Raw genomic sequence first — 72,089 nt, forward strand, 5'->3', positions numbered from 1 at the left:
AAACAAACCTTAATATAACTTAGCTACTATCTTTTATTTTAAACCAGCATTGTATTATTCAGATGTGTATGTGGATATGAAGTGAATATCAGCTTAGTTCCACATAAACTGCAGCATAAAACACATTGATTACTCTTAGTATTGTTTTCCAAAATAAAAGGTGAATTCTGTATTGTTCCTTTGATTTTGTATATCCCAAAACTTCGCAAGAATTGTTCAGTATTGTAATGCATCGAATAGTTTACAAAATTGTTGGCTAAAGATCAAAGTCGGCGACGTTCAACTGTTCACAAAGTATCCAATGCAATTGAAAGCAGCACCTATCGAGATGAAATCAAGAACTGCTTCTATTGTGATTAGTATAAATCAATGTTTCGTTTGCTAAAAACGCCCTACATTTTCAAAAAAGCATGTTTTCGTTTATGTTGTATTTACAGTCAGACAATATGTACAACAATATAAAAATAATTGATCTAAATATCGCTGAGTTTTTTTCAACAAAAGCAAAGTTAAATCATCTATATATAAGCCTGCACCTAGGTTACACTGTAAATAAAGCTCAAAAGCTTAAACAAATAACGAAACCAAAATAGCTTACACCACAACCCTTTGTTGTAACCCAATAAAGAAACTGAACTATTCAGAATAAGAGGAGCATACCTTACCACAAGATTTGACTTTTGGGTACATGTCTTTAACAATTCTAAATATTTTTCTATGTAGTAATGCACCTTGTTAAACATTTTTGAACTGTTATTGATAGTTTCTATCAATAACAGTTTTTAACATTTTTAACCAAAGTGCAATTATATCATTAAAATACAAACATTTCATCTTGTTCAAGTATATGAATTAGAGCCTCATATTTTAATTGAGCAATTTATGAACAAGCTTAACTTACGTATGCCATGTGGATAATTAAGCTTATAATACTTGTTAGAAAAATCACACATATTTAAGAAAGATTAAACATCACAGCAAATTAAAAAATGAGAAAAGTCTGTTTTACATATATAAAAAATACAAAAATAATGTTTGTTGTGTATAATGAATATGAGAAATGGATCATCTAAGAAATACCATATTGATTAGTGTAATAATAATTATAATAAGCAACACATTAGCTCACTGATGATGTGAGGATAATAAACATAAAAATAAACCATAACAAAAACCAAGAATCTGCGTAAAATAACAATTCTGCTAGTCATACTTTGAACAATATATAATATGGATATTCTGATTTAAAAAGCCTTTGTCACAAAAACAGGTAACATACTGTCTTCTGGTTTTGTACATGATGTCACAATGCTTTGGAGTAAATATACTGACGGTCGCTTGAAATAATTATATTTTATATAATTTTTCAGAATATTGTTATAACAAGGGCAGATTAACAAAACATGGTATTCATCTTCAACGTCACTTGAGTAACAACAAAGAGATACAATATATTTCTACCCTATGAGTTTCATTTTGTTTGGGTTACTTATGAAAGGAAATGAGACCAGGATGATTTTGCAAGATAAACAGATCAAATATGTACACATCTGTAGAGTAAAAATATAGGAATTATTATACAAATCTTATACCTTCCTCCAGTCGTGTATTTATGTCATGTGATATGCTGCATATACAATTGATAACAATGTATATAAAACCAAATAAAGCACACAAGTGAACCAAACCATGCCTTGAAAAAATCTATTAAGAGCAGTGACGGATCTCGTGATTCCCATAATTAATTATAAAACACGCACAGGTCATTTATCGCCGTTACTTCAGATCATGAACTTATAAGAAAATAACTAAGTATGTAACATGTAGTTCTAAAAATTAAGCCACATATATTTTTAAAGTATGTGGAGTTGAAATTAGAATCAGGAGACATTATGCAGGATCGACACATATCTTTGTTAATACTTGTTATAAATCAGAACACGTATGTGTTTGTTTTTAGTGTTCCCTTTAAAAGAAAACAAAGTAAGCAGAAGCAGTATACTGAACAAGTATTAAATGTTTTTTTCTAATTTCTATGTATCTATGCTGGTTGTCGTTATTGGTCGTGTACACTTGCAATACAACATAACATTGAAAATGTGTGCATTACCATTCTTATATACGTTCCACGAAATGTATGTTCTTACGAATGTTTTTTTTTTGTAAACACTGTATGCATAGTATTGTTTTGTAGTGTTTTTTTTGCATTATTGATGAATCTTAAATTAACATATACTATTCAGTATAAAAATAGTAATGTATATACAGTCTATACTTTTAAATGAAAAGCATTGGCATGTACTTTATATAGCAAAACTCTAAGCGTAGCCTTATCCAAATGACGTACATTTACGAGTTTAACAAACATAAACATATAATGAAACACACAGTCTGATCTGTGCCCATAAGCCGCTATTAATACTAACATTAACTCATTTCAACTGACCATGTATTTTTCCACTTTTTGTAAACAAAGTTATGTTTGGTTATCAGTGTCGAAGTATCAATCCGGGACAATTTTTGTGGCATGGTATTTTAAATGAGAAACAGATATAATTTACGTTTTTATCAATTGCTGCTAAAACGCATCAGTGCGTTACATAAAACCATAAATAGCAGCTTTAAAGCATCCATTTGTTACACAATCGAATACATTTCTTTCAACAGTAGAGCGGCATCAGGTCTATCCTTTGGGTTTAGCGCCCAACAACTCTCTACAACACGTGCCAGAGCCTCCGGCATTGCGTGCTCGGCATTGCAATCAGGATGCTGTCTGCAGGTTATGGGTCGAATCTTTTTCAAATCTATAGCTGCCCGTCTAAGATAAAAGGATGAATACAAGTAAACGAATTACTTTTCAAATAAATATTTGACAAAGGTTTGCGGATCGCAAAACAACGACCTCGTTTTAAACACATACAAAATTGAATATACTTATAACCTGATGCTTTTCCTGGCTGGTATACGTTTAAATAAACATTTTCTACATTCGAAAAACTCGTAAATTAAAAGAAAAAGCGCATTTCTGTTTTAAAACACGCTCACAATAATCAAACGTTTTTTACGGATAAATAATACAGACAGGCACTAGTATGACTGCCAAGTATTAGTGCAAAGTATTAGTGATAAATATACATAAAAGTAATTGGCTTTTGTTTTGATTGGATTGCTTTGATTATAAATCATTTGCTTTAGTTCGGACCAAAACGATTTAAACATATATTATCATTTGTCGTGATGAAAAGTATTCTAAAATATTATATTGCAATAGGACTGGATTTTACTTAATTATAAATGGACATATATAGATAACATACGAGCATTTTAACATAGCTATTATATACTGATAATGCCGTGTAAAATATAAATGCCAAAGTGTTCCACTGGGATTTGATCTAGCGCCAGAACAAAGAGCGTGCATTTCAATCAGAATTTCAAAAACCACAGTACCGTTATCAACAATGTGCATGCGTATATCGGTGCTTTTTACTTATACTACCACTAGTAATATACGCTTAGCAATCGAGTAATACATACTAACTTATATCTAACGGGCCGTTTATTCGATCCTTTAACAGATTTAAAGATTGTCAATTATAATTTTATGTTAACAATCCTTTATATAAGACCGTTTTGCTACTTAAAACAGCATTGCGTTTGCTTCAATAAAGTATTACAATAAACACTTTTGACAGATAACTGTTGAGTGACTGCATTTGTCTTACCTTCCATACCAAAGTTCCCACAGCAGTATTCCCAAATCAAATATATCCGTGTGTTGACCAATGTTTCCTTGTACCACAACTTCCGGAGCCAAAATCCTAGACCCATCATTTATGTTCGTATCCGGCTTACAGGTCGGCCCACAAAGCTTCACTGTCCCGCTGTGTAACTGTGTAAACAATTATTTGTTGCATAAAAGTAGGTGGTAACTCTGTTTAAATAATAATAAACCACTTTTGTATGCGCTCACATGTTTAATTAACAACCTTCAACACCATTTCCATGTATGTATCCGTTTGACAGTATATTGCATTTGAAAGGCGATATATCTTACCAAAACGCCTCTTAGGTGCATTTTCCTATGGGCATAGCCTTTCCCATGAATGAACAACATAGCAGAGCAAACAGCCTGTCCTGTTCGGCAAAAGAACTCGGATGCTTGACCTCTGGATTTTGGTGGTTTATTTCTTAACGAAGACAAACATTTGATAATTGTTAAACGATAAAAATGATCCAACCAATATTCAAAAACTTTTAACATCACTCTTTCAATTACATGGAGATATACGAATATAACATAGCAGGGTTCAGGATCACGTGGCTTTGTGGAAACCGGTAAGTCTTGATTTTATTCAAATAACTTTTTTAAACACTGTTTCTTAAAAATTTCAACTAGTGCATAACAGACAGATTTTAATGTTGTTTATCGAAATTATAAATACATGATAATTACTTTATTTAATAAGAATGTGTTCTTTTAAATCATGTGCTTCTATGTGTACTGCATTCATTCATACGGTTATGCTTCACGCAACGTGAATATTTGTCATCTTAACGGTGTGTTTACATTCTGTCAAGCCCGTGTGTAAACCCCTGAAAACCCCACTGATTCTGCAACCTGAATAGTCACACATATTAGATTGAAAATTAAACTACATGAAACTGAAACTGATTATTTGAATAAACGCCTATATTTATGCGTGCATATTCAATGGCGTTGTTCATGTAAATATAACATAAAATTCATACGAGTTACGAGGTAAAAAGCTGACACCATATAAATATAGGCAGTAACTAAAATCTGATAAACACTTAAAAAAAACAACTAAATAAATAAAACAAAACACTACTTAAATTAAGTTAAGATAAATAAGTAGATAAATAAATAATGAATTAATGAGTGAGTGCATTGATTGTGGGGTTTAAAACACACATTAAATTAGCACATTAAAATTTTTATACAATTTAGAACAGTGTGTCAAACTTCCTAAAATAAAATGTCTTCAGCTTTCTTTTGAACAAATCCAATGTCTCTGACTGCCTGATCGCTACAAATAGTAAGCGTAAAAAATAATTCCTTTAAGAAACTAAAGCTTGATAATAATAATCTCTACGGCGGTTACTCACCGTAACTAATTTTATAAATAACGCTTGACTTTAGTTGTGTTGCATTTGTATTTGTATATGATGTATCTGTGTCCAGTCTTGTAATAAAATGTCTTGAAAAAAAACGTACCCACACTGGAGTTTGTCATTATTAAATACATAATCTTCCACGTTGGTGTCACATTGTTCGAACAGGAACATCAACCGAAAGTTGCTCAGCTTCTCCCGCTTTCCGCCTCCAACCAAAGCTGGCAACATGTCAGTGTAACATGCTCCCTTGAATTTCACAATGTGCTCGTGCTTTAACCCCCTGTCGAAGATGAACATTTATCTCAGTAATTTAACAGTTGACTTGAAGAGGTATACCCTTTTCCACAATTATTAAATTTCGTCGATACCTTTTAAATTCTATTTTCTGTACCTCTAATGTAATTAAAATCTTGATGAGTCTCATGTGTAATTACTTAATAACCTTTATAGCCTTTCAAGGTTAATCAAAATATATAGCGCTATATTCTAGAAAATTATTGGCGCTACAAAATACACATAGTTCGAAAGAAGATTGGAACGTTTTTAATGCAAAACTAAAAGAAAATACATTTAATTATTATTAGTCCACATGTTTACTAAAACACAGCATAGGCAAAATTACAGTTATAACTTGTTTATACCTGAATATTTCTAACTCGAGCAAATGTGTAAACATCGTAGCGGATGATGTTTTAATAACTTTTAGTGCTACGTCCTCCTGCAAATATTTAGCTGCATAAACGTCTGAGAAATGTCCGGTACCGATTTCTTTAACACGAGTTATGTCAACACAGTTAACTTTATCGCTGGCAAGACATTGTAGCTCGAACAATCTCAATGACGCAATATGATCTTGAACGGTGGTCTTTATATCCGTAAAATCCTCAACGATCTCGCGTGATGCACGCGTGTCCTTCAAAATGGACTCCAGATATACCATGTCTGCTTGCACTGATTTTGAAACAATACGGGCACTCATTTGATCTATTCGTTTCGTTAAGATGAAAACATAATTTTTATGCACAATTTTTTCAATTGATTTCCTTTTCAAATATTCTTTCAAAGATTCCTTTAACCACTTGTCCATAAACGGTGATCTGTCTTTCCGAAAGTCATACAAATTAACTACATCATGTATAGCTACTCCAATAACAACCGGGATGGCAATCAAGGTGGCAACTATGCCAAGTGGAATCCATATAGGTGATGTTACCGCAATTAATGCCACACCACCAGCTGGCAAAGAGTCATCGACTGGTGTTTCAATAGTCCCTATTGCAACAAAAATGGTTATCAAATAAAATTACATAAAAAAGGAAACAAGCAATACTTTAGCTCAAATCTAATTTACCGCTTCGTATAAATACATTAATGCAAAATTAAATGGGCCTTAGATAACAAGATCTGATTCAAGCATTAACATGAATACTTTTGATAATTTTTTAAAAATGGTTTTATCATGTTTTTTAAATTATATTATTATTCGCAAATTAAGGCACTTATGACAGAACAAACCTTTGAAAGCATTGTTGGGTTCGTTCTCAATATGCACAAGCCGTTCAACATCTTCAATCTCTTCTCGCAGGGACTTAAATGTGTTTTCAAATTTCTCGTTTATCATTGTTACAGTGCGTTGGTAGTGTTTAGTGTCTAGTTCCCACTTCTGTATGGCTTGTAATATCATACCTTGAATATACCTCTTCACCTCTGCTCTGATTTCGTTGATGGTATCATATGAAAGGGGCATGTTGATATTGGCATAGAATCTACTCTTGATATCGCTTTGAACAGTCGTTTGATTCAGGTGTGTTTCTAGCAGCACCACCATTTGCTTACATCGTTCATGTGCTTTCCGATTAAGGTCCGCTTTCATCTGTCAAACAAATAGAAAATCAAACGCATCAATTACAGTGTTTCTTGCAAAACTTTATAAATCTGCACTATATACAAGCATAAAGGCGTATCTTTCCGCATTAGTGGCATACACCTTCATAACTTAAAAATCATTCACTTGATGAACCAATTCGAACACTGCTCAAGTACCTTTGTTGACTCCGCTTCGAATCGCTGAAGCTTTTTAAAAGCTTGCTTCACATCTTCGTTCGACTTATTGGTATCGTTGGCAAACTGTATCCGTACTAATGCATGTTTTTGAATGTGTTGTAGCAGACTTTCCAACCATCTGAAAACCAATAAGACACGTGTAATATGAATAAGTAATTAAGATATAGATAGATATAGATTGTAACACTTTAAACTGGTTTGTCATTTAAATATTTAATACAACGAACTATAATCAAGTCATTACAACAGCTTCGGTAAACGTTTTGTTTTTATTACATGTTAAGGTTAATTAATTTAAGTAGAAAAAGTTTATGCCTTATTCAAATTTATTTTAAACATAACATGGACCCCAATTATTTATGCACACTTAAAACATAACCTGAAATGTTTCTGAAGTTTCCCTTTCTGACTTGCAAGAATAACATTCCGGAATCCTTCAAGAACTTTCTTAAAACGATCGCCCAGTATCTGTCCAGAACGCCTGCATCTGCTTGCCTAATTTCAATAAGCGAAGTGTTGATTGTTAAATAACTGTATTTTAAATTCAGAGAAGCACTAGGACATTTATAGTTTACAACAAGTACAGATATAATATTTTCCAAATGATATACAATTATTACAATCGGCATAAATATTTTGGAAATGGTGTACATACATACTCTTTTAACATTAAAAACGTATAACCATTTTTGCATAAGACGTGTAGATTACTTGCCTCAGTGGTGCCCAACTTGTAGATCTGATCATGTTCAGAAATTCCAGGGAAATATTTCTGTATCTTCGTAACAATCTCTTTCCATATTCTACTCTCTGCACCAGGATCGGAGCGTTCCTTTTCCTCAACAATATCCCAATTATTGCATACAAACATCATCATGCATTTTGGGTCAAAGCTATTTAAATTGTCCACTCGTGCGTCTGACTGTAGCTGTTTGCACATTTGCATCAACTGAAATACACGTACATGTTAATTTAATTCATTCATTATGCCCATTCGTTAATCAACCAGTGCATGTGGTTAACATATTAGAAATTTTCATATTATTATACATTTGTGAACATAACATTTATAGGTTTATATGAGAGATGTACACATATGAAGTGTGCACCCAAAGTAGTGTTAGTATTAGCAAGTATAAGTCGACTGAAAATAATATACCTTTTTTTCTTGAATACCATCTGAACATGCGCTGTTAACTACATAAATGAGAATTGAAGCATCATCAACCGACTTCATGAATTCTGTCGGCAATAGGTTATCCCCTCCAAGATGACTTACAATTTTAACGCTATCCTATAGTGTAAAGGAAGTCATTTACATTTTTTGAGTTTTTGTTCCACATGCATATTTATAAATGTATACATTTCGAATAATGTAAAATAAAAGTAAACACATAATATGTATAATAAAGTGTAAAATTACGGTGTTTCCAAACACTGGCAGATGGCAATACGTTTCAATGCGCTGTGACATTTTTCCCTTCATTTTGTCAGACAATAGACCTTGAAACGCGCCCGGCACTTTAGGATAAGAATGTCTCTCGCTCGATCCATTGGTCATTTGAATCACAAAATATCCCTCCACGTTAGAGGGTACTGTATGCACACAACATATAGTTCCTGGCGAAAGTACATGTGGATTAGGAAGTATCTCGGATCCCAGAACTGTGTTTATAACACTGTTCATATCAGAGTTTGACTCGCCTGTAAAAATGAATTAGCATTGTTACTTTGTGTTTCAGTCAATGTTTCTGTCATAAAACAGTAAAGCTGTAATTCAAATTTCAAAACGCAAAAATTTAACGTTCAAGTCAGTATTCTTTACTACCCACGTACTTGATAACGGGCAATTATTATATGATACAAAATGTAGCAAAAAAATCATTGTTATAGCAAGATGATGATGCTTGCATTTGAACTTTACTCTCTTATTAGAACGAAACAAGACGATTATTATATGCATGATCAGTAAGTTATTACATATAAAGAATATGTAAGTAAATATCGTTAAACAATGATTATTATTACCTGCAACAACGAGATTGCATTTCTCTGAAACTAATGTGACATTCATTTCCAGCTTTGATGAAACATCTCCGTATAGCCTTGACAACAAAGTTGACAATTCTTTTGGAAGTTCATCAACCATCTTTATAACTTGTCCATATATTTTCAATAAGCTATTTTTTGCTTCGTTGTCGGTAATGAAGATGTCTTTCATGTTGTTTAGAACCTAAACATTAATTGTGTATGGCATTCTTTTGTAAGCATGTTAGTTTATTTATTATTTGAAATCACAATGTTTGTATGAAGCAAACAATATTGCTTTTCGTGAAGTTTTCTATGTCCCAGCAACACGCTCATGTATACCGATCATGTTATTAACACCGTTTTGTACAATACCTTGATATCTTTGGACGAAATACACCGCTCAAATACCGATATTGGACGAGTCGATAGGCAAGACAAGTGTCAGCATTCCAGTTTACTACTGTTTTCATCATACAAATCGCTGTATTGTAGACGACGATTTTCAATCATGTTTTTATTATGGTTCACAGCTGTGTGAAAGAGGGCGAGCGCTCGCGTAATTAAGTAAGGTTGTGATACTTCCAAAGTTCCAAATATCTATCAGTTAACCCCCAGAGATCATTAAGAATTGTATGTTAAAGTATGTTTTAGCCATGGTTATAACTGTAACATATTTGACGAGTGGTTCGAATACTGAATGAATGGTATATATAGGTACATAATATACTGTACTATTATTAATAATTGTTAAAGGAGCAAATTTGATTAATCTATAATCACAAAATATACACGCTTGCGACAATCATAAACAAAAACATGAAAAAAAGATGAACTTGTGATTACCGATGCGATTATTGAATTTAAATAAATAATGAAAAATATTTAAATTTGATTTTTATTTGCCAAATCTTGTGATATCCTGTCTTTGACATTGGTAGCCGGTATCTCGTGAATAATTCTGTTTCATATGACTAAAACTGTGGAACATAATGCATCGATCTGCATGAATGATCTACTTACGTGTTCTGATAGCGGAGGTTCTTCTTTGTAATCTACAGACGTACTTCCCGATTCTAGTTCTTTGCTAATTGTGCGTTCCGCTCGCATTTTATTCCCACATACCTCACCCGACGATTTCCCGGAGGTTGCCATTATTCAATTCCAAGTGGTCCGTTCACAAAACATGTCGGTTCAACAAATCATTGATATTATGTTACATGCACATGCGAACAAATACCGCCGGCTATGCACGTCGCGTTTCTTAAGTTCCAGATTAATCGACGCCTAAACTATTTGATTAAAAACATCGTGTTTAAAACATAACGAGTCTAAGTACTCCAATCGATTACAACCTTATACAGAAGGATAGAGCATGTGGTTGTACTGTCTTATCGGTATTTATGTCAAATTTCTGGTGCAGAATGGAATCGAGGCTTAAAACCCAGATGTCCTTGACAAGTATACTCATTTAAGGCTGGAGAAACAAAAATGTACCAACTGGTTTTGAAGACAAACGCAGTTAGTACCTTCTGGTTTCTTAGGTCTTAAAATATCGATCGAAATACACAGCGAGTATTATCTCGTACTTGTTTATGAAATACTACCAATCCTTCTATCAACTTTAACTGGTACTTCTTGTGAAACATATACTTTATAAACACACATTGTCGAGCAAAATTATGCGTATTTTTTAACGCTGTACTCTGCAAATGTCCTATAATTTTTCGAACAATGCACTATAAATAAAAGGAATGCAGGAAACAATCCTATTATCACTTGAAACCGGGAACATGCGACAAATAACGAGATCTAATTTTCCTGCACAACGAGGATCATATTACTGGACTGACAAAGGTTTAGGCAAAATCCGCTTTATAGCGTTCTCAAACCTTCTGCCTGTACTCAGTGAGTGCGGTGTGGTGTATAGAATATTGTGGTTTTATTTAAAGTGTTTTGAGAAGTTTATTAGTCGCGTAGACTGTGTGAAATGATATGCTTTTTGAAACAACAAAACCAGTACAGTCAAAGCAGATAGTATACATATACTCAAAAAGTCACGTCCCTTAATGCTTAAGGTAGTGAAATCAGGATTGTATGAAATTTGCAATATTTACCAACAATGTTGTACAATAAAAAGAAAAAAAATGTAAACAAGAGGACCGTGGACACTTAGGCGCTAACCTGAGAAAGCAAGGAACTAAGTTATTGTGAGACAGTTGAGATCAAAATAATGAAAGTTCATTATCAAACATCACTATTCAATTTCTATGATCATTTTTTGTAAAACTCAGATAAGAAACCATTAGAACACAGTTTTTACGATGTAAATGAGGTTCGGACAAAACGGTTTCTTCTAGAGTTTTATCATTGACACATTGTATTAACCTGTTGACATAATTCACATGAGCAAATTTCACATACAGGTGAGAATGTATTTGGAAAAATGTTATTGACAGGTTTTATGAAGATTGGTTAATATATTTGGCAGAGATCATTAACAATTTTTCACGAAAGCCATTTAAGGAAAACTGCCTCCTGGCGGCCAGTTTTTTCAAAAAACCGAAACCAATATCGGCCGATATATCATTAGAACATTTTTTTCAAAGAACCGAAACAAATATCGGCCGATATATCATTAGAACATATTTTTAATGTGACTTCAAGAGTGTCAGGTGCTTACATTAGTAAAGGATATCGAAGGGTGCTGAAAAGTACCAGATAGATAACCGGGCCAGTCTTGTCATAGCTGCCGACATCTATGAACTTTCCTGTTTTAACATTACGATTGTAAAACATATTATATTTATCAATATTTGTTAAATTATATCAACATTTAAAATATGCTCATATTGTATTGGCTTGCCCTTGTAGACAGCATGGAAAGACTATTTCACCATGGGTACTTCCCACGCAAACATTAGCAGTTGATGGCATTATCATTTTCTGATTAGAACAGTTGGTATTAACATTTAGTTACTGGTATTACCGGTTGCTTGCAATTTTTGTTTCTGAAAATATCAGATGCTCGTATGCATGCACAAGCTGAAGATACAAGTCGCTTATATTGTGGTGACCATATCATCTATTGAAAGTTGATGACAAGATCATTTGGTGAAAATATAATTTGCTGTCAAAATTGCAAGCACACGTCTGCTTCAGGTATGTCTCTAGCAGAAGAACCATGTGCTTACATCGTGAGTAGGCTTGACGCTTTAAGTGTTCCTTAGTATGTCAGAAACAAAAACAAATTGATTGTCAAGTGATTGTCTAAAAATTACGTATTCAAATAAGTTATGTATATAACAAAATATTGGAGCGAGTCTTTCGAAATATTATGTTTGTGCAAATAGTACCCTTAAAGTTTTAAGATAATACTTTAACAGGTAATCAGTCGACATCTAACAGACTGTGAAAAAACCCTGGTGGCATAATCAAAATTGTCATGAAAAATTGTGAACAATACCTCAATTGGCATGTAAACACTGTGAACTGAACATTCGCCTATTATAAAAGAATTTGTGTTGCATATCTTTGTACAATCTCTTAACAGTATGTAAGCAATTACGAATCCATTCGTAATTAGATTTACAACATTATAAAATGCGTTGCCAATCTCATGAAATGTTTTATTATGTTGATAAGTTGTAAGTTAAGTGTATTCATATAAATTCATGATCAAGTTGAAAATAATAATTTTAATGATCAAGTTGCGTGCTACTAGTATGAATAGTGGACAGGCACAATTTTGGAAGTCGTTTTTTAAATGCACTATAAACTACAAAATTATTTGTAATTTTTGTTGAAGTTGACGCTTTTGCCAAAACATATGTTGTGCGCATAGGTGTTTTGGCATATTTGTATCTTGTTTAGATTGTAACGAGATTTATTACTTATGAACAATTTTTTTTATGATGAACATTATTTTTTGTTAACCGTGTAACCTGCATAGCTCGTTCTTCTCTTCAACACTATGATATCTTCAATAAACACACGTATGTTCAAGTAATTATTAACCATTATACTTTATATAATTGTTTTAATTTAAACATTGACTATGCTCTGTTAACTGTGAATATCCGGAGCGTTCAGATAAAAGTGTGTATAATACATAAATATGTTTTATCTGCATTATATAATTTTACTGATAATTAGTTTTGATATTTTCACGCAGATTAAGTTTAATATGAAACATATAGTAGAAGGAAGTTTTACCGATCCTGTTGCAACTCGGTCTTACCAAGTTTACATCAAAGTGTAAGTTTTGACTGTGTGCAGATAATTATACCTACACTATATTGTGTTTAAAGGGTGTTTTTTTATTTACTTTGTGAAACAGTGTTAAATATCACAGGACTTAACAGGTCATTTCTCGTGAAATAATTGCAATTTTGCATTTTTATTTATTGTGTGATTCTGTATGCCATAATGGAACAGATGTATATCGTGTTGTTTTTATAAGTCTGTCATGCATAACTGAACATATAAAGCATTAAAGTTTGCTAAGGGAATCTAGTAATGTCAACATTTTTGTTGTTTCTGCACTTGATTTTTTATACATGTAATGCTATGTACACTCAGTATTGTTTACATATTACCCGGTATGTTTTTTTATTATTTATTCATCTACTTGTGAACAATGTCTATTACTCAGCGTGAAAAGGGTAACTTTTCACGAATCAACTATTTATTTTTAATGTATTGCCTAATGTGTTGATCACAAGAGCAATGATTGGGTGATACTTCATATCAATACATAACCATTAATGGTGAGTGTTTCAACCATAAGGTCACAATAACATGTAAATATTTCCAACAATGGTGTATTTTTTAAAAAATGTTTCAAAAAGAAGTTTTAACCAATGCCATAAAATTGGTGAGTCAATTAATTTCTTTATTTTTGTGAAATCAAATAAGTGTCATGTACTCTCCTTTTCAATTAAATCACTTACCTATGTACTCATTAATTAGACTAATATGCATTCTACTGGATTAAAACATGAACAAATAAACACAATTTCATGGTTTCGATAGTAACCAATATATCTCTTTATGTACCGTGTTTTGCTGACATATATTTAAATATTGCGAAACTAATGAAAACAAATAATTAAAAGCAATGCAAACGAGATTCGATATGCAGTAATTCAAAGAACTGCATCAATATTCTGTCTAATATGCCACATGCGCAGCAAATGTTTATTACAGTTTTACCATTACATACAATTTTAGAGCCGTTATTTTATTTGTTTTGGCTCGCAGTAGAAAATAGCAAGTGCAAACAAAAAGTTCACACATTTTTTAACATTTGCTGCTTTATTTGTTATGGATTGGCCTTTAAATCATTATAAATATATGAACTATGCTTGTTTTTCTTGTCCATGACAACCATGTTTTGTTAGAAAAAATTGTCTTAATGTATCCTGTCTTAATGTGTGCTATTTACACAACTGTTTGTGATAAGCATTACAGTTCAATATGGGTGGCACCAGCAGAGATTTCTACGACCTGCCACGTAATCGTTTATAGTTCATGGACGACACATAATTACTAGCAATGTTCATTACTCTTAAATTACCGGTGTGTAGCCTTTCATTCGATATCTCGTCATGCGCGTATTGCCAAGATGACGAGATTTGCATTAACTACCATTTTCTCGTGTCACGCATGGGACAAGTCCGTCCCTCCCTATTAATGTTGGTTTCTCTGCATAATGTAGGATAAAATATTCAACAACACCATATATCAGTTTCTAGTCCAATTTAATGTCTAACATAACTAATATTTTCAGTTATACAAATACAGTCTGATAGCTACATGATCGTATCTTTCTCGATCCGTACGCCTCCAAGTCTAAACGCTAACTGACTATTTCCATCTAACATTTGCCCCGTGAAACTCAGTTATAAATCCCATTGGTCAGTGTTCTATGCGTGGTTGTTTCTGATTGGATAGATTACTTAAGATACTGAATCAATGAAGCCCTGGGAACGGGATAGACAAACCACCCAAATATTAACAAGCTTTATCCAACCTTTTGATGAGAGATTTAACTGAATAAACACTTTTACCTGACCAATACAAACATATCCGGCCTTGTGTCAACTATACTATTCTTTAATCTCTCCCTCATCGATAAGCTTATTTGAACATATGTGCACTTTGTGACTGTCATGTCTACTGGCCCTTTTGATAAAATGTTCAATATTTCTTACATGAGGTAAACCCACATATTCCACCTACAATTTCTAACCATAATGTGACAGACCTCACAAATGGACTCTCTGAAAGGACGGCATCATACGGGATGGAGGTGAGCACGGAAAAGTCGAAGAACATTGTGAACAGCTTGAACTACGCCAGGACAGTAATCACCATAAACGACGAGAAGCTGGTAAAGGTGACCAGCTTCCATTACTTGGGAGCAACATGTGTACTGTCTGTTGGCGTTAATAAATAACGACACAGACTTGTTCTAAGTACTTTAAATAAGCACCAATAAAAATAGGAACAAGTGACCGGTGTTCTGTTTCTACGGTAACTGGGAAAGTTCAAATCTACCTGAAGCATGAGAGAAGTTTAAACGTCACACCGAACTTGTGTTCAAAGGGCCTTTAAAGGACAAAAAAGAAGAAGAAAGAATCGCCTACGTTCTTCTATGGATTGGCGACAAAGGGCGAGACATATATCAAACTTGGCAGCTCTCCGACGAGGAAAACAAAAGTCTTGAGGCACACTATAAGAGATTTCACACGTACGTGCAGCCGAAACTTAACATTGTCTTCGCCAGATTTCGTTTTGACAATGAAGTCCAAGGGGCAGACTCAGTCGACAAGTTCATCACCCGACTCCGCCGCAGAGCGCAAGATTGTCGATTTAAAGACAAGGGCATCGAAGACGAGATGATCCGGGACAGACTGGTGATCGGTACCAACAACACACGAATTCGAGAAAAACTGATCAACGAGGGTGACAAACTTCAGATTGCCCAAAGTTTTGAATATTGCCAACATCAAATGACATCGATGAACATTGCTTCTAATCAAACCGGCGCAACGTCAATGACGGCAACACCAGTGGACGCCATCGCCCCCAAGCGGAAATCATGACCAAAACGACGCCAGACTCCACATAAGCAGTACCCACAACAACAACAACAGCAACACCGTGGACAGCAACCCTGTGACAACTGCGGCAATAACCATGGGCCAAACAAACAATCATGTCCTGCTTTCGGAAAGCAGTGCAGAAAGTGCCACAAACTCAACCAGTTTGCCTTTAAGTGTAGACAACAACGGAGTGCGCACAAATCAGTGCATGACATTTACAATAGTGCTGTGGAAGGTGCCTGTGGACACAGTGACAATGGATACGGCGACAATTTGGAGTACTTCGTTGACGTGGTAAATGCACATTCTTCACAATCTCCAGACCGTGCATTTGTACAAATTTTAATTGGGCCAAACATGACTCCGGTCAATTTCAAAATTGATACAGGAAGTGAGTGCAATTTAATCCTTCACGATATATTTCGCGATCTTAAGCTGAGCAGCCCATTGGAACCCCCCGACAGTAAACTCACCTCATACTCAGGTGACCTCATTAAGGTTATAGGCAAAGTACGTCTCCCTTGCTCCCACTTATCAGACAAAGTAGACGCATGATTTTATGTAGTCGCAAACAAAGCCCCTCCACTGCTTGGTCTCAAATCATCACTTGATCTAAAAATTGATCAAATTGACGTACGCAGTAGAAAAAAAGAGTAGACGCCTCTAACCAAGGGCACTATGATGTCCGAATTCAAAACGCTATTCAGCAGTGTAGGGGAAATCCCAGGTTATGCCAAATTGCATTTGAAAGAAAATGCAGTCCCCGTCGTGAACCCCCGCGCAAAGTACCAGAAGCCCTCAAATCTAGGTTTAAGGCTGAGCTTGATCAATGGTATCCGATGGAATCATCACAAAGGTCACCGAACCAACCGCATGGGTAAACAGTACAGTTCTTATAGAGAAACATAAGACAGGCCAACACAGAGTATGCATAGACCCAAAAGCTTTGAATGACGCTATATGCAGACCCCATTACCCCATGCCGACGTTAGAAGACGTTACGAATGACTTATCAGGAGCTACGCACTTTAGCATCCTCGATATCACACATGCCTATTGGAGTGTGAAACTTGACCAAGAGTCTGCCCTACTGACGTGTTTTTCGACACCGTTTGAAGGTACCGATACCTACGACTGCCTTTCGGAATTAGTTCCTCGGGTGACATTTTCATGCAGAAATGCAATTAAATTTTTGAAAAACTCGGCTTATTCGTCTGATAATAATTCCCGGTCTTTTCATTATGGAAAACGTTTTTAGAAGTTCAAGTTTTAGAGAAGTAATTCTTTCCTGATCTTGGCAGAAGTCATGTAAACTTTTTTTCCACTGTGAGATTGTTATGAACTTTTCATCATTGTCATATATAAATCATTTGTTTGCACAGTTGAACTATAATGCAGTAAAACTGGGTAATTCTGAATGTCATCGCTTTGCTTAGGAATATGAACTGAGCAATATGAGCTATTGCGGGCCCGATTGCTATCGTTTGCAAATGATGTATTCCATGTAAATTATTATACCTTTAGGCAAATGCTGAAAGTTGAATATGAATTATAAATAAGATATGTTTTATAAGTTACTGCAACATATAAAATTATCAACTTCGTCATGGGTATGGCCGATTTGTTGACAAACAAGGGTTCTCTTTAACACACGTGTGTGCTTCAGTTGCATTTACTCCAAGTGTTACCCCTTTTTCATTCACGCATATATAATTCATGTTTGCACAAATATATAGCTACATTAGTCTTGCTTTACTACCATTTATTTTCATACACAGTTGTCTGATTGTGTGGGAGAAATAAACCAATAATTATCTAGTCCGAAGAATCAATTCTCGATGTCATCTCTTTCCTTAAAGTTTACAAACTAGCCAGGAAATAGGTTTAAACAATCTTGTGATGTTTATGGAATTTAATTATAACGATGTAGACATTTAAACAACTTATAATCTAAACCGTTAGCAAGAGAGATAAATCAAACCGTATTGTTAGAAGGGAGATAAATCACAGAGTTGAATCAAACACGATGTTGTCGTCAGTTCCATTAGATTTTAGTTGTCCTATATTTTGTATACAATGTCATTTTCGCGTTCGGTTTATTCACGTCACATTGTATTGTATAATAAAGTACGAGTCAAAACTCATTACGCAGTTCTAGTCGTTGTTTTTGTCCGCACAAGCAAACCAATAATCTTCTAGTACGACCGAACAAATGAAAAAAAAAGTAAGATAAAAACAGTTCTCAATGTCTGTTCTATCCATTACAGACTAGCCAGGAAATAGCTTTAAACAAGCTTGCAATGTGTATGGAATTTACTTATAATGCTGTTGAAATTTAAACAGTAAATTGCAAACTACTTTGCAAAATACTTAGTTATACTCTAAACCGTATTGCAAGCAAGGGAGATAAATTGCAAAGTTCAATTAAAAACGCTAGTGTTGCTAGCTACCATATATTTTATTTTACAACGTCACTTTCCTTTTCGTTAATTAACGTCACATTTATTGTTAAATATTGTCTGAAGTTAAACCTCATTACGCAGTTCTAGTCGTATTTTTTTGTTAAACTATTGGGCAGTAAACTTATTAGCGACAACATAAGAAAACACTCTTCTAGCCGTGGTCTGCTACCATGTATATTTTTTGATTTACTGAAAACAAATATATTTAGGTACATATTAATTTCAGAACAAGTAATTTTTTGGTAAGGACAAGTGCAATTTGATGGCACTTGCTTGACTGGAAAAGTGAATTTAAAAGTTATATTCAAGCCATGATAAGAATGAAATTTGAAGGTATTTTTTTCAAAAGAAATGAAAAAAGACGGTGCATAATACCAATTCATTTGATGACCCTGACTATGACTCTGATCCCAGTACGGGCCTCGGGCAATACTATTCAAAGTAGTAACGGTATGACATTGATAAATCTTAGAAAATCTACGTTCCTATGTATTGCGAATGGTCGTATTTATAATTCTAGTAACTACACGTTTTTGTTCGAATAACGGTTGTAATTGATGAACGAAAGGCATTCTACACAATGATTTTACTATTAAACAATTTAATTAATGCAGTGACCACGAACCGTTGTTTGTTTATTAACTGGCCAGAAATCTGATCAGAAATATAATCTAAATTACGAAATTAGAATTAAATGTAAGTCAAACGATCAAAACACTCACAGTTCTTCCGGTCAGGCAGTATTGGTTGGTTACCGCGTTTTAACAATATTGTCCGAAATTTTGATATATTTTGTCTTGAACCTATAAAGAAAACGGTGGGCGATTTATTTATATTTAACAAAAGAAAGAAATGTATCGTCTGAAAAGATATAAAACACAAACTTCGGTAGTATTATTGTAAACGTAAACCGATTCCCGACAAAGCTGTCATTTCTTTTGATACATTTAAATTATACTTTGCCAATTTAATAAATAATTAATTCAACTGTTACAGTAAACAACATAATATTTTTGTAGACATTTTATAGTTTATCGGTGTGTAATACTTAACTAGACCAGCCGATTACCCTTACAGAATCAAAGCGATAAAGGCGCTGAAGGCCTGGGGCTAGATTTAGTGTGCTTGGGAAGAAGTATTGTCCGAATTTCTCCCTTTGTCCGAATGTATACGGATTGACCCTAGCGGTTGAGTGCGCAAGCTCAGAGACTGCAAGAAAAGACAATATTTGTGTTTATGCAACAGTGTACATATACGGTGGAGGACTACGCGATACTGGTGGTGGGAACGATAACCTTTTGTTCAACTCTACAGATCTGGTAGAGGTTCATCTACAAAGGCGGTGAAGACATACAACAAAAACAACATGGCCGCAAAAATACTGTTATTGTTGGCGTCAAATAAAGTGAAATACCATTTCCTCTTATTTGGTCTATTTCCGAGAATGACCGTGAATATTTGTTTAATATTTTCTTTTTTTCTGAAATGTCTTGTTAACGCAAAATAAATCAACAATATTTTAAAATATGTGTATAAATACCAAATATAAGTCTTCAAAAAATGTATCAGAAAAAAAATCTTCTTACTTTCTCCGTAATCACTCGTATCGTTTCGGCCAAATCCGTGAAGTGAGGAACTTATTATCGCATAAATATGTAAACAATAAAAACTATGTCGTAGCCAATGCTAAGCAATTTTGCTCCAATAATATGTTTTACCTTTTTTATGACACTGTCATGTTATATAGTGATGTTTGTATTTACAAGGCGAATTATTGAGATCTGCGAATAACTACTCTTATTGTGCACGAAATAAGTGGTAAATCGGATTTTGGGGAATTTGGTTTTGGGCAGCCAGCCAATTCGGATACTCTCAGAAATTAGTATCATTACCATGGCCTTGGAGCAACGCCCCAGGCCAAAACAGAGTGCTGTTAAATCGCTCGAGCGTAATAAAGCTTACAGGAGTATTTTATGGAGGGTTTTCGGTGTTCTTTCTAGTCATTTATGCAATATTTAAACATGACGTTCAATTCGGAGTACTACCCAGGAAGCTTTATGGAAGACTTTATACTACCATTACAAAAAAGCGACAAAAGCGACGTTTATAATTATCGTGGTATAACACTTGTTTGTCTGAGCTATTTATGACAGTCCTAAATAAACGCATTGAAAAGTTATGTACGGACAAAACAATATTTCGGGCGCGCAATTCGGATTTTGTAAAGGGCGTTCCAAATCCGAACCAAATTTTTATTTTATATTATCTTGTTCAGAAATTGCTGAATTAAAATATGAGGCTCTATTTCATACACTTGGACACGATGAAATGTTTTTATTTTAAGTATAGCATTGCACTTTCATTAAAAATGTTTAAAACTGTTATCGATAGAATTATCAATTACAGTTTTAAACATGTTTAACCAAAGTGCATTACTACATAAAAATTAATTAGAATTGTTAAAGACATGTATCCAAAAGTCAAATCGTGTGGTAAGGTATGCTCTTCTTATTTTGAGTAGTTCAGTTTTTTATTGGTTTACAATAAGGGGTTGTGGTGTAAGTTCTTTTGGTTTCATCGTCTGTTGAAGCTTTTGAGCTTTATTTACAGTGTAGCCTTGATGCATGCTTATCCATATATAATTTAACTATGCTTTTGTTGTATTCAAGGTAAAACTTCTAAAGAAACTCAATGATAATTAGATCTGTTATTTTCATATAGTTGTACATATTGTCTGACTGTAAATACAACATGAACAAAACATAGTTTTCTGAAAACGTTGGGCGTTCTTAGCAAACAAAACATTGACCTATAATAGTCAACAATAGAAGTATTTCGTGATTTCAACAATATACGTGCTGCTTTCAATTACACTGGAAACTTTATGAACAGCATTGAACGTCTCAATGAAAAGGCCTTAAAATCCTTCAATGTTCTATTTGCAAATTCGCAGTCTTTGATCTTTAGCCAAAATGTTGTCAACTATTCGATGCATTTGTAACAACAATGCTGAAAAATTCTTGCGATGTTTGGGGAGATACGAAATCAAAGGAACAAGAAAGAATTTACCTTTAATTTTGTAAAACAATACAAAGAGTAATAAATGCATTTTGTGCTGCAGTTTATGTGGCACTGGGCTGATATTCACTTCATATCAACATACACATCCGAAAAATAAAACACTGGTTGAAAATGAAAGATAGTAGTAATAGTATATTAAGGGTTGTTTATAACGATGCTCTGAAAAACAATAGTAATGGAAAAGAAATTGGTCTACAAATGTAACAAAATCGCCTACATGATTTGTGGTTGCGTACGTGTTTAAAAATTATCCTAATTTTAACAAAAACACATTACTTTTAAATACACAAAAATAGTTTGCATTAGGCAATATTTGCAATATTTGCAATATTTGCATTATTTGCAACATACAATTCAATATCCAGGTTTAGTAGTGTACAAATAATGAAATATATCGTTTGAATAGGAAAGATATAGTGATGTCTCACTTAAAACTCTCAAATATTTCTCTAAGAATGCCAAGCCTCCATTAAGAATTCAAACGAGTAGTTTCAGTGATAATCGCTTGCATAGGAAAGAAAGATATTGTAACTCTTTGTAGTAATTCACGTGACATTGCAGATGAATACCATTTTAGTTAAACAAACTGGCGGCGAAAAAAGTACTCAAGAAAAATATACTTTATAAAAATATTTAACACGAGTCGACAGGATAACATGAAGACAGTGGATAATTGTCATTCACATTTCTGAAAACCGTCAAAACAGCATCTGATTAAGTGTTATTGTATGTTTATTAAATGCCGATGCATTTTTGCATATCGATTATATATAAGAGAAACATGGGCAAAACACATTCATGTTTTATTATATTAAAGTAAATACAAATTTTGTACTATGCTTGAATATGAGAATCCATTTTGATGTAAATTATGTACGGTAACGTGACCAAGATATATTATGCAAGATGCAAAGATCAAATATGAAAACATATGTAGAGTTAAAAATATATGGATTATTGAACAAATTTTATACCTTCCTCCAGTCGGGTATTTATGTAATGTGATATGTTGCATATACAATTCATAACAATACATACAAAAAAAATTAAGCATACAAGTGAACAAGACCATTAATTGGAACAATTAATGAAAAGTATTGACAGATTAAACCGATTGAAAGGCCTGCCCGACCTCTTGTTAAGCCCATATTAATTACAAAACACACGCATGTCATTTATCGCCGTTACTTCAGAGAATGAATTTATCCTAGAACAACACGTAGTTCTAACAATTAAGCCACATATCTTGTACATATGTGGAGTAATGATACGGAATTGGAAACAGGGGGCAATGTGCCCGATTGACACATATCTTGTTCAGACTTGTTATAAACCAGTACACGTATGTATTTTTTTAAGTGTTCTCTTAAAAAGAAAACAAAGTGCACAGATTCAATGTAGCGAAAAGAGTATTACTTGTTTCTTTCTTATTTCAATGCTGGTATTTTGTCGTTATTGGTCATGTACACTTGCACAGAAACACGACATTGAAAATTCTGCATTATCATTCTTATATGTTCAACAAAATGTACGTTCATACGAATCTTTTTTGTAAACACTGCATATGTAGTATTTTTTGTAGGTCTTTTGCATTATTGATGTTATCTTAAATTAACTTATACTCTCCAGTATAAAAATATTAATGTATATACAGTCTATACTTTAAACGTGAAGCATTGTCATCAATTTCATATAGTTAAACCCCTAGTGTAGCCTTATCCAAAAGATGTACATTTACGCGTAAAACAAACATAAACACATAATAAAACACACAGTCTGATATGTGCCCATAAGCCGCTTTTAATAATAACATCAACACATTCCAACTAAAGATGTAGTTTTGGTATTTAGTGTCGAAGTATCAATCCGAGACCAGTATTGAGGTATGTTATTTCAAACGAGAAACCTAAAATATATACGTTTGTATCCGTTGTTGTTGTAACGCATCAATTCGTTACATAAAACCATCAATAACAGCTTTAAAGCATCTATTGTTACATAATCGAATACATTTCTTGCAACAGCAGACCGGCAAGAGGTCTATCCTCTGGGTTTAGCGCCCAACAGTTCTCTACAACACGTGCCAGACCCTCCGGCATTGCGTGCTTGGCATTGCAATCAGGATGCTGTCTGCAGGTTATAGATCGAATCTTTTTCAAATCTATCGCGGCCCGTCTAGGATAAAAGGACAAATACAAGTAAAAGAATGACTATTCAAATACATATTTGTTAAAGGTTTGCGGTTCGCAAAACAACGACCTCGTTTTAGGCACATAAAATATTGCATATACTTATCATCTTATATTTCCCTTGCCGGTATACATTTAAAACATTTTCTACATTCGAAAAAGTCGTTAATTAAAACACACAGCGCATTTCTGTGTTAAAACATGTTCACAGTAAGCAAACGTTTTCACGGATAAATAACATAGACAAGCACTAGTATGAGTGCCAAGTGTTAGTGCCAAGAATAAGTGGTAAACATACATAAAAATGAATTGGCTTTCCTTTTGATTGCAATGCTTTGATTATAAATAATTTGCTTCAATTCGGGGTAAAACAATTTAAACATATATTGTCATTTGTCGTGATACAAGTATTCTAAAATATTATATTGCTATAGGACTGGATTTTACTTAAATATAAATGTACATATATATATATATATATATATATATATATATATATATATATATATATATATATATATATATATATATATATATATATATATATATATATATAATATACGAGCATTTTAACATAGCAATTATAAACTGATAATGCCGTGTAAAATATCCATGTCAAAGTGTTCCACTGTGATTTGAACTAGCGCAAGAACAAATAGCGTGCATTTCAATCAGAATTTCAAAACCACAGTACCGTTATAAACAATGCGCATGTGTATATCGGTGCTTTTACTTATACTACCACTAATAATATACGCTTAGCAATGGAGTAATACATACTTACTTATATCTTACGAGCCGTTGCTTCGATCCTTTAACGGACTTAAAGCGTGTCAATTATAATTTTATGTTAACAACCCTTTATATAAGACCGTTTTGCTCCTTGAAACAGAATTGCGTTTTCTTCAATGAACACTTTTGACAGACATATAACTGTTGAGTGTCTGCATTTGTCTTACCTTCCATACCAAAGTTCCCACAGCAGTATTCCTAAATCGAATATATCCGTGTGTTTACCAATGTTTCCTTGTACCATAACTTCCGGAGCCAAAATTCTAGATCCATCATTTATGTTCGTATCCGGCTTACAAGTTGGTCCGCAAAGCTTCACTGTTCCGTTTTGTAACTGTGTAAAAAGTGATTTGTTGCATAAAGTAAGGTGGTAAACCTGTTTAAACAATAATAAACCACTTTTTAATGCGCTCACATCTTTAATAAACATCCCTCAACATGTCAATGTATGTATCCGTTTGAGAGTTTATAGCATTTAAAAGGCGATGTCTTACCAAAACGCCTCTCAGGTGCATTTTTCTATGCGCATAGCCTCTCCCATGAATGAACAACATCGCAGAGCAAACAGCCTGTCCTGTTCGGCCAAAGAACTGGGATGCTTGACCTCTGGAGTTGTGTGGTATATTTCTTAACGAAGACAAACATTTGATAATTGTTAAACGATCAAAATGATCCGACCAATATCAAAACGTTTTAACACCACTTCTGCAATAACAGGGTGATATACGAATATAAGATAGCAGGGTGCAGGATCACGTGACTTTGTGGGAACCGGTAAGTCGTGATTGGTTTTCATAACTTTCTAAAACATTGTTTCTTAAGAATTGCAACTAGTGCATAAAAGACAGATTTTAATGTTGTTTATAGAAATTATAAAAACATGATAATTACGTTATTGTATAAAATGTGTTCTTGTAAATCATTTGCTTCTATGTGTACTGCATTCATTTATACGGTTATGCTTCACTCAACCTGAAATTTTGTCACCGATTTCAGACGTATTGAAGGAATTATTCTAATACCTTAAGCAATCGGCACAAACTACAAGAAAAACTGTATTTTATGCACTAAAGATTTTTGCAAATGAATTTCAATAACTTAAGAAATTCGCATCTTAACGGTGTGTTTACATTTTGTCCAGCCCGTGTGTAAACCCCTGAAAACCCCTGAAAACCCCACTGATTCTGCACCCTGGATAGTCACACAGTTTAGATTGAAAATTAACCTACATGCAAGAAATAGAAAGCGTAAGAAATAATTCTATTAAGAAACTAAAGCTTGGTAATGATCTCTATGGCGGTTACTTACCGTGACTAATGATATAGATAGCGCATGACTGAAGTTGTGTTGCATATGTATTTGTATATGTATCTGTGTCCAGGCTTGTAATAAAAAGTATTGGAAAAAAAAAACTTAAACTAAAAAAACTTACCCACACTGGAGTTTAGGATTATTAAATACATAATCTTCCAAGTTGGTGTCACATTGTTCAAACAGGAACATCAACCGGAAGTTGCTCAGCTTCTCCTGCTTTCCGCCTCCAACCACAGCTGGCAACATGTCAGTGTAACATACTCCCTTGAATTTCACAATGTGCTCGTGATGTAACCTCCTGTAGAAGATGAATATAATTTCATAGTAATAGTAACATAGTAATTTAACGGTTGACTTGAAGAGTTATACCCTTTTGCAATATTATTGAATTTCGACGAGTCATCCATACCTTTTGTATTTATTTTCTGTATCTTTAATGTAATTGAAATCTTGATGAGTCTCATATGTATTGCATAAATTACCTTTATAGCCTTCCAAGATCAATCAATATAGATAGCGCTATATTTTAGACTGCGTTGTTTAAACCACGACCGTAATTTTGTTGTAGAATAATAAGTTAAATCAAAGGCGCCACAAAATACGTATAGTTCGGAAGAAAATTGAAACGTTTTTAATGTAAAACTAAAAGTAAATAAATTTAATTAATAGTATGACCACATTTGTTACTAAACCACAGCATAGGCAAAATTACAGTTATAATGTGTTTATACCTGAATATTTCTAACTCGAACAAATGTGTAAACATCGAAGCGGATGATGTTTTAATAACTTTTAGTGCTACGTCCTCCTGCAAATACTTAGCTGCATAAACTTCTGAGAAATGCCCGGTACCGATTTCTTTAACACGAGTTATGTCAACACAGTTAACTTTATCGCTGGCAAGACATTGTAGCTCTAACAATCTCAATGACGCAATATGATCTTGAACGGTGGTCTTTATATCCGTAAAATCCTCAACAATCTCGCGTGATTCACGCTTGTCCTTCAAAATGGACTTCAAATGCACCGTGTCTGCTTGCATTGATTTTGACACAATACGGGCACTCATTTGATCTATTCGTTTCTTTAACATGGAAACGTAATTTTCAAGCACAGTTTTGTCAATTGATTTCAATTTCAAGAATTCCTTTAAAGAATCCTTTAACCACTTGTTCATAAACGGTGATCTGTCTTTCCGAAATTGTTTCAATTTCCTTTCATCCTTTGATCCGATAACAACCGGGTTGGTTGGTGTTTCATCCGTCCCTAGAGCAATCAATGGTTTAGAAATAAAATTAAATCAAAACGGAAACAAGCAATAATGTAGCTCAAAACTAATTTACCGCTTCGTATAAATACAATTATTCCAAACTAAATGGACTAAAGGCAGCAAAATCTTATTTTAGCATTAAACATAAATAATTTTGCTGATGTTAAAAATATGGTTTATTCATGCTAGTTTTTTTTGTTTTTTTTTAAGAAGCCAATAAAGGCACTTTTGACATAACAGACCTGTGAAATCATTGTCGGGTTCGTTCTCAATATGCACAAGTCGTTCAACGTCTTCAAACTCTTCCCGCAGAGACTGAAATTTCTTTTCAAATTCCTCGTTAATCATTGTTACAGTGCGTTGGTAGTGTTTAGAGTCTTGTTCCCATTTCTGTATTTCTTCTAATATCAGCCCCTGGATATACCTCTTCACCTCGGCTCTGATTTCGTCGATGTTATCATCTGAAAGGGGCATGTCTTCATTGGCATAAAATCGACTTTTGATATCACTATGAACACTTGGTTGCTTCAGGTGTATTTCTAGCAACACCGCCATTTGCGCACAACGTGATCGTGCTCGCTGCGTAAGATCCACTTTCATCTGTAAAACATACAGAAAAACAAACGCTCCCAATACAGCATGTCTTACAAAACTATATAACTGTGCACTATGTACAATCATGAAAGCGTGTCTTTCCTGCAATAATAAAGTACACCTTAATAATTTAAACATGATGATGAACCAATTCGAAGCGAACACTGCGCAAGTACCTTTGTTGACTCCGCGTTGAATCGCTGCAGCTTTTTAAAAGCTTGCTTCACATCGTCGTTCGACTTACTGGTATCGTTGGCAAACTTTAGCCTTACTAATGCATGTTTTCGCATGTGTTGTAGCAGACTTTCCAACCAACTGAGAACCAATAAGAAACGTGTGATATGTATACGTACTTATTATATGGATGCGGTCATAAAAGCGGTTAGATTGTAACACTATTATTGAGTATTAAGTGGTTTGTAATTTAAATATTTAATTCAACGAAATATAAAAACACATCATGACAACAACTTCGGTAAACGTTTTGTTTAATTAAATGTCTAAGTAATTTAAACTAAAACACTTGTATACCTTATTTGGTGTTATTTAAATCATAACATTGACCACAATTATTAAAGCACACTTATACACATAACCTGAACTGTTTCTGAAGTTTCCCTTTCTGACTTGCAAGAATTACATTCCGGAATCCTTCATGAACTTTCTTAAAACGATCGCTCATGACATTTCCTGAACGCCTGCTTCTGCTTGCCTTATTTGCATAAATGAAAAGAGGATTGTTAAATAACTGTCTATTAAAGTTGGACCTTAGCGCTAAGCCAACAACGTTTTCAATTCATAACAAACACGTGTACAGATATAACATTACCAAATATTATACCTCACATCAATTTGTTTCTTCTTTGCGTATATAAACTACACAGGTCTGTTATTTTGAATAGTGTCCGGTAAAGATGCGCGCGCATCTAGTCAGCAGGCGCTATTCAGAATAGCGCCCGCTGACTAGATGCGCGCGAATGTAATAGTGCCCGCTAGAATGGTTATTTGTAACACTTGTGCAAGTTTTACAACGGAGAGATTTTTGCTTCATATACTTGGGCACGATTCGTTTGGCAGGTAGCAATTGTGTGTTTTTATTTTAAATTACATCTTAAAAAACATAAATTGAATGCTTTATTTATATTTATGATCAATGTTTTGAAACATGTTGTCTGTAATAAAAGCAGATATTTTTATATAAAATGTATCTCAATATGTGAAATTCTTACAATAAAAATGAATTTTGTATAAAGAAGCGAATTTTTCCGTGTCCAACATTCGCAGGGAGACAACTCGCGCACAACAATAATACCGTGCATATTATTAATAGTAACGATTCGTTTGGCAGGTCACGAGTGTTTTTTTTATTATTAATCACATCTTAAAAAAATACAAACATTATTTTGGATCAATGTTTTGCAACAAGTTTTCTGTAATATAAGCAGTTATCTGTATATAAAATGTTTCTCAATATGTGAAATGCTTTACAATAAAAATGAATTTTGTATAAAAAAGCGAATTTTCCGTATCAAACTTTCGCAGGGAGACAACTCGCACACAACAACAATACTGCACATATTTTTAAATGAAGCGCTCGATTGGTCATTGTCGGCTCGGGTAATTGAAATAAATGTTAATATAATTAATTTCCAAAACAAAAAGCCGACAACGACCGATTTAGCGTTAAATTTCCCGGGTACGTATTAGTATATTTATCGTACCCGGGGTACATGTAAGTATACTTAAGAGTACCCGGGGTACATGTAAGTAGTACCCGAGCCGACAATGACCAATCGAGCAATAGTTACTAATAAATATTTATGGAATTTATATTGCTTTTTTTTAATTTTTATTTCTATTGACATGTATCTGCCCAAAAATGTTCGGTATAATATAAGAAATAGAAAACCTCATTTAAGGCCCACTGGCAGGAAAGTGACCAACCAGGCAGCTCCAAATTGTATATGGACTATTTGGGGCTGTCTGGCTGGTCACTATTCTGCCATAGGGCCCTCGGTGAGGTTTTCTATTTCTTAAATATTATAAACTCAATATAATCGGCATACATATTTTGGAAATGGTGTACACTAAATATTTTAGCATAAATACTCTTTTATAATTTAAAACGTAGAACTATTTTTCCATAAGACATGTAGATAACTCGCCTCAGTGGTGCTCAATTTGTAAATTTGATCATGTTCAGAAATTCCTGGGAAATATTTCTGTATCTTCGTAACAATCTCTTTCCATATTCTATTCTCTGCACCCGGATCGGAGCGTTCCTTTTTCTCAACAATATCCCAATTATTGCATACAAACATAATGCATTTTGGATCAAAGCTATTTAAATTGCCTGCTCGTGCGTCTGACTGCAGATGTTTGCACATTTGCATCAACTGAAAAGCACATCAAATAATCAATTCATTTTGACCATTCGTTTATCAATCATTGCATGTGGTTAAACATTTTAGAAGTTTTCATATTAGTATACATTTGTGAACACAACATTCATAGGTTTATATGAGAGATGTACACATATGAAGTGTGCACCCAAAGTAGCGTTAGTGTAAGCAAGTATAAGTCGACCGAAAATAATATACCTTATTTTCCTGAATACCATCTGAACATGCGCTGTTTACTACATAAATGAGAATTGAAGCATCATCAACCGATTCCATGAACTCTGTCGGCAATATGTTATTTCCTCCAGGATGACTTACAATTGTAACGCTATCCTATAGTGTAAAGGAAGTCATTTATATTTTTGATTTTACGTTACACATGCATCTTTAAATTTTAAAAAGTGTAAAATAAAAGTAAACGAATAATATGTATAAAAAGTAAAATTACGGTGTTTCCAAACACTGGCAGGTGGCAATACGTTTCAATGCGCTGGGACATGGTCCCCTTCATTTTGTCAGACAATAGACCTTGAAACGCGCCCAGCACTTTAGGATAAGAATATCTCTCGCTCGATCCATTGGTCATTTGAATCACAAAATATCCCTCCACGTTAGAGGGAACTGTATGCACACAACATATAGTTCCTGGCGAAAGTACATGTGGATTAGGAAGTATCTCGGATCCCAGAACTGTGTTTATAACACTGTTCATATCAGAGTTTGACTCGCCTGTAAAAATGAATTAGCATTGTTACTTTCTGTTTCAGTTAATGTTTTTGTCATGAAACAGTATAACTGTGTAATTCAAAGTTCAAAACGCAAAAATGTAACGTTCAAGTCAGTATTTTACTACCCACGTAATTGATATCGGGCAAATGTTATATTATACAAAATGTAGCAAATAGATCATTGTTATAACAAGATGACGATATTTGCATTCGAACATTTCTCTCTTATTTGAACGAAACAAGACGGTATTTATATGCATGATCAGTAAGTTACTGCATATAAAGCATATGTATGTAAATATCGTTAAACTATATTATTATTACCTGCAACAACAAGTTTGCATTTCTCTGAAACTAATGTGGCATTCATTTTCAGCTTTGATGAAACATCTCCGTATAGCCTTGACAACAAAGTTAACAATTCTTTGGGAAGTTCATTAACCATCTGTATAACTTGTCCATATATTTTCAATAAGCTTTCTTTCGCCTCGTTGTCGGTAATGAAGATTTCTTTCATGTTTAGAACCTAAACATTAATTTTGTATGGCCTGACATAACATTCTTTTAAAAGCATGGTACTTAAATTAAAAATTGAAATCACTATGTTTGCATGAAGCAAGCAATATTGCCTTTTTGAAAGCGGGTTGTTTTTATTGCCAAAAACATTCTATCAGACGGATACAGGTTTTGCCATAAAAAAATTTCTATTCCCAAGCAACACATATACCGATAATGCTATTAACAACGTTTTGATATCTTTGGACGAAATACACGGCTCAAATAACGACTTTGGACGAGTCGATTTGCGAGACAAGTGTCAGCATTCAAGTTAACTAATGTTTTCATCATAAACATATATCGCTGTATTGTACACGACGATGTTTAATCATGTGTTTACTATAGTTTACAGCTGTGTAAAGGGCGAGCGCTCGCGTAATTAAGTAAGGTTGTGATACGTAAGTTGCAAATATATTTCAGTTAACCCCCGAGGATTATTAAGAAATTCATGTTAAAGTATGTTTTAGCTATGTGTATAAATATAACATATTTGACGGTCGAGTGGTTCGAATACTGAATGAATGGTATATATATAGGGTACATAATAAACTGTACTATCATGAATTGTTAAAGAAGAAAATTAAATTAATCTAGAATCACAAAAATGTACACGCTTTCGACAATCATAAACAAAAGCATGTGCTTTTCTTGTACAACAGATGAACTTACGATTACCGATGCGATTATTGTATTTAAATAAATAATTAAAAATACTTAAATTAAATTTGTATTTGCCAATGCTTTTGATGTCCTGTCTTTGACATTGGTAGACGCCATCTCGTGAATAATTAAGTTTCATATGACTAAAACTGTTGAACACAATGAATCGATCTGCATAAATGCTTACGTGTTCTTCTTCGTCATCTACAGACGTACTCCCCGATTCTAGTTCTTCGTCATCTACAGACGTACTCCCCGATTCTAGTTCTTTGCTGATTGTGCGTTCCGTTCGCATGGTATCCCCACGTACTTCACTCAACGATTTGCTGGAGGTTGCCATTATTCAATTCCAAGCGTTCCGTTCACAAAACATGTCTGTTCAACAAAGCGTTAAAATTATGCTACGTGCACATGTGAACTAATACCACCGGCTATGCACGTTGAGTTTCTTAAGTTATAAATAAATCGACAGCTTAACTATTTGAATCAAAAACATCGTGTTTAAAACATCGTAAGTCTAAGAACTCCAACTGATAACAACCTTCTATATGAGAATGGTGCAAGTTTAGATTGACTTATCGGTTTTTATGACAAATTTCTGGTGCAGAATGCAAACGAGGCTTAAAACCCAGATGGCCTTGGCAAGTGTACTCTTCCAAGGCAGGAGAAACAAAAATGTACCAACTGCTTTTAAAAACAAACGCAGCTAGTAACTTCTGGTTTCTTAGGTCTTGAAATATCGATCGAAATGCATAGCGAATATAATCTCGTACTTGTTTATAAAAAAAAACTACCAATTATTTTATCAAGTGAGACTGGTACTGCTTGTGAAATATTTGCACAAACCTATTATCACTTGAAACCGGGAACATGCGACAAATAACGAGATCTAATTTACCTGCACAACGAGGATCATATTACTGGACTGTCAAAAGTTTAAGCAAGATCCGCTTTATCGCGTTATCCACCCTTCTGCCTGCACTCTGTCATTTGTGCGGTGCGGTGTATAGAATATTGTGGTTTTATTTAAAGTGTTTTGAGAAGTTTATTTGTCGCGTAGACTGTGTTAAGTGATATGCTTCTTTATCCAACCCAAGGAGTTTAGTTAAAGCAGATAGTATATATATATATACTCCAAAATGCATGTCCTTTAACCCATTTATGCCTAGCGGCTAGAAAAAAGGCCTTGGCAAACAGCGTAGACCCAGATGAGACGCCGCATGATGCGGCGGCTCATCAGGGTCTGCGCTGTTTGCTTTAAGGATTTGTAAGCTGTAAGAGATTTTCTAAACATAGAAATAAATATACTAGACATCCCTAATTTCGGAAATAAATTGAGCCAATTAAGAAGGATGGGAGAGTCCACTAGGCATAAATGGGTTAATGTTTGAGTTAGTAAAATCATGATAATATGACGTTTGCAATATTTACCAACACTGTTTAACAATAAATAAAAAACAAATGGAATCAAGATTATCGTTGGCACTAAGGCGCTAACCCGAGACAGGAATAAACTAAATTATTGTGAGAGAGTTGAGATCAAAATAATGAAAGATCATCATGAATCATCACTATTCAATTTCTATGATCACTTTTATAAACTCCGCTGAGAAACCATCCGAAAACATCCGTTTTTACGATGTAAATAAAGATTGGACAAAAAGGTTACATCTAGAGTTTTAACATAGACAAATTGTATTGACCTGTTGACAGTTCTCATAAACCAGTTTCAACTACAGACGAGATTTCATTTGGAAAAATGTTCTGACCCGGATTTATGACGATTGGTCAATATATTTGGCAAAGAGAGAATTATCAATTTTTCACGAAAGTCATTTTTAGGAAAACTGCCTCCTGGCGGCCAGTTATTTCAACGACCGAAACTAATTTCGGCCGATATATCATAAAAGCATTTTTGTTAATGTGACTTCAAGAGTGTTCAGGTGCTTACATTAGTAAAGGATATCGAAGGGTGCTGAAAAGTACCAGATAGATAACCGGGCCAGTCTTGTCATAGTTGCCGACATCTATGAACTTTCATGTTTTAACATTAAGATTGTAAAACATATTATATTTATAATCTAATCAATATGTGCTATATTATATCACCATTTCATATATTTTCATATTGTATTGGCTAGCCCTTGAAGACAACTTAGAAACAATATTTGCTGATATTAACATTTACTTACTGGTTTTACTGGGTACTTGCAATTTTTGTTTCTGACAATATCAGATGCTCGTGTGCGAAAACCGACGATACCAGTCGCTTATATTGTGGTGACCATATCAGCTATTGAAAAAGTTGCCGACAAGATCATTTGGTGAAAATATAATATTAAGACAAAATTGCAAGCACTCGTCTGCTTCAGGTGTGTCTTTAGCAGCAGAACTATGTGCGTACATCGTGAGTGTGCTTGACGCTTTAAGTCCTCCTTAGTCTGTCAAAAACAAAAACAAAATTGCAAAGTGATTATCTAAAAATAACATATACAAATAAGTTATGTATATAAAATTATATTGGAGCTCGTCTTTCAAAATTTGTCACGAATAGCTTAATAATTTACTATATTTAACGTTATGAACACATTCGTAGCAAAAACTAACTTTCTCTCCATTTTTATGTTGCAGTTTAACCTTAACCCAAATTATTCAGACCGTGGAAATATATTTTCCGATTTTTCTGCTGATGTTCAATGGTATATAATAACCTAAGCGAATGTAATAATCATTACAGTATTTCATAGATAGACATTGTCAATTTATGGATAAACTTAAAGATAGGATTTGTGTTCTTGCTTTATTCACAAAAAGTTTTTCTTTAGGGATGGCATTATTTGTAATACTCCATCAATCATACTGTGTGTAGCAGACGTTTTGGTTTTCATAATGTAACTTGTAGACGACATTTCTTTTTATGTTATACACAGCATGTATCAGATTCTGAACTATTGTTTAATTATCATATGTTGTTGTGGTTTCTGTAGTGGGAGAAATAATTGTATTTAATTTTCGATTGAACATGTTTGTGCAAATATTCCCCTCAAAGTTTTAAAATAATACTTTTACAGGTGATCAGTAGACATCTAACAGGCTGTGAACTCAAACTGGTGGTATAACCAAAATTGTCATGACAATTTGTGTACTATCACTTAATTGGTATGTAAACACTGTGAACTTAACATTCGCCTATTATAAACGAATTTGTGTTGCATATCTTTGTACAATCCCTTAACAGTATGTAAGCAATTACGACTCCATTCGTAATTACAACATCAATAAATGCGTTACCAATCTTTTAAATTTTGTATTATGTTGATTAGTTGTAAGTTTTGGGTATTCATATAATTGGCTGTATTTATGATCAAGTTGAAAATAAGAATTATAATCATCAGGTTGCATGCTTACAAGTATGGAAAGTGGACAGACACAATTTTGTAAGACCGTTTTAAATGCACTATCTATCACAAAATAATGAGTATTTTTTGTTGATAGTGCATACTTTCATCATTTGTTTTCGCTTCTTGTGCGCATATGTATTTTGCATATAAGTATCTTTTTTAGATTTTAACGGATTTATTACTTATGAACACCTTTTTTGTATAATGAACATTATTTTACACTGTATCTAAACCAAATGCATATGGTTGGTATATATTTGTATTCATGGACAATACTTGCTCATTGGTGAACTCCCATGATGTAAGGGTAAGTGACAAATCAGATCCACGTCATGAAATACAGATTGGGTTAAATGATCATGTGCAAACACCAACAGATATTCTCATAATTAGCATACATTTTTTTTTTCTCCCGCATTTTTGTCTCATATGTGTTTAATATTCATACTTTTTCCATTAATTAATTAAAACAAATGGTACTCGTAAGAAAAGGTATGAGGACGCTTTGATAAAAATACTAACTTTGTATTTAATGAAAAATGTATTATGTTACTGCATGGATAAATGCTAACGCTTTTGATCTCTGCAAGGCAAGAGATAGCCGTGATACCAGCATAGCTCGTTCTTCTTTTCAACACCATGATGTCTTCAATGAACACACGTATGTTCAAGTAATTAATAACTATATTACTTTGTATAATTGTTTGAATTTAAATATTGGCAATGTAATGTTAACTGTGAATATCTACAGCGTTCAGATAAAAGTGTGTAAACAACACAAATATGTTTTGTATTCATAATATAATTTCATTGGTAATTAGTGTTTATGTTTTCACGCATATTAAGTTTAATAAGAAAATATAATAGAATAAATTTGTGCCGATCCTGTTGCAACTCGGACTAACCAAGTTTACAGATAAGTGTCAGTTTAGACTGTGTGCGGATAATAATTCGTAAAATATATTATGTTCAAAGGGTGTTTCATTTACTTTGTGAAACAGTGTTAAATGTCACAGGACTTAACAGGTCATTTCTCGTTAAATAATTACAAACATGCTTTTTTATTTATTGTGTTATTATGTAAACCATAACGGGACAGATATATATCGTGTTGTTTTTATTAGTCTGTCATGCATAACTGAATGTATAAAGAATTTCAAGTTTTCTAAGAGAATCTAGTAATGTTTACTTTATTTTTGTTTACGCACTTGAATTTTAATACATGTAATTCTATGTTCGCTCAATATTGTTTACATATTATGTTTTTTTACTATTTATTCATCTACTTGTGAACAATATAAATAACTCAGCGTTGAATGTGTAACTTTTCATGAATCAACTATTTATTTGTAATGCTTTGCCCAATGTGTTGATCACAAGAGCGATGAGTGGGTGATACTTCAAATCAATGCATCATCATTTCTGGTGAGTTTTTCAACCATAAGATCTCAATAACATGTAAATATTTTCTTAAAATGTTGTGTGTTTGTTTTTTTTCAAAAACGTTTCAAAAAGAAGTTTTAACAAATGCCATAAAATTGGTGAGTCAATTGTTTTTTTTATTTTTTGTGATATTAAATAAGTGTCATATGCTCTCCTTTACACTTTATTAACTTATCTATGTACACATTAATTGTACTAATATGCATTCGAATAGATTTATACATGAGCAAATACACACAATTTCATCGTTTCGATATAAACCAATATATCTCTTTATGTACCGTGTTTTGTTGACTAATATTTTAATATTGCGAAACTAATGAAAACACATAATTAATAAAATGTTTAATAAGCAAAAGAGATTCGATATGCAGATATTCAAAGAACTTTATCACACTCCTGTCTAATATGCCACATGAGCAGCGGATGTTTTGTACAGTATAACCATCAGTACATTTTCAGAGCTGTGCTTTTATTTGTTTTGGTTTAAACATATTTAATTTCACGAACACACATTGTCTACATTTGCATAGCATATACTATAACAACTGAGTCACATTGTTCTTAAAAAGGATTAGAACGAAACATTAAGATCGTATAGGGTTCTTCTCCATACGCAGTAATTGCAAGCTAGCGTGTTACATTTTCTCTAGGTAGCAGTCATGTATTTTAACAATACAATATACCATAAATAGTTAAACTATTGACGTCGATGTATGCTATATAGAAAGAAAAAGTAGGTTTATCAAGATTGATGAGATAGATGTGCAGACACATCAGACGGTATGAAAGACAAAGCGAAACTGGTAAAAAAAAAACAATACAAGGAAGTTGTTGACAGACGGCTAGGTATCAAAACGTTTACTGCATTTTATGTACTAATGAACTGCATCGAAGATAGGCGTGTTTTACTCCAAATTAAGACTTTCATTGCCAAAAAACGCCTTTCATGTCTTTGATATGTGCTATATGTTCGTGCCATGAGCAGTCATTGGCTATAAATATTCCTAAATGTTTATGAACTCTGATTTCTTGAATTGGTTTGTTTTGCATACTCAAAGTTAGATGGTTTGGTTTATTTTGTTTTCTGGAAATTAATAACGACTCTGACTTTGCTGGATTAAATAGGAATAACCACTGTTCGGCCCATGAATTGATTTCTTCAATATCAGCTTGCATAAGAGCCGCTGTTTCAACAGGAGTGTTTACAATCATGTAAAGGCTTGTATCGTCTTCGAAGAGGTTAACACGCGAACGTATATTGAAGACAATGTAATTTATGTAAATTTAAAACATCAACGGACCGAGAATAGAACCTTGGGGACTCCAGCTGATATGTTAAAAAAACGCGATTCGGCGCCTGGAAGTATATCCTTCTGTTTTATATTTGATAGGTAATTATTTATCCAATTCTATAGGTTATCTTTGCCACCAGCAGAGTGAAGCTTATATATTAGTCCTTTATGCAAGACTTTATCGAAGGCCTTACTTATGTCAATGAAAACGACTCTTACCTCGAGTCCGTTATTCGGTCTTTTCGTAACTAAGAAGTTGTCTCCCGTTCGAGTAGGTATCACGAGTATCCCGGGTAAAAAGCAGTTCGTCTAAAATGCGTATATGACTCATATCCGCGGATATGGCCGAAAAGTGCGGATATGGACGAATACAGGCAATATCGACACGTTTTCTGCAATGTTTATTTCAATGTTTGAGGTAATACAAAAATACACAATATGTGTTAAATATGTTAGTATTGTCTCAAAATATAACAATTTAATAGACATTATCATTTTCCAACTCTAAATTCATATCCGCAAACATGACGAAGTGCCAGAAGATTGTTTTAGGGCTACACACCACAAACAATATAACCACGCCGACACCACATATGTTTTGTTGCATAAGTTTACATAATGTTTATATAATATACTGAATGTATTATTATTCTCGATGTCGTCTCAAAACTTTAGTATTTAGATATACAATATGCTTTAGAAAATAGTACAGTATTTTTGGGCCGATTATCGCCAGACCACAAGTAATTAATGATGTTACTTTTCCCTGTTTATATTTTTATTTGAATACAAAATGTTGAATTTATTTAAATATACCGAATGTTATGAATGCAGTAAATATTGTCTGAAATGTCACTGTTTCAAGTGGAATTTTTCATTTGAAAATAAATAATGATTTCAAATGCGCGAATATGATAAATAAATATTGTTACATTGTTCGACCTTAAAAACGTTTGAATTTCAGTTTTCGACTAGTTAAAGACATCCTCGACAGTTGTTGTAATATTCATTTGAATTCAAGTCACCGAAGTTTTAATGGAATTCATATTTTCAATCGATAACTTTTTTAAATACACGCGCTTAGTGATATTTACAACCGGAGGTAAACAATACCTACCCGCACGAACGACAACTTTTGTTCACGCTTAATTACGAAAAGACCGAAACTGTGAAAAAGCATAACATAAAAAAAGAAAATTTGTTGGATTCGGTGGAATATAGATTTTAATTCACCCGTGATCATTGAAAAAATATATTTTCACTCGTGGCTCGTGAAAATATTATTTCGATGATCACTCGTGAATTAAAGGGATATTATGGGCATCTAACAGTTGATAGGTGTCTATCGCCACCGTTGTTTAATTTTGGTGTTTTCACTTCAAATACACTTATATTTGTTAATGCAGCATCAACTTACTAAAACAATATCCCGGAAAGAGAAAAATAATAAATTTGAATATCAACCATACTTTCGTTTTGACAACTGACGACAGAAATGATTCGATTTACGATGTGAATCTTAATTTAGTTTAAGTGAAGATTCGTTCATAAGACACAAAGACACTATTTTGTTTTACGGATCATTTCGGCTTAGAGGAGTGGGTGAGTCATGTAAAATATCGAATATTATAAAAAAAAATATAAACAAGTGGTAGCAAGATGAGTTGCAGATAATTGGTCAGTAACCACATTTTAACTAAATCCTTTGACCTGTTAATTCTTTTTAGCTCAATTCAACAGTGAAAAATGCCCATGTGATCACTTTAAAATCGATAATCCACCGAATCCAACAAATATCCTCTATATAATATAGTTTATTAGTACGTACAAATATGCACGTCATTTTATTTATTCAAATGAACAAATGATATCGTAGTGCTACATTTAAATGTTTCAAGAATGATTATAACCATTATAGTTGCGATGTTATTGAAAAGCAATGCATGTCCCGCTAAAATTTTAGATTTTTCGTTAATATTATGTTTTATAAGTGAATGTAACAGCTGTAATATTAATCTTGAACATATAGGCTTCGTATTTTAACTTATCTGGATATTGGATATAAACTGTTGAAATATTAACGAAAAATATAATAAAATTTTACCGAAACATGCATTGCTTTTCAATAACAAGGCTCAACTATAATGGTTATAATCATTTTTTAAACATTTAAATGTAGCACTACGATATCCTGTGTTCATTTGAATAAATAAAATAACGTGCATATTTTTACGTACCAATAAACTATAATATATAGTAACAATCAAATATAAGATATTTTTACCTTGCATATTTAATACATATTGTGTATTTTTTATTAAACATTGAAATAAACATTGCAGAAAAAGTGTCGATACCGCTTATATTCGTCCATATCCGCACTTTTCGGTCATATCCGCGGATATGAGTCATATACGCATTTAAGACGGACCGCTTTTTACCCGGGATACTCGTGATACCTACCCGAATGGGAGACAACTTCTTAGTAACGAAAATCCCGAATTCAAAATGTGTCATATATATATATACGTTAGTTGATTCACGGCTGAATCACTTTGGAGAAAGCCAGACTGATATGATGTGATAAACGAATTATTTCGAAGAAAATTAAAAATATGTCTATAAAGGATCCTTTACAAAACTTTCTCAAGAGTGTTAAGAAAAGACATTGGTCGCTAGTTAGAGGCTAATGACGGGTCGCCCTTTTTAAATACTGCACACACGTTTGCAATTTTCCAAGCATCTGGCATTACGGAAATAGACTGAATGATATTTTCACAATAGTTATGGCTTTCTAGCACTTCTGCATTGGAGTCGTCAATATCTGACTGCATAGTGAAGTACGCATTCAGTATGTTTTCCTTGTTTATTTGTTTTGGCTCGCACAGGAAAATAGCAAGTGTAAAAAAGCTCACACATCTGCTAACATTTGCTGCTTTGTTTGCTATGGATTTGCATTTAAATCATTATAAATATTTGTAATATTCTGGTTTTTCGTTTCCATGACAACCATGATTTGTTAGAAACATTTGTCTTAATTGATAGTAATGTGTTCTATTTACCCAACCATTTGTGGTGAGCATTACAGTGACCAAGTAAGTCATGATATATACTGTTAATCATCAAATCATATTGTTCTTTTTGACAAAATGTCCTAAACCGTTGATAAGGCCTAGAACATAACAATTGTCGTAATTTCGTAAATATAATGAATTTGGCGCTCTAGTTTTAGACTATGATTTGTCATATGTTGCTCTTTCAAAATAATAAATGAGTAACAAAGGTCTTATGTTGACCAGTTGACCCAGCCGAATTTGAATAAAAGTGTCTGAAAACTAATATTGTAAAAAAGCATTGACGATTTGAAAGTACGCTTCACCAGCTGCCTTGTTTACTAAATCTTGAGGTTTAAGGTTTAAATGTGTACCTTTCATACTCAACTGGTACGTAACATATGTTACGGGTAATGTTTACGTAGTGTGTGTTAAAAAATAATGAATCACAAATTGTAGTGAACAAGTCTATGTGAGTTCATTTATATAACAGGAAACACGAAATGTTCAGAAATACCACAAATAGAAGTATAACAAAATGCCGGCGAAAAAATTACAGGAGGAAAATATACTTTAAGCAGATATTTAGCACGAGCCGCAAGAAAAATTATATCGACAGTTGTATATTTAAATGCACATTTCTGAATATTCTGAATACCATCAAAACAGCATCTGATCCAGTGTTATTGTATGATTATTGAATGCCTAAGCCTTTGTTCACATTGATTATATATAAAAGCAGCGTGGGCAAAACTAATTTATGTTTCCATTATATGAAAGGAAATATCAAATTTATAATTACTTGACAACGAGTTTCTATTTTATTTAAATTTTTATAATTTATGGAAATGAGACAAAAAGATAATATGTAAGAGACAAATGTTCACATATGTGTATAGTTAAAAATAGGAACACTAAAACTAGTGAAACATTATCAGAAGAACAAGTTGATTATTTTTCCTGTACAAAAACAATGAATAAAAATACATATAACACAACATTAAACATAGAAGTGATATCTGAAAAGCTGTGTTGGTAATAGGCACGCTACCCCGCATAAATAGCCCATAATAAATCACAAAACTCAAAAATATAATTCATAACGGTCTCTTTAGAAAATGTACTAATCATGAAATAACTAAGTATGTAACATGTATTTTGACAATTAAGCCATATACGAGCCTGTTATAATTTCCAAAACGATTTGTAAAAAGACATAAAAAAACAAAAACATTTTACAAAACATATATATCGTAATAGGTACGGTAAATGGTTTCGTTTCAAGTCGGAGAAAAATCACATTAAATTGCTTAATATAAAGAAAAGGGGTGCCATTCTAGGTAATTAATAGTTTTTTGAAAAAAAAGACTGGAAGAAATTTAAATATTGATAAGATGTACTTGCGTTAACAGTATTCTTTACCATGTCATGTTTTTAGTGGTCACAAAACGAAACAAATTAAGCATTTACAGTATACAATTAGAGACAAGCAATTATTTATTTTTATATTTATTTTCATGCATGCAGGCATTTTTCGGTTGTGCATGTAAATGTTTATTACAACACGACAGTGAAAATTCTTCATTATGAAACTAAATATTATGCAAAGTGTGTGTTCTAACATAATGTATTGGTAAACACTTAACGCGAATTAGTGTTCGATGTGCTCTTGGCCTTAGTAAGTTAAATTTGCAAAACCACTTTGGTATTAAAGTGTTTATGCATATACAGTTGTTACTTAAAAACGGGAAACATGCCATAAAATGAATCAATTAAAACTGTCCACACAGTTAACGTTATCGTTGGCATTATATTGAAGTTCAAACAATCTCAATGAAGCAATTTGATCTTGCACAGCAGTCTTTATATCCGTAAATTCACTAAAAATCTCGATTGATTCACGCTTGTCTTTTAAAATGGACTCAATATGCACCATATCTGCCTGCATCGACGTAGAGACAATACGGGCACTCATTTGATCTATTCTTTTCATTATGATGGTAACATAATTTTCAAAAACACATTTGTCAATTGATTTCTTTTTCAATAATTCGTGCAAAGATTCCTTTAGTCATTTGTCCATGAACGGTGACCTGTCTTTCCTAAATTCTTGCAATTTCCTTTCATCATTTACATGTGCTCCAATAACAATCGGTATGGAAACCAAGGCGGCCACAATGCCTAGCGGTATTCATATTGGAGCTGTCATCGCAATTAAGACCTTACCACCAGTTGGTAAATAGTCGTCTTCTATTACATCAGACTCTGTTGTATAATTATGTTTATGAAAAACAACAGTATGCAAAAGTGTAATGTAAGGGATTTATGTATTCTGCGACTACCTTTTCACTACATAAGATTAATCCAAAGTACGCAAACCTATTATGACTTGAAGTGCATACCTAAGGCGCGTGTTATGTGGCCACTTACAATATTGCATTAACCTGAACAAAGAGGATCATATTACTGGAATGACAAAGGGTATGACAATGAATGCGCAATCCGCGTACTCAATTCATATGCAAGCCAGTCAGTGCAGTGCCATGTATAGTATATTATGGAAGTAATTTAAGTGTTATGACAGGTTTATCAGTCGCGTCAATGTGTTAAGTCGTGTTATTATTGAACCAATGCATGATGTTTAAATTTTCTTTTTTATTAGAACACTATTTATAGTGTATATAGAGAATACTAGGTTGGCGTTGAATACAGAGAAATTTATGTTGCGAGGCTTAAAACGCCGGGAGCGCGAGCCTTGGCCGAGCAACATAAACTTCTCTGTATTCAACGCTAATCCTAGTATTCTATTTATCCCATTTGATTTTTTTCAACGTGACATTTAACATAAATATATCTGATAACCTTAACAATAACTTTAATTCAGTCTTAAAAGCGCTTAAAATCTAACGAATGTAGCCATGCGTAGTGATATAAATGTATTTGTTCTGGTATGCAAAATAGTCTTTAAAAAATTCACACACAAACTGTAAAACGAGTAAAAATATCACCATATGCCTCGATTCAATTTTACGCAGCATGCGAATTGTAACACATTAAGACCGCGAAAAGAAGATTTTACTTAACAATAATTCATTTTATTTTCGAAAGAAAATTATCAAAATCCAATATGGCGGCGATTGCTCCTGACAAAATGATGTCGATGTCAACATACATGTACACCATCGACGACCTTGACAATTTCGACGAGTAAATTGACAATTGCAGCGACTGACACTTTATTTGACTTAATACACAGGGCAATACGCAGAACGTGGTTTAATTTCTACGCATCGGAACTCCATACCGTTGGTTATTACCGCAATAACCAACGGTTACCCGTCGATTATTTCTTAAATAGCCGTTGGTAAACTCGGTTTCATTTGCAGATTTCTGCATACAAACATAATTATGTTTAAACTTGCACAATGTTTTATTTGTCTATGGTAATGCCCTTATTGTACAAGAAAATAATTTAATATATAAATACACAAAGAAATAATACCCGTGTACAAAATGGGACGTTCCGAATTCCAGTGTGGTGCTATTTTTACCATCTTATACTTTACACAGCTCTATGCCTAACGTGAATTAAATCGGAAAGCAAATATTGCAGATTATTTATGAATTGTGCGATAGTCTATTTGTATGGCTTGTTGTACATTCTTAAATGTCAAAAGTATATGCATGGATTATAAACAATGCACATTACACGAAATAAGGAAAATGTGATAAATTGACAATTCAAATATGTCGATATACAGTACATGTACGTGTGAAATAAGTCGCGTTTATAATAAATCGTCAAAAAAATGGGGAAAATGACGCAATTAGTATGTCATTTTATGACGCCCTCAATCAGCTGATTCATTATACGGACGGCGAAACATTATGTCATATGACTAGATTTAAAGGTTGAAGGTCGTATAGTTTTGAAGCTAAAGTTTTCTCGACTTTATTTCTTATGAAAAATCATTCAGTGGTAAAGTAAAAAGTAGTCCGTGCACGCGACAGGTATATCCCACAAGGTCGAATACAGGCTAGTATATTCCATAAGGTGTGATACCGTCAATGTCGGTATAAAAATGGGATAATAACATATTCACAAATAATATATACACTGTATATCATATTCCGCTTTAATATATTCTAGTTAAATCAGATATTTATATAATCCAAAATTCACGTCCCTAAATGTTTAAACTCTTACACTCGTAATGGTATGAATGTTGTAATCTCAAACAATAATTTTAAACGATAAAGAAAAAACAAGCAAACTAAGAAAAGAAGACAATTTGCATAATCTTTAAAAAACAATACGTAATCTCAGGGATCTGCATTGCAATACAAAAAGCGGATCAAGTAACTCAGATTGGTATGAATGATTGTGTATGTGTATAATTCCTTTTATTTATGAATATCGTTCCTTTTCTGTATACGATCATGAGATTCTGTCGTATACGGACCACGTCCATGGATGTTAGATTCTTCATAAAATCGATGTTATTCATAATTTCTATATTTAGAAGCAAATTTCCTGTTTTATTTTGACGATATATTAGATTTATTTGGTCTAATATACCCATAATAATCAATATAATTAATATACTAAGTCTTCTTTTAACAGTCTAGTTTTTACATGTTGACAGTTCCATATGGGTGGCACCAGCAGTGAACTCTACGACCTCAACAAGGGACTCTCTGAAAGAACGGAGCATCCGGGAGGTCAGGACGGAAAATTCGAAGACCATGGTGAACAGCTTGAACAACTCAGGTGAGGTATCACCATAAACGATGAGAAGCTGGTAGAGGTGACCAGCTTTAAGTACTTGGGAGCAACCTGTCGAATGATAGCACCAGTACCGCTAAAGTCCGAATAAGAATCGCCATAGCGACCGTAGCGATGGTCATACTGATTAGGCTGTGGACAAAGAGCCCCATCAGCTCCCCTCTTCAAGTCCCTCGTACTATCCATCCTGCGGTACGGCAGCGAGACCTTTACGCTTCACGCGGACACAGAACGCAGGATACAAGCCTTGAATGAAGTGTGAATATCCCTATAATATTTCACAAACGTTTTCTAATGTAAACCATACCCCTAAATCTCTGAGATACATATGTTCTTGCATTGACCATCCCTAGGCGGTGGCCTCAATATTAGTAATGTGTGTGTGTGTATGTTACATGTGTTTGTCCTGCTTATTGCGATAGTATTTGTGATGTGTTCTGGCAGCATGATAGTTGTAATAAAAAGTACCTCGTGATATGACAAAGTGTCCCTCCTACTGAAGCAGCTGTAATTCGAGTTTGTTAATACTTGTAATTTATAGCGTTGAAGGACAGGCGTGCAATAGTTGAAAGCGGTGTCGTCATATTGGCTCAGCCTCGTAACTGCTATTTTATGAATATAGATTCTTCTTAAAATTAAACCTTTTCGATTATATGTAACCGTCGTATCTTGAATTCGCATAAAAGAATGCTAACTACATAATGATGGGTTACTAATTAGCTCACAAAAACTCAGATAATAAAACAAATTATATCATGTTGACTAAATGATTTTTTAGATTCAAAGAAAACAAATGATCATGCTCGAGTCCGAATTAAAATGTAAATATGTTTCAATTATAAATTTAACCGGAGTTTGTATTTGCTTTTCCTGGTTAAAGTCGACATGTGATTTACATTTCTTTTTTGCACCAAGCCAATAAAATATCAAAGCGCTATTACAATACGGTTGCGATAAGGCATTATAAAAAAAATAGGGTAACGCAGTGATAAATCACGCAGCAGTTGTAGATGCATAATTGTTTGATAAATGAAAGCACCAAATTTTATGTTGATAGTCTTTTATTCTTTTTGCGCTTAAAAGTGACCATGCGATTTATCAATTCATCAATTTATCAATACAAATTTATACAATAAATGTTTCAACTATGTTACTTTAAACAAATAGATGGATATGAACATTTAATTTTGAATTATTTTTTGTGTGAATACAGTCTTTTGTTTTCTTGAGAAACAGAGTAACTGTGAAATAGGGAGCAAACGGCTATTTTGCTTTAGGTCTTTTCCCTACTATGTATGCCACTTGCTAACAATATTTGTTGATAATTCCAGTTGCTGATATAGACAGTTGAAGACAATGCCACTTGCTAACAATAGTTGCTGATAATTCCAGTTGCTGCTATAGACAGTTGAAGAAAATGCCACTTGCTAACAATATTTGCTAATAATTACAGTTGCTGATATAGACAGTTGAAGAAAATGCCACTTGCTAACAATATTTGCTAATAATTCCAGTTGCTGATATAGACAGTTGAAGACAATGCCACTAGCTAACAATATTTGCTGATAATTCCAGTTGCTGATATAGACAGTTGAAGACAATGCCATTTGCTTACAATATTTGCTGATAATTCCAGTTGCTGATATAGATAGTTGAAGAAAATGCCACTTGCTAACAATATTTGCTGATATTTCCAGTTGCTGATATAGACAGTTGAAGACAATGCCACTTGCTTACAATATTTGCTGATAATTCCAGTTGCTGATATAGACAGTAAGAAGACAATGCCACTTGCTTACAATATTTGCTGATAATTCCAGTTGCTGATATAGACAGTAAGAAGACAATGCCACTTGCTTACAATATTTGCTGATAATTCCAGTTCCTGATATAGATAGTGGAAGACAATTCCACTTGCTAACAATATTTGTTGATAATTCCAGTTGCAGATATAGACAGTTGAAGACATTGTCACTTGCAGATAATACCAGTTGCTTGCAAGTATTTCATGCGTCAATATCCAGTTCCTGATATAGATAGTTGAAGACAATGCCACTTGCTAACAATATTTGTTGATAAATCCAGTTGCAGATATAGACAGTTGAAGACATTGTCACTTGCAGATAATACCAGTTGCTTGCAAGTATTTCATGCGTCAATATCTTCTGGCGTGACAAAAAGCATCAAGGACACAATGGTATTACTCAGTGATGTTATTTATAGGAACACATGCTTCCTACTTACTGCCAATAATTGCGCGCCTACAAAGTGCCTGGTTACCTCGTCTTCAATGAGCAATTATGCTCAGTTACACTGCGACTTTCATCAGCATACATTTAGTTCATGTAAATTCGCATGTAAGACATACACTCTACAAACTCATCTTCGTTCTATCTTTTTACCACCCTGACTCTGTAAACACGCCAATCATAACATTACAGAGATATAAATTAGCAAAGTAAGGACAGAGTGAGTGTTTATCATAAAATGTAATTATTTTCGAAAATATAACATTGTAAGGCTGTAAACATCCAATACAGAATTAATAAGAAAATCAATGGATAACAGGTTGAAAGTCACATTATTTCCATAAAATTTTTCTAGTGTAACAAAAACAAGATAAAAACAAGTACAATCAAATAAAACAACATGGTCTCCAGTGTGAGCAACACCATTAGTTGCTGGTCGCGGAACATTATGGCAGGAGAAATCCATATCACAGCCCAAGTGCAGTACCAGATATGAGGTACCAATGAGGTGACCACCCTCTGGAGAAAATGGGCTTAATGCATATCCGTAAAATAGATGTCCAAGATGAGTGCAGTGTCCACAAGCTGCACAGGCTATTCAGGAACGACATTTTGCGCTTATATGAAATTTTTCGTTTTAATGATGTTTGTTTTGAACAAAATTCCAGTTTAGACTGAAAGTGTTTTCCCCTAATCAGACTGTGCGGACTGTACAGGCCAACCTGGCACAACACTTTACGCACATGCATTAAGACCAGTTTCCTCAGAATGAGGTTCAGTTATAGGTTCTGCATCACATACACCCTTAACTATCATCAGGAGGCATCAAAGTTCTGTAGGCAGACGATACGGTGTGGCTCAACGTCCTCCCTACACAGAGGGCACTCGGCCTAAAACAGAAACATACTTGATAAAGGAGATGCATGACTGTAGCTGAAATAGTTCTTCTATAGTCGTTGTCAACTTCTTATAAATACAATTTTAGCTCAGATTGATGCTTTAAAATACAGTTAAGGTAAATAAAGCTTCGTCTATTGTACCACTTCTAATGCTAAATAGACATTGATAATTGTCTCAATTCTCAAAAGCATTTCTAACATAAGGCCTTTCATACCAATTCAGAACAAATAACCATTATCCTTAAAACCTAAAATCCTAGAAATGTGTATGGTTCAATAAAAATTGCCTAAACAATTTCCTACAAAGATAACATCCTTGAATTATGTTCACAGATACAAATGTCCTAAACCTTAAATCCTAGAAACCAAAATCCTTAAATTCCTAGAACTAAATATGTTCAAAGAAACCAATTTCCTATAAACCAATAATCAAACAAACCAATATCCAACAATCTTAAAGATCCAAGTACTAAATATGGTAACAGAAACCAATGTCCTAATAACCTAACAGGGCCGTACCCAGGAAATGTTGACTGGGGGGGCCCAAATGGGGAGGGTGCGGGAAGGGATGCCCCTCCCGAATAGATATTTTTTATTAGGCACTGTTCAAGGTGAATTTAATGCATATAGAAACATATGTTGTTTTGTAAATTTATGGATATATAACAAGTAAATCAGCACCTTTCTGAAGTCTAAAGCTTTAACCATTACTGGCCGTCCATAAAGTATGTCACGCTCCAGGTAGGGGGAGGGTGAGTAAGAAAGTGACAGTTTGTGCCATGGGGGAGGGGAGTCAGGCCATGTGTGATGTCACACATTTGTTTAAAAAAATGTATAATTTATTTATTATTTCTTTAGTAGAATTTAAAAATAATTTTCACAAATTTGTGAAACATTTGAATTAGTTTTATGTCAAAATAAGACGAATTGCGTATCTCCTGATTCTGTTGTTCGAATGTTTAATAGGCAACTTGGCTGGGCCGGCTCATTCAATTGGCACAACCTCCACACAGATTTCAATGACGAAATAATTGGACTGTTCGATTTTTAGTTAGTAAAGGGTTGAAAGAAAAAATAAATTATAATTTCGTTTTTATTAGAGGTTAACACGTGGATAAATATTCCTACTGCTCATCGTAACAACCCTACAGTTATAAAAGCCTGTAATGTGAAAGTTCTTTTACCGGTAAGTGAAATTTTAATACGGTTTAATAATGAATTGAGTTTTAGATTAAATTAAAATTAAGTATTGATTTAAAAAGAATGTTCGAAAGTGTGAGTTTTTGACGTACTTTAATTGAGGGGGGGCCAAGATTTTGTAACAGTTTGTGACATGCCGGGGTAAAAATGGTAAAAAAAAAGCGTGACATGCATTATCAACGACCCCTTGGTGTGAAATTCATACACAAGTTTAAAGCTTTAGATTTCAGAAATGTATTACACTTTATAAAGAATATAAAAACACCTTTGAAAATTAAAAACCTTTATTATGAAATGTAACATAAAGTATGACTGTAGAGGAGGTTTGATTTCAAAGAGAAAATACTACTATGGTTATATGTCAGTAACTGACATATAACATACTAGTATTTTCTCTTTGAAATCAAACCTCCTCTATTTAAATTTCAAAGTAAATTCATTATAAAATGTTTATCATCTACAACACAGTTTTCACAGAAATGTTTAATAAGCTATGACTCTAGAGGAGGTTTGAATTCAAAAGAGAAAACACTATTATCGTTCAGACATACAACCTTCTGTATCAGTTCCATCCATTCGCGGTTTCTCTTTCCTTGTCCAATCAAAGACGTGTTACACCCACCATCAAAAGATGAAGCATTGAGCACAATGGGTAATTGACAGATCGAGGATGTGTGTACAAGGTGATAAAAAAACATTGCCTAGGGGCTTATCTCCACTGGCGAGTAAATTAGCGCTAATCCCCTTGTGTATCAGGGGCAATAAAACACATCTGCACATTTGTATTGCAGGGAAGTGTACTGTGGGCCCTTTCATGTGAGAAAATTTGCAGTAGGCCCATTATTAAAAAATCATAACTCGACAGCCAGCTGGGGGGGCCCGGGCCCCTGGGCCCAGTGCCTGGGTACGGGCCTGCCTAAACTCCTAGTAATGAATCAACAATGCCTCTGTACCTTGGTCGCGCACCAGTCGTGTATGCAGCCCCAGCAGAAGAGGTGGCCGCAGGGGGTCACAGAGCTACGTAACCTCTCACCCAGACACAGGGCACACTTCCTGTCTGGGGACACCTGACCTCCGACTTCTGAACTAAGGTCAGACAGCAATATGAATAGATTGTGTTGCATTCTCTAAAAATGTGCCTTAATGCATGTGCATAAATTGCTGTCCCAGATAAATTAATCAGAAATGACACTTTTGGCATTGACTGGATTTTTGTTTAGAGGGGACTACCATTTAAACACATTTTTCTTTCTGGGAAGACACTCTACGCACATGCATTAAACCCCGTTTTTCAAGAGCATAGCTCATTTTGTAACATTCTGCTATAAGGCATTGAATATTCAAGAGTAATGGGTCCCATTTACTAGAAGCAATTCAGCAGAAATTAAGCTTGTGACTTGTCTTCTTTCTAAATTTGGTTGAAAAACTATCAGGGATGATACTTTTCCTATAGACTGGATTTTTAGTGCAGATGAGAAGTCCTTCATTTAAATGAAAAATTGCATAACAGCAGAAAGTGATGTATCTGATGAGCCTGTGCAGATTGCACAGGCTAATCTAGGATAACACTTAACACATGTGCATTAAGCCCTTGTTTTCTAAGAGTGTGGCTCATTTAGTAAGTATTTCATATTCAAGAGTTTTTTTACTAACTTTGGCTTAAAATCAGTCATATATGTTTTCACACATGTTGTCAATTGCTAAATATTTAATTATAACAGTACTTCAGAATGAAGAGACATTGTAAGGGTTAAAATGAGAATTATACAACTGATGTTTAAGTATGGTATTCTTATTCAGAATACTTAATGAAACAATATAGAAACTTTAATAACCATTGACTTAGCACTATACTTTAACAGACACATGTCATTGATTACAGTGCGTATGTCTTCTATGCATGCCTATGTGAAAATTTATTCCACAACTGCAGAGCACAAGTACTTACTGGGTATCACTTCCTCCTAGCAGGTCAGTACCCTTTCTGTAGGTCTGCTGCAAGTATGCCCTGGTTCCCAGCAATGCAGACCCCGCAAGCTGGGCCAGGGTCACCCAGCCTAGGGCTCGGAAACTCTTGCTCACTGAATCATCAGACGCCTTCTGTAAACCACCTGTATACTGCAACTAGCAAAATATGGGAAACAATTAAGTTTTTTTTGTTATTTGTTGTGTTTCTTTGTCAATGTTAACATTATTTGGAGTTTGTTTTCGGTGTTCTATTGATTTGTGTTAAGAAGTTTTTTTGTCTTGGTAAAAAATATTTCAGCTAATGCTAGTAATGTCAGTTTGTAACCCTATCTTTACATTTACGAAAGAAAGCTTAGCCCATAACCAGTCGATAACCAGTACAAACCAGTACCAAGTGCACGTTTTTATAAAAATAAGTGTTTTCCTGGTTGAATTAGAGGTACAGAGAGAATTGCCGTCATAATTTATTGTAAGATGAAAGCCAAATAAGTTAGTTGCCTATATATATCAGGTTAAAGCAAAGTCCAAATGTGAAATATTATTTATATGCCATACGTAATAACAATCTATGTCAGAAAAAAACATAAAATCTAATCTATGTCAGAAAAAAACATGGCGGTATGTGTATTAGTCCATTACTATACCAATCCTTCACATATAGCAGTAGCCATCTCTGTGACTGGTAGTGATGTTTTTAATGTTGCAAAATTTGTCATTACACCTCAAAAGCACAATTAGCTTTTGAGAGAGTTTCATGTTGATTTTAATACATTTTCATATTATATCCTGAGTGTTCACTCTCCTGAGCAGAATTATTTTCGAACTTGGCTATGGTGTCATAAGAAAACAATGTACTGAGTTATAGATAGAAATTTTGGTAAAACAAGACGTCTAAGAGCATTTCATTAAATTTCACAAAGTCCAGTACTTACATATTGCACTCCATTGAATTGCTTTGCAAGTTGATAGAAGATTCCTTGCATGTAGAACACAGCCATGTGCAATCTGTGAGTGTAAAGGACCAGGTCCCTAGCAACGGGAATGCATTTCAGGAGAAACTCCCTGGTTGCTATGGGGACCTCCTGAAGACCATGTGACTGCAGCCTCCTCTCCAGCCAGTCTAGACCCTTGCGTATGGTGTACGGTATCAACACGTGGAAGAGTACCATAGTGAGGCGACGCTGCAATTAATCACCTTGTTCTTAAAGAGAATTGCTCACAGTAACACAAAATAACAATTTTCTATAAACATCTTATACCTCCAAAAAAGAATGAATGTATTATATTCAAACTAGCAAAATTACAGTCCTGGGTAGGAAAAATGCTTCGAACATTAGTTTGTTTATTGATGATAATCCATTGATATTGGCAAACAAATCACTTGTTTGTTAAGCTTTTCATTGATAATTTAACAAAAAACATGGATTACCAACTAAGATTCAACCCCCCCCCCCCCCGCCGAAATTCCTTTCAGGAAAAGCATTATGTTGTTTGTCCTTTCCTTGTAATTATAATTGTTTAAAGCAATTCCAAATATTATACATTTGTAAGTAACTTAATTAAATTACATATGAAAAAAATGAAAAAACAAGAGGGCCTTTTCAAAGTCACTCACCTGAGACACAAAGGAACTAACCTGTTCAGTGAAGCCCCAGATATAATTAGAACACATTTTCTGACCACGTTTACTGAAGATTGAACCATAAATGTGACTTTTAGAGTGTGTACAAGGTTTTACTATAGCCATATAAGGAACAAGCCCCGCCCCCTTGCGGCCATGTTTTTCAACAAATCAGAACCTTTTTCAAACTTATCCAAGGTTTTATTATAACAAATGTTCTGACCAAGTTTCATGACAATCGCATAATAAATGTGGTCTCAATAGTGTTTACTAGGTTTTACTAAAGCCATATAAGGAAAAATGCCCTGTCCCCTGGCAGCCATGTTTTTCAACAAACCGGAACCATTTTCGAACTCATCCAAGAATCCTTGGGACAAATGTTCGGACCAAGTTTCATGAAGATTGGATAATAAATGTGGCCTCTAGAGTGTAAACATGATTTTACTAATGCCAAAGAAGGATAAATTCCACGCCCCCTGTTGGCCGTGTTTTTTAACCAACCAGAACCATTTTTTAACTCATACAAGATATCATTGTACCACATCTTCGTTACAAGTTTCATGAAGATCAGGCAATAAATATGGAATCTAGAGTGTTAACAAGATTTTACTATAGCCATATAAGGAAAAATGCCCCGCCCCTTAGCAGCCAGGTTTTTCAACCAACCGGAACCATATTCAATCTCATCCAAGATATCATTGAGACAAATCTTCTTACCAAGTTTCATGAAGATCAGATAATAAATGTGGTCTCTAGAGAGGTAACAAGACGAATGATGATGCAGCGTGCCATACGACAAACAAAAGGCGATCATAAAATGCTCACCTTGAGCACATTTTGCTCATGTGAGCTTAAAAGAAAATATGTGAACATATCTCTTAAATAGTGATTTTTTTCTTACCACTTCAATAACTGATTGGGGTCTTTTGATTAAAAAAAATCTTGTTCTGAATAAAATAGGGAAATATATGTTTTTTTAATTCTTCTTAAAAAATAGACAAAATTAAGAGTAAAAAAGTTTTTAACATTGTATGTGCTTAGGTTGAACTCATAGACCTAAATAGAAAAATGAAAGGACATTATAAGTTTAAAAAATATATTTATAAAATCTTATTTTTAAAATCTCAAATTTCAGGCTGAAATTGTAGTGGCAAAAAAATACGCTCAATTTTAGCGGGGAAAAGTACACAAATTGAGATCGGGACTGGCCCCCAATTAAAACAAGAGCACCGCATAACGGGTGCCAACGCTCGGCTGCGGGTGCAGTTTTGAATAAATGAAAGCTTGTCAGAATATTTTTTTTTAAAGGTCACAGTGACCTTGACCTCTGACCGAGTGACCCAAAAATGGGTGTGGCGTGTAGAACTCATCAAGGTGCACCTGCATATGAAGTTTCAAAGTTGTAGGTGGAAGCACTTTGATTTTAGAGCCAAATGTCAAGGTTTTGGCACGGCGCGGATGGCAGACGTCGGATGGCAGACACCGGATGGCAGACGGTGGACGACGAGCTGGCTATGACAATACCGCGGGTTTTCTCCGAAAACAGCCGAGCTAAAAACTACATAAGATGAATTTTAGTCTTTAGTTAAAACCTACCTCAAATTAAATTAAAAACAGATGAGTAAAAGGAACTTATTATTGAAATTATTAATGTCTCGGATCTTCAATAATTATCCCCTTACCAGTAAAGAGGGTAAATGTCTTCTGGAAGAGTCCACCTGGATAATGTTCACATACTCCTCACCAATGGTCTGGAAACCTGAAACACATACATACGGAATATTACGCTAGTCAATTGTTTCATGTGTTTGTATCAGTCGAGTGGCTTGTGTGATGACGTATATCACGAGAGGCGGAGCCTTGAGTGTGATACGAAATAGCGCAAGCCACAAGACGGGAATTATTTTATGTGCAGTTGTATTTTACGGATTGATACAACTTGTATTCTTTGAGAACATAAATCAGGTATATAATAAATACCAGATATTCCATTATAAATCCACATGCACATGCACTTCGACTGCATTCAACCCAGACAATGACTTAAGAAATAGTTTGACATATCTTTATGAAACCCTACACTTGAAGACTTTTCTAACGCAACACTTTTCAACCTTGAATATCTCAGTTATAACTTAACATTTTGAATAAATATTTCACATGCGATCATTTGACTACATTCTGGACAAGCTCAGTATAAAATCATTCATCCATGATGATCGGACGCTTTAGAACATGGGGTGAGTATGGTTTCATTATTTTTCACGTGAAAATGGTAAAACACGATACTATTCTTAATTTTTTTCAATTTCATCAATTTAACTGGCTGCTTGTACAAGGAAACATTATAATTAATTTTTAGAAATGCATGGTTCATATGAATATTTAGAAGCGCAACAGCAAATTTTGGCAAATTGCAGGCTACCTACATCAGGTGCTAAAACGTGCGATCGTCACAGATGAATGATTTTATGGCTAGCTTGCACAGAATGTAATCAAATGATCACATGTACAAATTTACATAAAAATCTTAACTCATAAGTGATGTATTCAAGATAGAAAAGTTTTGCATTAGAAAAGTCTCCATTACAGATGCTGGTAGCCTGCCAAAATGACAAAATGTGTACTTGCGCTCCAAAAATATTCATATGATCCACACATTTTTAGAATTAATTTTATGTTCTCCTGGTGTAAGAACCCACCTAAAATGATGAAATCGTTGTTTTTAAAGAATAATATCGTGTTTCACCATGTCCACGTGCAAAAAAAGTTGAAACCATACATACATCACATGCTAAAGCATTTGATCGTCACGGGTGGCTAATTATATCATCAGCTTGTTTAAAATGTAATCAAATGTAAAATGTTGAATAATAATCTTAAATCATAACTAACATATATAACTTTGAAATGTGTTGCGTTAGAAAAGTCTCCAAGTGTATGTTATGATAAATGATCACTTGTTTAAAAGATTATGCAATATCAATGCTTAATCAGTATGGAAAAAGAAGCCAGATCAGCCAGCTTGGTCTCCCTCTAAAAAAATCCAAGAGAAATCCAAACCTGTTTCCCAACAGAATGGCAGTCATCTTTAAAAAAAAACATATTCAGATATTTAATATGATAGAAGCCGTACCCGATGTATGTGTTCAGATTGATAAGACTCTGCTGAAAATACTTGAAATGCGCTTTTGATAATCAGGGCTTAAGAAATGTGCGTTAAGTATCATTTGGAATTTCAAGATCGTTCCAGACTAGCCTGTGCAGTCCACAGAAGCTTATCAATGACAACACTATCTGCTGTCCTTTAAATGAAAATACAATAAAATCGGAAAGTGTCTTCCTGATGAGTCTGAGTTGTCTGCACAGGCTAATCTGGGATGACACTTTATGAAAATGCATTAAGTCACATTTTCCCACAGTGAGGCTCAATTGTATTAAGACTAAACGTCAAACTACCAGACTGTTCTTATACTGTTCTTATACTGACCCGAGAGGGTTGTTAGACAGAAGTACCCCAGGTCAGCTGCCAGGTCCAGCTCTCTGCGCCACGTAATCCAGGCCCTTGCACCTACAAAATGTTTGTAAGATTATAATACAAAACATGAATGTTATAACTACTGAATAATAATTACTTCTGCAGTGAGATATTGGACTGATTTAATAGATGCATAAACAATAAAGGGGCATATTTTCAAGCATTTATTTTTTCCAAAGTCTTTAAATGTCATTAGTCCCAAAATAAAAAGTAAAAACAGAAAACAAAAACTAGTATACATACTGTTACTATTCATACTGAATAAGATTGTTAATAAAAGACCTTAGTGTTTCACATACAAATAAAGGCTTTCTAACTACCGAGCAAGCTATGGACAACATCAGCTGACATTTTTCTCAAGTATGTCAGGTAATATTCATCCTTCTGTTGAGATCTTATAATCTCCGCTTTGCCAGCTACTTTGAACATCTGAAAAAAACTCAAGCCTTTATTCAATTGTTAAATGCAAAGCAAGCAATAATACATTATTTTAGAACTCATTGATCAGAATGTTGAAAGTTCACCAGTTTGCTATGATTACATATCCTGGATTTATGGATATCATTCCTGGTAGACATAGCAAAATTGCAAGGAATTCATAAATCATGGAACAAAATGTGTCTGAGTTCATTTGCACACATGTGACCCAGTTCAATTCTTTTTTTACTGCTTTACATGTTATCAAAGTAATTTTCTGAATCATTAATGCCTTGGCTGTTGTTCTACAGACTATTTGTTGCAAAATGTTAATTGATTTTATTGATTTGAGAGGTGACTTTAAGAATATTATTCAAACATTGGTATTGTGCAGGAATTAGGACAGATGTATCACTACTATACATTTTCAGCATATACTGGTCAAGCATCAATAGCAGAAGATGTTCAATTACCCAAAATTGTGTTTATTCTGTTCAATCTTGTCATGCAAGCTAATACACCTTGATTCAGAAAACCTTTCATATGAATTCTGTTAATTATCAACTCTTTCTTATAAAAATTTATAAAAATACAGCGGTATTTACTTTTGTTTACAAGTCAGAGTTAAACTTTGCTTGTGCGTATTTGCCCAAATTCAATAAATTAGATTGCTAGAGGCCAGCTTTGTGCCCACCATTTATTCGTTTTTCCATGTCTTGGTGTTGTTTTATATCCATGATATGTTCTATCAACTTGCAAAGCGATTCACCGTAGTATCTGACGATCTGGTCTTATGGTAGCAGTTGAAATTGTACTGCGTATAACAGTGTAGTTTGAATTAGGACACATTCTTATTATTATTCTCGCTGCGATCGGATAAGTGGTAGAGTCCATGCTTTTAGATACGGCATTGTAGAAACAGTTATTGCGCTGTATACTAATTGAACTGAAAATCCGGAAAAAAACTGGATGTAGTGTAGGGTGTTCTTACATGCTTAGCAAGTCTACCGCCCTGTTATGTACTCTGCGGTGCATTGACAAAAGGATTAACACGTGCAATGTCTTTGATGAGGCAATAGACCATTTTCACAAAAAGCCAAAATTGATAAGAGGGCGATGTCGCGAGACTCGCAGAATTCCAGACCGAGGCTGAACTTGTATCCATTCGTTGTGGAAGTATTGCGTAGTCATTTTTTGGACTTATTTAACGCAAAAATATTTGAAAAGAAAGAAATTTGTCCAAACTTATTACCAGAAACAAAATACTGTAATTACGGGTGCCGGTCAACTCGTACCTAATTCAACTCGCATGGTAGTAAACTCGCACGTTTTATGGTCAACTGGCATGGCATTTCTGGTCAACTTGCACTTTTTGAAGTCAACTCGCACCACCCAAAAAATTTATAGAAATAGATGAAGGATGTAATATGATCATTGGTTTATAAGAAGTTTATAAGTATTAATAATATAAATTATGTCCTTTTTTAATCATCTGAATATACGGTTGTCACATTTAATGGCTCTTTTACACTTGTGGTCGCTGTTTTTCACGGGTTAAATAAATGTGTGTAAGAGGTGTGAAGATTCATATATACAAAAATCAATAATTAAAATGGGAAAACATTAATCAATTAAACTTATATGGTATGATAATTAATCAGTGATACTTTAATTATTGGTCACAACACGGATAATGTTGTAAAGCGTGTTGTATACCGCCCGCCATTCAATCAAAGTTGATTTAGCTGGTAATTAAACAGTTTTACTTTTAAAATCCAAGTCCAGGGGTAAGTTAAATTAAAGAAAATTAAAAACAAAAATTAGACAATGTTTGTTGCATGCGGTAAAATAGATAAAAGTTTCTTAGTTATGTATATAAATCAACTAAATTAAGAATAGGTTATCATTATCAACATATATATGTGCTACGGACTACATGCGTATAGTGAATTCATGCGTTTTTATCATGCGAAACCGCTAAGTACTTTTAACCAATAGCGGAATATATGTAATTTGCAATTATGAATAGCGGGTATAATGCCGGCTACGATTTGGAGGTTTGGTTAGTTGTAAGAGTTTTCAAATAGGTTGAAATGTTCGCGTGTTCATTTATAATAGTGAAAGGTCGAGCACTATTTCCGCGTTAATGTTTTTTGTTCTTTAATCATGTGTATTCTAATTTCTATTAAATTTATATAAGCTTATATTTTTTACTGTTTTAATAAGTTATGAAAGGTTTATAAATTTCCATACGTTACTATGTTAATTGTTAAGTTTGAAATGTAATAATAAAACATCTGTCACCTAATCAGTCAACAAAGTAACAATACCTGAAAACACCATTTCCTATTTCTCACCACCAAAATTACAATAAACAGCTAATCTGTAAGTCATTCAGAGCTGATGATCAGGGTACTGATTATCGAGGGGTAGATAAGGCTATTACTGAAAGGGGTTGCCTAGAGATAAGGCTGTAGTATAGAATACTTAATAAATATTTTAATTTTTCATGCAATACAATTTAGTTTTTAATTAATTAACGGAATGAAATAAATATTAGCATAAACGTATATAGATGTATGTCTACTTGTGTACATATTGTAAAGCTTGATACTGTGTGTGATTATGAAATAAATATTAAAATAAAAGTGTATAGATGTATGTCTCCTAGTGTACATATTGTAAAGCTTTGATAATGTGCGTAAATATTGAAATACATATTAAAATGAAAGCATATAGAACCCGTCCCTTGCAGTTGTCAATCCGTATGGTCGTTCGTTAGTGGGAGACAGTGGACTGAGAGAGACGTTTAAGAGTGTTGAGTGCTTGAGGCTGTCTGTATTAAAGACTTTGTTGACTTAAGCGATGGGTGAAAAGTGTGTTATGCATTAGGGAAGGTTGCGTTTTAAAGAATTGTTCTGTATGTGAGTGTGATCTTTGTCAGTGCTGTTCGAGGTGCTGTGCAAAATGCGGATGTGTTGGCGTGATAGGTGTTTTGGAGAGATTTTTCATTTGATTATTGTCACTGATTAAAATGTAATGATAAACAGACAAGAATAACAAGCGAATAATATATATATACTGGCATTTCCCCAGGAATTTGGTTTGGCGCTGCGGCAGGCGGTTGGTGTCGAATTTTTTATATACTTTCTAAATGTTGTAAATCAAAATCCACACTACTTTGGAGCTACCAAATCACAACATTTCTTTTAATATTTACATGTATGTATTTGTCCTCACTTCATGTCATTCACGTCATATATTATAATATTAAATAACAACCAAAATAAACAGAGAGCAAAAAACAATATTGAAAAACATTCTGTGACCCATGGAAAATCTTGCTTCCAACTACAGGTCTTTTATTAGATTTAATTTGTATTCTGTCATGCACAAAGACTATATATAAAGAAAAATGTGTTGCAGGTATATAGCGAATTTCGTAAATATGAAAGAAACTATATATATATTGGATCTGAATATATTAAATATTGGTACTGTTAAGTTATAGTCGCCATTAAGAAAATAATGTCAACAAATTTTAAAGTCTCTATAACGCTCAAAATCAACGAAAATTTCGTTAAGTATTTCGTAAAATAAAGTTAACGCCTTAACAATCAGTGTTCCTGAAAGCAATATCCAAAATTTCAATGCTAGATGTGGTATGATTACATAGATTTTTGTAGATACAAAATGCTTGTGTTTATTTATTTGTGGCCACAATTAATTCCCTATTATATATCTATTCATACGACACACCATTTTAGTGTCCATGTGTCGTATAAATAGATATGCAAAACAATAATGAAAACAAGCATTTTGTATCTACAAACATCTATTTTACCAGTCCACATCTTGCGTTGAGATTTCGGCAATTGCCATAAGGAACACTGATTTTTAATTGGTTAAGTTTATTTTACAAACAATTGTACGAAATGTTCTTTGATTTTGAGTAGTAATGTTACTTTAAATGGTCGGGAGCAATCAAATAAGACGTTCGATTCCAATTAATTGTATTTATAACTTAAATTACACATAACCGCAACACACATCAGTTACAGTTTATTTATGAAGAAAGTTCTTTATACTTTTTATTTTCTGCAATAGTCGTAAACAATTAAAATATTTAAAAGATTGCTGTGGCGTAGTGGATATGGTGTCCGCCTAGCAATCGGGTGATCACGGGTTCGAACCCACTGGGAGCCTTTCCTTTGATCTCCCCCAAAAGACACCCAAGTACTGGTTCTAGTCCCAGGAAACGGACTCGAGAGCGTTTATATAAGCCCACGGCTTTCGATTGCAATCGAACTAAAATAAATAGGTTTAAACTAATTAAAATAAAAAAATAAAAACATTTGAGCATATTTTTTATTGCTCTTACTCCACATGTACCGGTAATAATAGATCATTATCGACCATTATTAGGGGACAAACACCATAATTGATCCCCATGAACGACCCATAAATCGTTCATACGTGTTATCTAAGCCCCTTATGCACACACTGCTGATAAGAGCGTGCATGTTTTGATTGAACATTGGCCGAATGCAGACAGCAAGCGCTTGTGAGAATTTCAAGTGCACGCATTTTAGCCCGCTGGGCTAACATCGCCTGGGGAAATCATAATTCTTATAATCCATGCATTACACTTTTGTTATTTTCTATTTTGTATATGGTTAAAAGCAATTGTATGCTTTAGAGCTAATACATGTTGCTGCTGTAGATGTTGTATTATAATTCCCTTACGGCAGATCTAAGGGTCGTCGTTCCTTTTGTTTCTTCCAAAAGTCTGTTGTATGACTGCTTTTCATATACAATTAACATAAGTATGAATTAAAATTTGAACAAATTGTATAGAAAATTTCTGTCCATTTAAAACAAATGTTAAATATTTGAAAATAAACTTTCTTAAAAACATAAATTGTATGTTCGGAGAAAAGCATAGGTTAACCGTTTATTGGTACATATTGTTGTAAACACACCGCATGCTTTCCTTTAATTTTTCTTTTGTTTTTTTAAAAAATGTTCCGTATGAAAACAAGTTGACATGATTTGCATTTACTGTTGACGTTTTTGAAACTTTGATTAAAATCTTTCTTCTGCGAGCACACCATATCATGTAAGTTATCTTAATTTGCTCATTGTAGATATATTGACGATCTATTTGTGTTAAATCATGCCAGAAAATAGTTTATGTTGCTAATTTTACCAATAAATCAGCGCCCGGAATCCAGGCAGTAAAATTCCTATGGTAAATCGTGTTACCAGTTGCAACTCCCAGCGACCCGGAGGGTCAATATAGCTGGGAGTTGTATTATTGCAACTGTACGTATGTACTCATAAAAGCTCAGATTATTCAAGAAGAACTATATCGGATTGACTTGAGAGTAGGCCATGGGGCAATATTATTACAGACCACCACATCGTTTTTTAAATTTAATATGACTTCTATCATGTTAAAACAGACGGTATTTTTGAATAATAAACTCAAATGCACAAATATGATATCCAAACTAAATATGTCCGGAAAATACATTCACTTTAAAACGAACGCATTCGGCGCTTAAATGCATATGCCAGTGAAATTTGCGTTATGTCTCTAATCTAAAGTGCGTCTATTTGCAACCTAAAAATAAGAACTTTGTCTGAATATTCCATTCTTACTAATAAATCACTTCTAAAATCTTAGAGAAAAAATTCTTACTTTTGTTGTTGTTGTTGTTTTTGTTGTTTAAACGGTGACAGTATAACTTTTTATAGCACAACATTGTCCTATTAGTTGTTGAGAAACTCGACATTGCTTCTTTTCATTATATCGTTAATAGTTGTTCAACATTCCAAAGGTAAGTGTCCTGGGGTTTGATGTATACATTAAATCACTCAGTGGGTAGTCTAGAGGGTATGGAATTATAGATTGAAATTAATGTGAGCTCAGTTCACAGTTGGTAGGATAGAGCGCCATGCTAGGGTCCCAGCAAACGTGGTTTCATGCTTTGCCCAAGGCGTTCTTTTCCTCTTGGATTTACTTTATCAATTAAGGTGCAGTCTTATTTATAAGACGCTCAAAGAATTTAGAGATACTTTTTATATGGGCTAAATTCTTTGGAACCAAATATTACCAATATAAAAAGTAGCTTAATATTTGAGAGCGTCAACAAGTGGGACTATGCTAAGCAGCATCGTCGGTTACCCACGACTAATTCATTCCGTTAATCTCCAGCATTAGCTGGAGAGTAACGGAATGAATTAGTCGTGGGTAACTGACGATGGCTAAGCAGCTAAGGTGCAATTCTAATGCCCGACCCCCACCCCCTTACGTCTGCAACTGATGCCATGGTATAGTTATTCAGGTTCTTCTAAAGAAAAGGAATTTAAAAAGCGTAAATGGATTATGGATTTTGGAACTGTTCACAGACTTAAACATTAAATATCTGTGGCAAATGTCTTTAGAAGAGTTATTTTCTAACAAAACTGTAAATTATTGTTTAAATACTGAGCTCAAGCTGCAGATTGAACCCACGACCTCCAGAGTGGTAGTCAGACACTTTAACGATGTCGCTAAAGAGCTAGCCTTACAGCCTTACAGCAATTGGCTGTTGGAAGTGACCTTATTTCACTACACTCCTCCCCCTTTTAATGTTTCAAGACCCAGACACACCCGCTACAGCATATCTTGCATCCGCATGGCCCTACCAGAAACCAGCTCAGACCCATTCCCACATTCACAGTTAATTTTTGCCTCGTCGCCATTAATGTGAAAATACTGAGCTCAAGCTGGGGATTGAACCCACGACCTCCAGAGTGGTAGTCAGACACTTTATCCACGTCGCTAAAGAGCTAGCCCAACAGCAAGGCTGTGGGAAGTGACCTTATTTCACGACAATATTAAATATCAGGCGTTCGATTAACACGCTGGGTATGCGAATACTTCGTTTACGGATGGCACTTCACTTACAGAGAACAACAAACGCCACGCGCGAGAGGTGAGTTCTTCAGCTTTTTTGTATATATGTTCTGTTTATTTGGTTTTTAAACACAGAACATTGTTTGGGTGATTAATGGTATAGCACTTCGTATTGCGAAGAAAGAAATTCGCGGAAAAACGGTGAATTATTTAAAAAAAACGATAAAATTCCATCGATAATCAGCATGAATTGAATTATCAGTACATATTTAAACAAAATAAACATACTTGGAAATAAATCAAGAACGTGCTTACTATTCGAAATAAAAGATCAATATATCCAGTAATGTTACAACATGTTACATTTTAGTTTACTAATGTATTTGAGAAAATTCAAATGTTTTAAGAGTCGCATGCACATTTTTCATCTGCACTTCGTTTACCGATCATCTAAAAAACAATGGCACTTCGTTTCCCGACATCTAGACACTTTTTTCCAGATGTAACACACTCGTTTTTTGTGAATCAAAAATGCAGAATTCGCTGTGGAATACTGTTAAAGTAAGCAGGCAATAAATAAAAATGTATGTACTTAGTACGCAAATAAAAAACGAATTACCGAAGCATGTTCTTATCCCTTTGAAATATGATTATGATTTGGTAAAAATTTGAAAGATAAATGTTAAACAAATTGGATATGTCTAATGAGTAAAATCTATATGACCATATATTTTAAATTACGTTCTAAGCGGTTGATCTAAAGCATTTATCTTTATGTCCAAATGAAGGTACTAAGGCTATTTACTTATATATTAGATAGCATGTCATGAATAATCACTCTGCTTAAACTGCCTCTCAGAGATTAATATCAGCAACGATGCAGGTCCGAAATTCTATTGGAACTGTTTGGCTCAATGCCAGTAAACGAAAATAGCAATAAAAGAACGGACGGGGTAGATTTAATCACACGACAGTGGTGTAAAAATTATGCATAACAGTCTTTGTTTTTAATATAAACACAACACATGCTGCATATGAAGTTCTATCCTATATAGCACCCTAAACTTCGTTTGTGGGGGTATACTAAGTACTGACTCCATAATATGACATTTAAACATTTTATGTACGCATTCCTTTTTTCCAGAATCAGTTGTTTTTACGATTTAATTTTAACCGTGATTCTTAAAACTCAACCAATACAGTGATTTAGGGTCAAGTGAATCGCACTTCGAGCAAACGTTAGCGTTGCGTAAAGGGAAGTGCTCCCTATAAGCAGGGCTCAAAATTAAGGGAGTTTTACCATTCTCTTTTTAATTTTGTTGCTACGCATAAGTATCGTCTTGATGATGCGATTCAAATAAGCACAACCGACATAGGATTTTATGAAGAACAAATGTGTATTTGCCTCATAAAGACCCCTTCACTACCGTTATCTAGAGCCCTGCTATAAGTAAAATTAAACACGATTGTGTTGATCCACATTATCCGTACACATTTACTTAATAATAAATATTGTCTTATTTGAAAATTGCAATTATAATAAACGTAGTATAAATTAATAGTAATGGGATTTTTGAAAAATATATTTTCAAAATGTTTCGTATGAATAGCAATAATATAAATAAATGCATTTAAGGTAGAAGATAAAACTCAGTTATTAGAGTGCCCGCTTTGTTGAAAGTCTCCGTAATCTGAAGTGCCCTTTATCGGTAAACAAAGTGGCTGCAACTTTATGTATGCCACCTATTACAACATGCACTATCTTTGTTTATATTTCATGGAATACTATCAAAATTTCAGTATTTGAAGCACAGTGATTACTCTACATGCTGGAATAGCAAACAATTTCTTGCAATAATTCTAAGTAGTTTTATTTTGATAAAATGTTTACTGTTCATCCCGTTTATGCTGTTTTCCGATCGAATTTTCTATTTTTGGGGCAAAACTGTACCATTCTTCCGTGAAATTGTGTATTCCCAATACAAAAGGATACACCATTTATCAACTCGACCATGTGTCTTGTCTTAAAAACTAATCTTTAGGATATAACGTTAAATAAAACAGAGGAACTTACCTCTAGCGCGTGGCGTTTGTTGTTCTCTGTTAGTGAAGTGCCATCCGTAAACGAAGTATTCGCATACCCGGCGTGATTAAATTTCCATTATTTTAAAAGTTATGTTGACAATAGATGTTTTTCTCTAAGTTATGGATGAAGCATTTCATTTTTCATCCCCTCAACAATCCAATATTTTAAACATGTTTCATAGTAAGAAGAGCTATTTTGGTTGTTAATTTGTTTTAATACAATTTAAAACCTTGCATTTTTATTCTATGATTGTTTTGCAAACTGTAGACAATTCAATTTAATTATGAAGATATTTGAGCAACAACAACAAGGCTACAATCAAGCTTTAAGAGAACGGTCGGAACTTATTTCATAGTAATTATATGTTTCATCTCATAAATTCCATTAAGTGTAATACAATTATGGAGGCACTGATGTTCAAAACATGTAGTAGTACAGCAATTTTTTTCCTTCTTTATAAAGTACCGGTAAACGGCACTTTCCCAATTACGAAAAAACTACAAATTTACCAATTGCTGTCCAAAAAATTCCCAATTTAAGGTAACAAAAAAAAATATTTTTTTTTTTTGAAAATGCAACATTTTGTTAGTTTCTCTTTGCAGCTCTATGGTTTGAACCTAGGTAAATATAATATTGACAGCTTGAAAACACTTAGTAATCAATTTTAAAGTATTTGGGAGCATAAAATCAAATACACCAATTTCCCAATTTGAGGGTTTCACGACTCGATTTTTCCCAATTTTAAGGCTTTCATGACTCAATTTTTCCCAATTGGACCGGTACGGGTACTTTTACCAATTGGACAAAAAAAATCGCTGTAGTAAGTAAAACTTAAACAAAATGCTGCAGATTTCCCATGTACATGTATAATATTTCAGGTTACACCAGATTGAACGCCAGGGTGATGGACACTGGCTCCCTGCTGTACTATCTCATGCTCATCCCAAGCACTCTCATTGTCTTTGTGATTTGCCTATTTCTGCGCTGGATGGGACTGAAGTTTTTCAGACACAACTGACAGAAGGTGAAAATAGTGTGAAAGTTATTTGTTCTCGTTTGTTTGGTTGACTCTATGTTAGCTATTAATTGACAATCATGGTAAAAAAGTAATTATTATATCAGTGCCAAAGGCCCTTTATAACTTGTTACTGTTGCTACCTTTTTATATCCCTGTGGTATTAGATCTTTCAATTGGAGTAATCTATCACATAAAATGTATTCCCAAATACTATTGTATTTTATTTAAATATCACCTGAAACGGTGTATACTATAGTTTAAAAAAATGGCTATAACAGTATTTAATGACATGTTTTTGACAGGAAGTTTATGTTTGTTTCATTCATGTTCTAACAAAACATTTTATCCACTTGAACTTACTTTTTCCAATTAAATATTGCAGGACCATCAAAATGGCTTTGGTTGCCGAAGACATAAGCAACTCACCTAGCATGAGGCTTGACCAATCAGAAAGCAGCTTTCAAGCAATGGACCAATCCGAATCAGACTCACTCCTGACTGACCAATCAGATTTCAGTTTGTTTAAAAATCCAGCCAATCAGGATGCAGACTCAGACACACCTGATGATGAGAAGGAGACCTACTACTTTGAATCAGACCATGTGGCCTTGAGGGGGAACCATGACTACCAGGTGTTACTGAAGACCATTGCTCTTCTAGAAGCTCAGAGAATACAGGTATCGTGAACATATGAGCCTCATTCTGGGAAAACTGCGCTAAGAGTTTTCAACACAGGCTGATCCGGAACAACACTGCGTTTTTACGGATTTTTTTTGTTAAAAATAATCTCTATAGTCTCTTCTAACCATAAATCCAGTTAAGTTAAAAAGTTTTGTCCCTGATAAGCCTGTGTGGATTGCACGTGGATTAAGCCCAGTTTTCCCAGAGCTTATAGCGTCGTGTTACATTTTCAAATTGGCAAATTGCCAGAATGGGACACGCTTTGCCATTACTTACAACAACAAAAATTAATTCCAGTTTCAAATCATAGAAGGGCTTTTTAATTCTTAACTTACATAGACACTACATACTTTTAACAATTTTGAAACAAATACATGGGTATTATTATAAGTGAATATCCGTTTTAGTGGTTAATGTGTAATAGTAGAAGTGCAGAATTTCGAAACTATGTGTAGTAATCTTGTCTTAAACCCCTTCATTCTCGCATTGTTTGTCAACACCAAGTCAGTTAGTACAAGTAATACTAATGTGTGATATTAGGTTTAGCACTCTTAAATTTCTAAAAGGAATATTGTTTAATCATTTTACAATTCACATGTTTTTATTAAGTGGCTAAGGAGAAAACAATAGATTAAAATATACAATTCACTCATGATAAGATGAGATAATTAAAGTCCCCGTTTGTGGAGATATATATGGGCAGAATTGTAAGAAAACGTGTTTTTATTGAGGATATCACTGAAATTGAAATAGGTTGAAAACAAACAATACAGCGATTTTTATTTTGGCGTCGAGCACGGTAAAGTACAAAAACGACCTAATTAATATTAATGATTTGACACGTCAAACCTAAACAAACAAAATTGCAGACACAGGCGAATTTAGCGGAGATAAGATAAGAACAAATGCAAATACATCTGTTACAAACGGAAAGAGTTGCAACGCTAAGTTTTTGCTAAATCTATGTATTTATCTTCCATATGCTAATAATGTTTAGCGAAAGCTAGATATAGATATAATTTGCATAATTCGCTTCGCTGCAATGATTTTCCCCTATTGCATGTATTTATGATCATTTATATATAATTTTATCGATTCAAAACCGATTTTGACCAGGTTTTCGATGTCAACCTCGATAAAAACGATAGTTCAATGAATTTATGTAAAGTTTATTTCTCGCTAAACGATCTATTCTGCGAACAGTACTTTAATCTTTATTTGTTTTATAATATGCTATATATTTCAAGATTTTGAACTTAAACCTTGGTAGTATGAATAATTGCAGGTAATGACGGAAGTCGCTCTCTTTTTGGGGCATAAAAATTAGTTCCGTTTTTAGTTTTCTGTATGACTCTTGGTTTTCTACCCAGCGTATATAATTTTTGAATAACAAATATTCCATTTCTATACTTGTTCATACATGGCCGTTATTGTGTGTGTTTTTTAATTGACATACATTTGAAAATGCAAAAAAATGTGATGATTATCATTCAACTATTGTTTGTATTTACATTTGAACCTTATAGGCTGTGAAGGACCTTGACCTGCTGTATGAAGGTCGCCAGGCAGCCCTCTCAGACCCCATACAGTTTGTACAGAAACTGCAGAAGGGCATCGACCTCAACCTGCCCAGGCCTCAGAAGGTGCAAATATTAAGCCAACCTCTGGGAAAATGGGGCTTAAAGTATGTGTTTAAAGAGTTGTCCAAGATTAGCCTGTGCAGTCTGCACAGGCTAATCAGGGATGACACTCTTTCTCCTTAATAGCATTTGTTGTTGAAATGAAGTCTCTTTCTAAAAGACAATTCAATGTAGGCTGAAAGTGTTGTCCTTGATAAGCATGTGCAGACTGCACTTGGATAACACTTTACACACATGCATTAAGCCCTGTTTTCCTAGAGCAAGGATCATTTACTTTATTGGTTTAAAAGTTGATCATTAAAATATGCATTTAAATTTAATGGAGCATAAAAGTAGTTTGCTATAATGTTTTGTAGGAACAAAAGTTTAATTATCACTGAGGTCAATATTTTATTTTCCTTATTTAACTATTAAAGTATTTAATTCTCATGTTTATTTGTATTCTTCTCATTTTGAATGTAGAAAAACTATTTCTGATTGATAATATTTTGAAATAGTTAGTGCTAGCTTAATGCATATCAGTTATTAAGCCCCAGTAATCTTTGTAATGGGTAATGACCATTTTTACACAAAACTGTGTTTTTTAAGATTCGTTCATTCAGTGCCCCAGATAATTATTTGGGAAATAGGGTTTTCACCCATTGATTTTAAAAAATAGGGTGATTTCGTTCTTGAAATAGGGTGAAATGAGTTATAAAAATGCATACCTTAAAATCATTGCTGCTTTCCCCGTTCCATTCAGATTCTGATTACTTCTGTTGAAGCTGCGCACTTGTATTGATGCAATAACACTGTAAACTATTTTAATTAACTTTAATAAACTGATGTTTCATAACTTTAATTCTTGAAACTGTCCATAATATAAACTTTAAACTTAAAAAAAATAGATAACACGAATGATTTGTCAAATAATGGCTCTTGCTTTCTTGGTTCAAAAAGTTTGCGATCGATTGATATTTTGGCGCAACAATCGCGGACGTCTTTCGACCTCTGTTAGACATTTTTATTTTGCATCGTTATAGGAACTGAAAGTACAGACACTTTACAAAGACATGCACAATGAGCGACGGATTAAATCAGATTGAAAACGCATGTACGTCGTAAATAATTTGGTCAGATGCTGTAATTAACTATGAACTCTAGTCCGCAGAGCGTTTGAATAACTTTAACTGTGTTCTTGCTCCTTCATCCAGACGCTTGATGAATAAAAGCGACGTCGCATTTCGATAATAATTGCAAAGAGGATATACCGAAAATGAGCAAAGAATTTTTGAATGAAGCTATTGTATTGTACGCATTGAATTTGAGGAATTTGCATAAAAGTCAAATTGGTGGCGTTTCCATTACGCATGATATTGTATTTCTTTGGGTTTTTAAACATTTTAATAGGGTGAAAGACGCAGATACGCAGCTTATCTGGGGCACTGTTCATTATGAGATCCTTTATTTACGCTGTATAAGTTAGCAGACCTAAATGGCATATTGACTGACTAACTATTA

General features: G+C 33.9%; 4 protein-coding genes across 7 annotated transcripts in view; 1 reads left to right on the top strand and 3 right to left on the bottom strand.

Annotated features, from left to right (window-relative positions):
• Window positions 1-7,747: 7,747 nt before the first annotated feature.
• LOC127839946 (uncharacterized) lies at window positions 7,748-32,960 on the bottom strand. Its single transcript, XM_052368340.1, has 6 exons — window positions 32,578-32,960; window positions 31,497-31,698; window positions 8,627-8,907; window positions 8,363-8,497; window positions 7,915-8,152; window positions 7,748-7,758 (listed from the first exon to the last, which is right to left on the bottom strand). The coding sequence occupies exons 1-6, from the start codon at window positions 32,728-32,730 to the stop codon at window positions 7,748-7,750; spliced, it is 1,020 nt and encodes a 339-aa protein (XP_052224300.1). The 5' UTR covers window positions 32,731-32,960.
• Window positions 21,862-28,904, bottom strand: LOC127839359 (uncharacterized). Its single transcript, XM_052367713.1, has 8 exons — window positions 28,639-28,904; window positions 28,219-28,357; window positions 27,691-28,048; window positions 26,910-27,444; window positions 26,297-26,476; window positions 25,359-25,491; window positions 25,032-25,198; window positions 21,862-24,058 (listed from the first exon to the last, which is right to left on the bottom strand). The coding sequence occupies exons 1-8, from the start codon at window positions 28,722-28,724 to the stop codon at window positions 23,878-23,880; spliced, it is 1,779 nt and encodes a 592-aa protein (XP_052223673.1). The 5' UTR covers window positions 28,725-28,904; the 3' UTR covers window positions 21,862-23,877.
• A 14,451-nt stretch (window positions 32,961-47,411) lies between the features above and the next one.
• The window catches only part of LOC127839370 (peroxisome biogenesis factor 10-like), a 261,030-nt gene continuing 236,352 nt past the window's right edge, over window positions 47,412-72,089 (bottom strand). The window contains exons 1-8 of one of the 2 annotated variants that reach the window (XM_052367749.1): window positions 63,965-63,979; window positions 58,164-58,272; window positions 57,796-57,876; window positions 55,988-56,064; window positions 53,617-53,865; window positions 52,665-52,840; window positions 51,670-51,802; window positions 47,412-49,507 (exon numbers count right to left, since the gene is read on the bottom strand). In XM_052367749.1, coding sequence (XP_052223709.1) covers window positions 49,433-49,507; window positions 51,670-51,802; window positions 52,665-52,840; window positions 53,617-53,865; window positions 55,988-56,064; window positions 57,796-57,876; window positions 58,164-58,272 — 900 coding nt within the window. In that variant the 5' untranslated portion in view covers window positions 63,965-63,979 and the 3' untranslated portion in view covers window positions 47,412-49,432. Of the gene's footprint in view, window positions 49,508-51,669; window positions 51,803-52,664; window positions 52,841-53,616; window positions 53,866-55,987; window positions 56,065-57,795; window positions 57,877-58,163; window positions 58,273-63,964; window positions 63,980-72,089 lie in introns of those variants that run through there. The other variant, XM_052367750.1, reaches the window with a different exon arrangement.
• LOC127839361 (ZZ-type zinc finger-containing protein 3-like) overlaps window positions 63,991-72,089 on the top strand; it is a 260,902-nt gene continuing 252,803 nt past the window's right edge. For 2 of the 3 annotated variants that reach the window (XM_052367717.1, XM_052367719.1), the window contains exons 1-4: window positions 63,991-64,103; window positions 68,129-68,274; window positions 68,651-68,945; window positions 70,476-70,592. In XM_052367717.1, the coding sequence (XP_052223677.1) occupies window positions 68,661-68,945; window positions 70,476-70,592 (402 nt within the window). In that variant the 5' untranslated portion in view covers window positions 63,991-64,103; window positions 68,129-68,274; window positions 68,651-68,660. Of the gene's footprint in view, window positions 64,104-64,561; window positions 64,597-68,128; window positions 68,275-68,650; window positions 68,946-70,475; window positions 70,593-72,089 lie in introns of those variants that run through there. The other variant, XM_052367718.1, reaches the window with a different exon arrangement.

This window comes from Dreissena polymorpha, chromosome 7 (assembly GCF_020536995.1).
Source record: "Dreissena polymorpha isolate Duluth1 chromosome 7, UMN_Dpol_1.0, whole genome shotgun sequence".
Taxonomy (NCBI): domain Eukaryota; kingdom Metazoa; phylum Mollusca; class Bivalvia; order Myida; family Dreissenidae; genus Dreissena; species Dreissena polymorpha.

Bases quoted from the DNA above. Each gene is read 5' to 3' on its own strand.
- LOC127839359 (XM_052367713.1), bottom strand. From the start codon at position 28,724: ATGAGCGATCGTTTTAAGAAAGTTCATGAAGGATTCCGGAATGTAATT. The intron at 28,049-28,218 runs GTACTTGCGCAG...TATGTTTTACAG, and splicing joins TCAACGCGGAGTCAACAAAG to ATGAAAGTGGATCTTACGCA. The intron at 26,477-26,909 runs GTATAAACACAT...CATCTTCTACAG, and splicing joins TTCGAGTTAGAAATATTCAG to GAGGTTACATCACGAGCACA.
- LOC127839946 (XM_052368340.1), bottom strand. From the start codon at position 32,730: ATGGCAACCTCCAGCAAATCGTTGAGTGAAGTACGTGGGGATACCATG. The intron at 8,908-31,496 runs GTAATAATAATA...TCATTTTTACAG, and splicing joins ATGCAAACTTGTTGTTGCAG to GCGAGTCAAACTCTGATATG. The intron at 8,153-8,362 runs GTATATTATTTT...CGTGTATTTCAG, and splicing joins ATGGTATTCAAGAAAAAAAG to TTGATGCAAATGTGCAAACA.